This window comes from Perognathus longimembris, chromosome 1 (assembly GCF_023159225.1).
Source record: "Perognathus longimembris pacificus isolate PPM17 chromosome 1, ASM2315922v1, whole genome shotgun sequence".
NCBI lineage: Eukaryota > Metazoa > Chordata > Mammalia > Rodentia > Heteromyidae > Perognathus > Perognathus longimembris.
The window spans coordinates 130,009,920-130,081,716 of record NC_063161.1 but is presented as its reverse complement, the minus strand read 5'-3'; the positions used below and the strand labels follow the sequence as shown (position 1 = coordinate 130,081,716).

Here is a 71,797-nt window from a genome sequence, read left to right as displayed (position 1 = left end):
AATTTCTGTCTACAAGACAGACATTTGTCTTGGTTGCTTGTTTCTAGGGTATATGTGTGGTACAGTGTTACTTCCACAAATTAGAAGAGGAAGGGAAGTCTTACAAAAAGGTGAAACCCTGAATGGAGAAAGGGCTAGAATGGGAAGGATAAGAAAAAGGAAGAGGGTGGGTGGGATGGGGAGGAGACAAAGACAATCCAGGAAAAGGATTAAATCAGGAAAAAAGACAAATAGACATAGACTGTAATGGATAAGAAAAACAATAGCATTTTGATACACTACAGTTTAACAATAAATGAGGTGTTATTAAAAGAGACCTCCAGAGCTGCATTAGACACACAGGCATCAGAATAGAGGCTCCTCTCCACAGCCCTCCTTCCCTTTCCCTGACTCTTTCTTCTTGTCCTTCCTTTTCCTTCTCATCCCACATACCCACAAAGACCAGAAAATCTGTAGAGAAATGCACCCACACAGGCGTCTATACCTAGAAACACATATGCTTAGGTTCAAATCTATGCGACGCAGAAGAATATACATACATACCCACAAGGTGTCTGTTATGGGGTTTAAGGGGGCAATTCTCCCTCCCTCCAAGAGTCTACCACTCAGAGACAGTCTTAAGCAAAAAGATGGGTTTATTGGGGAAGCAAAAAGCGAACTGACCAGCCAGGGACCTAGCACAGACGCGGGAGATGAAACTATGCCCCGACACCAGTCCTCGAGCTGGGGTTTATCAAGGTAAAAGCGTAGCACAGATGTAGGGGGTAGAGCACGCAACCAAGCAAGCATGGCACAGATGTAGGAAGTTGACACAGAGGGTAGAGCAAATAACAAACAAGTTAAGCAAGCCATTTACAGAAGCAGAATTTGGGGATCAGGTTGACCTAATAATCAAGATGGAGTCAGCTCTATTTCCCCCAACATTTCCTACCATGTTTGCCTAATCAAGATGGAGTCAGCTCTACAACAGTGTCCACGACCTCTGTGTCTACACAGACACAATAGGACATCTAAAGTCACTTAATTGCGATTCACTATGTACAAGATGAAGTGCCCTCTGAACAAAGTAAACATTTTAGGACTCTTTCTGCGTTGCCTCTTCTTCCATTTCCATATACCAAAATCTTCTGTTTGAAACACTGGCTTTAACACATCATCTCCAAGATGTTTCCCCAGATTGTTCCAGCCAAAATAATCTCTCACCTCCTTGATAAGAGATTTACATATATAGCAGTTCGTCTGCTAGGCACACATTCAGCTGTGCTGGTTGTATGGGTATCTGTTGTTTTAGACAATGTGCAGGCAATGACTTCTAAGTTTGCAGGGTTCACTTCTAGAAAAAAACTTATATTCTCCAGGATGGTTTAGTGAATCAACAGCTTTTAATGGCTACCACTTTCACCGCTAGGGGAAAACCAAGTCACTTAAGAGGAAGCGCAGCTGACAGGGAAATGGTGGCATTCGGCATTCCTTTCCCTCAGTTGGGAGGAGGCTGGCCATTGTGGTCCTTGCAGCAGCCTGGTGCTTAAGATTTCTCTCTCTGCCTCTGTAGCTGCTCAGGAGGCTGAGGAGTAACTGGGAGAACAGGGTGGGGAGAAGCAGAGTCAGCATGCCTCTGATTTCCAAGTCAAAGTTTCCATTTTGTTCTTTGAGCCAATGAAAAAAGATTAGGCACCAGTCAGAATGCTCATTTCTTAGTTTACAGTGGAAAATCCACCCCCCACCCCTACCTCATGATAAGGGCATTCTTGATTACATTAAAGGTTCCATTCTAGTCAGAAGGTGTTTGAATCAGGAGTGTGAGTGTGATGATATTAGGTGTTAGTGTCTCTAGTTTGTCACAGCCAATGTCTCTGTTGCTTTGGAGATGCACATCTATAAGAGGAACAAAGCATGTACCTACATGACACTGGGGATCTTGTATGATTTAAGGCAGATAGAATGTAATTGTCTTCTTTGGTTGAGTGGGTAACTTTTAGTAATATTACTAAAATATAACACTGTGTGGGGAGGGGCGTTCAAGATTAGCTTTTTTTTTTTTTTTTTTTTGCCAGTCCTGGGCCTTGGACTCAGGGCCTGAGCACTGTCCCTGGCTTCTTTTTGCTCAAGGCTAGCAACTCCGCCACTTGAGCCACAGCGCCACTTCTGGCCGTTTTCTGTATATGTGGTGCTGGGGAATCGAACCTAGGGCCTCGTGTATCCCAGGCAGGCACTCTTGCCACTAGGCTATATCCCCAGCCCCAAGATTAGCTTTTTTTTTGTTTTTGTTTTTGCCAGTCCTGGGGCTTGAACTCAAGACCTGGGCACTGCCTCTGAGCTTCTTTTGCTCAAGGCTAGCGCACTCTACCACTTGAGCCACAGCCCCATTTCCAGCTTTTTCTGTTTATGTGGTACTGAAGAATCAAACCTAGGGCTTCATGCATGCGAGGCAAGCACCCTACCGCTAGACCACATTCCCACCCCCAAGCTTAGCTTTTTAAATCAAGGCTGGTGCTCTACCACTTGAGCCATAGCTCCACTTGCACATTTTTGCTGGCTAATTGGAGATATGAGTCTTATGGACTTTCCTGTCTGGGCTGTCTTTAAACCTTGATCCTCAGATCTCAACCTCTTAAATAGTTAGGGTTACAGGCATCAACTACTGGCACTCAGCAAAATAAACTTATTTTTGCAATCACAGCAACATTTTATTTGCAGACATAGGTATAATTTGATCTTATATATATATGCATGTACATAAGTTTTAATTACCTTTAAGTAGCTGTACAAATTTCAATTCAACATGTCAGTTTATGAGTAGTGTATTTTTTTGTCAGTCCTGGGGCTTGGACTCAGGGCCTGAGCACTGTCCCTGGCTTCCTTTTGCCCAAGGCTAGCACTCTGCCACTTGAGCCACAGCACCACTTCTGGCCTTTTCTATATATGTGGTGCTGAAGAATCAAACCCAGGGCTTCATGTATATGAGGCAAGCATTCTTGCCACTAGGCCATATTCCTAGCTTATACAGTGCAGTGTATTTTTATCAATGTTACTCATCATTCTTCCTCCTATTCATACCAACTCTACCATAATCATACATTATATATAGTACATTATATATGTATTTGTGTATATGTAAGAGAGAGAGAGAGAGGAAAGAGGAGAAATGAATGGTTCTGAGGCTTGAACTCCGGGACTGAGTATTTTCCTTGAGTCCTCTTGATCTACCACTTGAACCACAGCTCCACTTCTGGATTTTGGTGATTATTTGGAGATAAGTATCTCATAGACTTCCCTGTCTGGATTCGTTTTGAACTGTGACCCTAAAAATCTCAGCATTTTGAATTGCAAGGATTGCAGGTGTGAGCCACCAGCACCAGGCTAATCATATATTTTTGAGACAGAAACTTGCTATGTAGTCAGACAGGCTTAGAACTTTCTATGTAGCTCAGGCTTGCTGAAAACTCACAATCCTTTATTCTTTCTATTGCTGGATTTATAGGTTTGCAACACCTGGTTCAAAATGCAGTTGTCTGATGGCAAAAAAAGCTATTTATTCATATTACCAGTTTAAAAACATTACTTTCTCTATATGTTTACACATTCTCCCATCTTTCATTATTATTATTCCTACTAATCACTGCCTTTTACTGACAATCTAGTGTATACCAAGAACTATTAGGAGAGTTTTTGTTTTATTTTTTCTCCTGAGGCATGAACTCAAGCCTGGCACTGCCCTTGGGCTTCTTTTTCCCCCTCAAGGCTAGTGCTCTACCACTTAAGCCACAGATCCACTTTCAGTCCTTTGGGTAGTTTTAGTGGAGATAAGAGTCTCAAAGACTTTCCTGCCCTGGCTGGCTTTGAATTGTAATCCTCAGATATTATCCTCCTGAGTAGCTAGTATTAAAAGCATTAGCCACTAGTGCCTGGCTATTAGAAGGTTTTAAAAATTGGCAGTCATTATACTGTTATGCCCAAAGTCATGAGATGACCTCCAAGAAGACCACTGAGAGCCAGACATTCTGAAATGCAAAAGCAAGGCTTTATTCAGGCAAGCTGCAGCTTGGGTCTCATCCCATTCACCGACGCAGCGGAGATAGGGAGGAGGGCCCTGAGCTGAAATCTCACAGGGTTTATAAAGGCAAAAACCACAAAGTTACAGGAACCAGGTGTTTACAGATCTGATTGGGTCTGGGGTAAAAACATTCCAGGGTGGACAGAAGTTACCAAAACAGTCCTTCGGCCGTCTGCATTCTGACAACCTGCCCTGCTACATGGAGTATTTGGCGGCCTGGGTGGGCTCACAGTGCCTGTTTATCTTTGGCTAGCATGGCTATTTCTCAGAGCTTGTGCAGGCCCAAGGTTACAGGCACAGAGTGGGGCCTGGCTGGCTTTAAGATAGCTTTGTTCAAGAAATTTACAGTTTAGCAGCCTCAGCACAAACAAGTCAGTTCTTACTGTTCAACATAAACAACAAGATAGCTATGGTTTCAAAATGGAGTCACTGCTGCCTCAAAGTAGCATTTACCTTCACTTTTCAATACTTATTCATGGGATAGCATGTGATGGTCTAATTATGTATCCAATGTGTCATGTTCAAATTCATGTAAACATATCTGTCTCCTCAGTTTTTTATTTCCTTTTAGTAAAAATATTCAAAATCCATTCTTCTAGTTTTTTAAAAACCATGCCCCTTTTCTTGTAACAGATTTTGCTTAAAATGAAGGCATATTGGAGTATATTGTTTAGAGAGGTTCTATTTTAAATTATTTTTTTATTAATGAATGTTTCAAATATATGGAAACTACTAAGAGAATAACATTTCTGTATAGATCTGTCACCTAATGTTAACATTTAGAATATTTGGATAATCTTGTTTCGCTTATAACCTGATAGTATTTCCACCAAAATATCATAGAAATAAGTTATACCAACAAAGATTTCAGTGTGTATCTGAAAATATGCAAGTTTTTAAAATGATCAAGCTGTTATGATTAAACCTAGAAGGGGCCACAATAGTTTGCTTATTTTTTCCTTCCTTTTTTTTTTTTTTTTTGCCAGTCCTGAGGCTTGAACTCAGGGCCTGAGCACTGTCCCTGGCTTCTTTTTGCTCAAGGCTAGCACTGTCACTTGAGCCACAGTACCACTTCCAGCTTTTTCTGTTTATATGGTGCTGAGGAATGGAACCCAGGGTTTCAAGCATGCTAGGCAAACACTCTACTGCTAAGCCACATTACCAACCCCCATAACCATTTCTTAATACCACTAAATATCCAATTGATGTTTAAATTCCCTTCATTGGCTTTTAAAGTAAACTTTTATTTTTACAGTGGAAATCAGAATACAAATAGAACCTATAAACTGCAATTAGTTGAAATGCCTCTTAAGCCTCTTTAAATACATAAGTTCTGTTCCATTGCTATTTTCCTTAAAAATTTGTTGTTGAAAAAAACTAGATCATTTGATTACAGTCTTGAATCTGTTGATTGCATCCCCGTGGTTTTAGCATGTTCATTTTTCCTCTATATTTTCAGTAATTTAGAGTTATGTAACAAGTACTTAAAACTGTTTTTGCTGAAAAGCATTGACTCTTTTTGGGGACAGGAATTAATTAAAAGCTGGAGAAAGGCTAGACATCACTGTCTACATTCTGTATCTGTCTTTGCTTTTAGCTATTCTCTCTGCAGTCATTTTGTAACCACTTTGGAATCCAGGAGGGCCAGGACTTATTTATATCATATTTATAAGAAAGGAAAGTCCTAAATACTTCCTTTAATTCATTTTAGTTTTCATATTTTTGGAGGTTCCTCCACCCAACAATACTGTGGACTTAAGTCATTTTCCTTGTGAGGCAATACTTGAACCATGTCTCCAGTTCTTTTTTTTTCTTTTAGTTTGTATTTTAGATAAGGTCTCATGCTTTTGCCTTGTTGGTCTTGGATAGTAATCCTCCTACCTCTATCTACTGAGTAGCTGGAACTACATGTATGTACCTCTACGTTTGTCTTGTTTTTGAGGTTGATTCTATTTTTGTCCAGTCTGGCCTCAAATTGCAATCCTGCTAACTCTGTCTCTTAAGTAGCTGGGATTACAGGGGTATGACATCACTTACCACATCTGGTGATTTTTAGTATTTTAGTTTAGGGTTTTTGTTTGTTTTGGAACAGATTTACTATGTAGCCTAGACTATCCTTGTACTCTCAACTCTCCTGCTTCAGCCTCCTAAATGCTGGGGTTACAGTTAAGTTTTAATTTGGATGAAACAAATTTATCAGTTTATTATTTTATGGACCATATGTCTAGTATGATGTCATAGCCTAATCCAAAGTTGCAAGAATTTTCTCCTTTGTTTTCTTCAAGAAGTTATAGTTTGAGGTTTTATATTTAGTTATTTAATCTTTAAAATATGGCAAAGTCCATTTATTAGCAGAGTTGTATCCTGTAGAACTTTTTTTCACTGACAAATGTTGATTTTTAGTAATATAAAACCTCAGTAAATGCAAATGATATTACATGAATAATTCTATAAAACATTAAAACTAAGTATTTTCATTTGAAATAGCATTTGCAGAGACTTCTCTTTATATATTTAATGCTGGTTTTTAAAAAAGAGAATATCCTATGTTCCACAAGGAAAAAGAACTATGTAGTACTAAAAAGCTAAAACAAATTTTAAATGAATTGTAAATCCAGTCTCTTTTATTCTGCTATATTTTACAAGTGTTAGCATAAGAATAGCCACAACTCCTAAGTTTGTAAAGACTCTTGTCCTACACAAAATGTCTATAATTTTATGAACAGTACATGAAATTTACTACTTTAACTATTTCAAGTGCACAGTTAGATGGCATCAAGTGCATCCACATAATTGTATTTCTGGTTCATTTCCATTAATATTTACATAAGGTGAGAGGAATGGATTGAAATGAGTTGTTTTTGTATATTGATAGAAATTGTTGTAATTGCTCCAGATCCATTTGTTGAAAAGTCCTTTTCTCACTAAAAAAAATCATTTTCAGCTCAGCAAGTGCCGGGAGTTTTTAGCCTCCTGGGCTAAAAGGACAGGATAGCACACCCCATGTGGACGGGTCCAGGAAGAGGATAAGAGGGCTGACAGACTGCCACCCAGCCCCCTCTCGACAGAGGACACACAGACAGTCCGGGAGCCAGTCAGCGCTAAGACTCATTTAATGGCGGCAATGAGCTGTTCTTTTAAAGGGGTCGGAGGGCGGCAGAAGGGGAGGGGTACATGCACCTACGTAGGGGCTGGGATTTGATGCCTGAGCTGTCCATCAGGGTGGAGCTCCAAGGGACCTCCCAAAGGGGTGGCCTACATCTATGTCACGGCCCACAGGACTGCCTCCGGGTTCACCACCAGGCACCATCTTGGCTACACGTGGTCCCAAGGCTGGGAGGCGGGGCCAGCTAGAACCACCTCTTAATGATGCAAGGCATTCGGGCGGGCGTGCCCCACATCTCCCCCTTTTGTTTTTTATTAATAGAGGAGGGGTACCAGGCTGGGAGTATGGGCAGAGATTGTCTCTTCTGGAACTACTTCCTGTTGAAAAGGGGCGAAGTGGTCAGGGGTCCCTGATTTGTCATATGGCCTGGTACCATCCAGTTTGGTTAGTGAAAGTCCTCATCATTTCCACGAGAATGGTTATCAGAGCCAATGGGTGTCATGGTCTCCTCTGGATACCTCCTGCAGCTTGGGTACATCAAGGAGTCCCTGGGGCTGGGGTCTTCAGGGTCCAGATCTGTGCTGGGCACAGCAGTGTAGTAAGAGGATGGCCTAGAACTGCAAGTTCCTAGGTGGCGACCTCGATGAGGAATGTTATCCTGTTAAAAGAGACTTTTGAAAAGGTCAGGCAAAAGGCTGACAAGTTCACAGGACCAGTTAACATGAACAACATGGGAGAACACACCCTTGGCATGAACCAGAAAAGTTCCATTTGGAACATAAACCCAATTGTAGCCCATTACAAGCAAAGAGGAATAACTGGACTGGGGACAGGAAGGAAGTGTTTGGAAATAGTGGACTGGTTGGGAGTAACCAGTCATAGGCTAATATATATATATACAAATAGCAAGTAACAAAGGCAAGAATCCAAGTTTTTTCTTTTTGTCCAGATGGAAAATGGACAGGTATGGACATTAGGTAGGTAAACTATTCCTCTAGGTGGGTAAACAACTATTCCTCTTGATCTCCCGGCTCTGATTAATTTTGAAAAGGGCGAGACAAAGTGACTCCATTTAGGATGTGACATCATTCTCCTCTTACTCCTCTCCATGATCCTTGTTCCTTGGACTGGCTGAGTCCCAGGGGTCCAGGTGCTTGTTGCTGGGATGGCATGCTCCCATTGGCATTCACGGGGTTTGAGCTCAGGGCCTGGGCACTGTTCCTGAGTACTTCTGCTCGAGGCTAGTGCTCTACCACTTGAGCCATGGTGCCGCTTTCAGCATTTCTCTAGTTCTCTTGAGCCAAGCTTCCAGTCTGGCTCTTTGCTAGTTAGTTGGGAGATGGAGTTTTAGAGAGATTTTTTGCCCGGGCTGGCTTCGAACTGTGATCCGAGGAGTTTTAGCCATAAAAGCCCTTTTTATATCCAATTAAAGCAACAAGGAGAACAATAGGAACAGAACTCACCTGTAACTTGTTGAGAATTGGCCAGAGTTCTGCTGTAACACTTAGCGAACAGCAGACTGAATGAGATCCATGTGCCATCAAATCAAATCATCATTTAACCTTACTGGCAGGTGGAAGAGAGCACAAATAAACAATAATCAAGAGGGCAAGGTTAAGACAATGTAAAAGTCTCAGCTTAAGTGGATCTGAAGTGGCTGTGTCTTCCATCCAAAATTAGCAGGCCAGCAGGAGAGATGGGTTGCATCTGAGTAAGGCTGTAGAAGCATCTGTTGGAATCTTCTGGATAGATTGTCACACCTCCTGCAAGATTCTACACAGACTGTTTAAAGACATTTGAAATCCCCCAGCATTTCCTGGTTGGTTGGTCTGAGTACTCTGGCTGCTCAAATCCTTTATCTAGAAATGTATTTTAAGCCTTTAAAGGTAGAGTCTTCTACATCTTTGCCTCAGCCTTATGTTCATCTGAAAAATCTCTGGAACCCAGGGGGCATCTAGCCTCCTGTCTGCCTGTTTTAAAAGAACCATTTTTTTTTTCTTCAGTCCTGGCTACTGCACGACCTTTGAACTCAAATGACAATTTTTCCTTAATGCAAGAATTACAATTACAAAATTAGAAACACTTATCCATTCAGTTTTCCAATAAATAGTGAGAAACATTAGTTTGCTTTGCCCCCACTTTTTTTCTACATGCAGAGTTAATGAGAATTTACTTTTATCCCCAATAGTTTATTATACATACTTTAAAATATTTGCCTGATTATATGTACCTTAAGATAGTTAGGAGTCTTACTTATTACATCACAGTATACACATAGAATTTAGTAAACAAACAAAAAAAACACCTTTCCAGCAAACCAAAATTTTCACAGATTATCACAGATTTTCACAGATTATAAGCCACATTTTGAGAAACCAGTTCAGCTCCGATGGGGAGCTGAAGTGGGACGCTATGATCAGAGAAGGTCCAGGAGGCGGGAGACAAGGTGCAAACAGAACAGACACGTGGCTTGGCTTAATGGCGGCAGAGCTGGTCAGAGCCTTAGGAGGATCACAGCAAGACACCTTCAAGTCCCTGCCCAGCCTTGAGGAATTTGGCACTCCCATCACCTGGGGCAAGGGAAGGAGGCGCTTGTTAAAGTTAAAACCATTCTATTGTTAACCAAACTTCCAAACTTAGCAAACATCACCAAGAACCAAAAAGCCTTTTTTTTTTTTTTTTGTCTCTTTCAAAGCAGATTAGCCAACAACAGATGTTAAGTAGATAAGCCCTTTTTCTTCCAGGGCAGCCAGGGGCTGTCTCCCCCCCATCCAAAACATTTTTCAGCAAATGCTTCCTAGGCTCTTTAAGGCCGCCTCAGAAGCGATCATCTCCCTGTGGCGGTGGCGCACAGCCTTTCCAGGCTTGCACCGGGGAGCCTCCAGCGGGGGAGGGGCATGGTGGAGGCCATCCTCCATCATGCCTGTCCGCTAGGCATTCTGGCGCAGGGGTGCTTGGCTTCGGACCTGGGGAACTTGTCCCAGGCCCCTTTCTCCCCTCCAGGGCAGCGGGAGGGCTGCTTCCTCCCAAGCAGCCAGGCTGAAAAGGCCGGCAGCCGCCAGCCAGATTGCGGCGTGTTTCAACGCTTTCGAGACCCTCGGGTCTGGGAGTTTGAGACCCCCAAACCTACGTTTTGTAGCATGGAGCTCATTGCTTTGAGCACTTGGTCATCATGCTGAGTTTGAGCATGCCCCATCTTTTCGGGGGCCCCCCCTCGGACTCTGATTGGCCTGGCCCGCCGAAAAGTTTTACCTTCATGCTTCGTGCCCCACGTTGGGCGCCAGAAATGTCGGGGTTTTTTTAGCCTCCCGGGCTCTCCTGTTCTGCAGGAGAGACGGGATAGCACTCCCCAAGTGGATGGGTCCAGGAAGAGAATAAGAGGGCTGACAGACTGCCACCCAGCCCCCCTCTCGGCGGAGGACACACAGACAATCCGGGAGCCAGTCAGCACTAAGACTTGTTTAATGGCGGCAATGAGCTATTCTTTTAAAAGGGTCGGAAGGCGGCGGAAGGGGAGGGGTATGTGCACCTACGTAGGGGCTGGGATTTGATGCCTGAGCTGTCCATCAGGGTGGAGCTCCAAGGGACCTCCCAAAGGGGTGGCCTACATCTACGTCACGGCCCACAGGACCGCCCACAGGCGCCATCTTGGCTACACGTGGTCCCAAGGCTGGGAGGCGGGGCCAGCTAGAACCACCTCTTAATGATGCAAGGCATTCGGGCGGGCGTGCCCCACAAGCAAGGGTACGATGCCTTGCATTCAAGCCCCAACTGACACGCACACATGCACACACACACACATTTACACATACAAAATCGTTTCTCTATATGTATATATCTATCTATGGCTTTTGTTTTGTACTATTATCAATCAGCTTGCTGGAGTACTTTTTCTGTACTCAGAAATCACAAGTAGGTGAGGACTAGCTCTTCTAGTGTTGGTAGAGGCGGCCTTTGATTGCCAAAATCTTAAGAACTGAGCAGACACACTCAGAGCTCCAAGTTCTGAGAACTAGAGGCTTGTGACTGTAGGTGCTCAGATTAGAAGCTCATGGCTCTGGTTCTGTATTGCCCATGGCACTGCACTCAACAGCTATTGTAAATCTCAGCAATTAGCAGCAGCTAGTGATAGCAAGTCAGCACCAGCTAGTATTTCAGCTCCAAAGCCTTGGGTGTTGGGATCCATGACTCTAGTCACACAGCTAGTATAGTTATCATATTGCAGGTGTTGAGACTTTTAGCTCTTTCAACCATTAGTATTATATCTCTTAGGCTTTGGGTACCAGGACTTTGGTCTTTAGGCTAGGAAAAACCTTGGAACTCTTCCAGCAACCAGGGTTCACATCCCTCCTCTTCAGTTCTTCCCAGCCTTTTCTGTACTTCCATCATCCTTTGTTATCTCTGGAACTCTTGTTACTTTCTTGCCAATATTGGTGCTGCTGCTGCCATCTCCTCTTCACATTACCAGCTCAGTCTCCTCTCCCCATAATAAAGGTCTTACATAGGCAAGAGAATGCCATTTGGGAGAAGCTTTTTATTGGGCCTAACCTTGCAATACCACAGAGCAGCATAGACAGGCATCCCCTGACTGACTTGAAAAGTGAGCTGAACTGCCTGCTTATGTAGTTAAGATGGGTGTGGGAGGCAGGGGAATAACATGCAAATAAAGGATTATATTTGCCCCAATCACAATATAGCTTCTAATTCCACCAATCAGGGGGCCTCACATAGGACCTTGTATAGGTATCAATCACAGGGCCTGCATTGGCTCCTTACTGAATCATTGAGAAGATGCTTCTCATGCCATCTTGAGTGAGAATAGCTGCAGTACTTATTTTGCCTGGAAAGCTGCCTTTCAAGGTTGTGCAGGTTTGACGAGATTGTGACTGGAGCAAGGCCTTCTTCAGGCAGAATCATGGTTTCAGCTGCAATACTTCTTTCAGTTGATGTGTTTTCAGAATTACTGTAAAGTGTCCCAAACAGCCAGGCTGTCTTGAGGGCAGTCTGGCTGGTGTTCAGAGAAGAGACTGCTTAGCTGACTGCTTCCATCTCTAGACTGCCAGGCCCCAGGGAAGAGCCCATTTTCTGCCATTCAAAAGCTGGAATGATCTGCTCCAGTGATTTCCTCATTCACAGAAAAACATTATAAGGTGTTTACAATGAAGATTTAAAGTTCAAAGCAAAACTCACATTCTCAACAGCATCGAACAATTTCATGGCATGTAACAATGTTTGACAAGGCTTCACTGATGCCCTACTTCCCCAGGGAACCTAGCGATTTCAGTTCCACTGCTCTATCTATCAATCTTCCTGCCAGTCTCATACGGTTGTGACTACTATACCTTTAAAAGTCAAAACCGTATTCCAAGATTAGGCTTCTTTGTCCAAGTTGATTTTGTTGTGACACTAATTTTAGAATCAGATGATCAATTTCTACAAAACAGCCTTCTGGGATTTTTATAAAGATTGCACTGAATTTGTAGATCAATGTTGAGGACCAGAGACATCCTAGCAATATCCAGTTCTTTGAACAAGTTATCTCTCTCCATCTCTTTACGTTTCCTGAGAAGTATTTTATAGTTTTCAGTGTATAAGTCTCCTACATCTTTTGTCAAGTTTATCTTTAAAGTTATCATATTTTAGTGTTATTCTAAAATGTATTTTAAAATTTAACAACTTGTGATAGTTGCAAGTACATAAAATTCAATTGCTTTTTGAGGTTGTTTTTTTTCTGTACTGAGATTTGAATTCAGTGCCTCACACTTGCTAGGCAAATACTCTATCACATACTTTATATCCTTAGCCTTTTTTTTGTTTTAAGTTTTGGTTTGCTTTCTAGGTCTCACAGTTTTTCCAGCGGCTAGCACCTCACCCTAGGCCACAATCCTTCCTATCTGCAACCTGTTCTGTACCTGGGAGCAGTCATGTACCACCGGGCTCATCTAGTGAACTTTGATCCTGTGGATCTTTGCCTCATAGCTGAGATTATAGGCAGGAGCTACCACACCTTGCCATCAGTTGCTCTTTGCACTGTTATCCTGGACTGTTAACTTTGTTAAACTCATTTACTAGGCCTTTTTAGTAGATTCCATAACATTTTCTATATAAATAATCATGCTATTGGCAAAACAGGGTAGTTTTACTTACTAATTTTTAACACTGGCCTACTATTTCTTTTCCTGACCTGGTCAGAACCTCCAGGGCAATGTGGAAAATAATTGTTGAGCAAATATCCTTGATCTTTAATGAGAAATTATCCAGTCTTCCACCATTAGGATGTTATTTAAGATACATGGGACCATGGCCTAGTGGTAAGAGTACTTGCCTCATATTCATGAAGCCCTGGGTTCGATTCCCCAGCACCACATATATAGAAAATGGCCAGAGGTGGCGCTGTGGCTCAAGTGGCAGAGTGCTAGCCTTGAGCAAAAAAGAAGCCAGGGACAGTGCTCAGGCCCGAGTCCAAGGCCCAGGACTGGCAAAAAAAAAAAAGTTCTTAATTTGTGGAAGCTCCTTTTCATTTCGAGCTTATAAATAATTGTTTTTGTATGTGCCAATCCTAGGGTTTGGACTCAGGACCAGAGTGTTGTCATTGAGCTTTTGCACCCAAGGCTAGTGCTCTACCACTTGAGCCAAAACCCCACTTCTGCCTTTTGATGGGTAATTGGAGATAAAAGTCTCAAGGACTCTTTTTTGGGTGCTCTTTGAACCAATCCTCAGATCTCTACCTCCTAAGTAGCTAGGATTAGAAGTGTGAGCCACCAGCCCCTTACTGTAATTTTTTTTTTTTTGAGAAATGGGTGCTGGATTTTGTCAAATGCTGCTTCTACATTTTTTTTTCTATGCTGGAGGAAAAACACAGGGCCTTGCACAAACTAGTCAAGTGCTTCACTACTGAGTGACATCCCCAGCTATCATTTCTGCTTTTATTGAGCTGATCACATAGCCATTGTTGTTCTTAGTTTATTGACAGAGTTGTTACCAAATTCCTGTTGAGTCCTCAGTTCCTGGGAGAGAAGATTTCAAGCAAGATTCAAATAATAGCGAAAACTTATCAAGTAAAATAAGGAGATACTTTAATAGAGGAGAGTGGGCCATCTAAGAGAAATTAGTGATATACGTTTTTGTGTGTCTCAGGTTGATCAGGGTTTAAGAAGCAATTTGTAGAGACTCATAAATTTGTCAAGACAGTATTGAGTTTCCTACCTCTTTCCACTTTGGAGTGACCTTCTGCTTTAGAACAAAATCTTATTTAAATACAAAAATCTTTATTATCCAGAAATGTCCTCCTGTGTAACTCCTCCCCTGCCTAACCCCCGCATCTTTTCCCCCTCCTACTTACTGGTTCCTTTTACCTAGTCTTACTAACTGAACCCTCCTCATGACAGAGTAAAACAAGTAAATATTACCTGTCTGTCCACACATAGCTGGAGATATGAAGACTTTACTGCCAGGTGAAATTTAAGAAAAATATGTATTTCCCCACTTTGGTACTATATGAGTTACAGAATTTTACATTATAGTTTGAGCTGGTTAAGATAACAAAATTCCCAAACAACTCTGAATAGCAAAACTATCTTTAGTAGGAAGTCAAAGGGAGAGAAAATACACCAAGAGCTCAAGGTCTTTATCCAGCAATTAGAGTTTAGTTAGGATACAAAATGTCCTCCTTTGTACCTTTTTTTTTCATCTTTTCAATCTTTTTATATCTTATTATAATTTTGTAGAAATAAATACAATATTTGGTAGAATTCACTAGTGAAGAAACATTGTGATTTACTGGAGATAAGAGTCTCACAGACTTTCCTGCCGGCCTGGCTTTGAACTGTGATCTTTAGCTCTCAGCCTCCTGAGTTGCTAGGATTACAGGTGTGAGTCATCAGTACCCGCTTTACTTATTTATTTATTATGCCAGTCCTAGGGCTTGAACTCAGGGCCTGAAAACTGTCCCTGAGCTTGTTTTTGCTCAAGGCTAGCACTCTACCACTTGAGCCACAGTGCCACTTCTAGCTTTTTCTGTGTATGTGGTACTGAGGAATTGAACCCAGGGCTTCATGCATGCTAGGCAAGCACTCTACCACTGAGCCACATTTCCAGCCCCTTTAGTTATTTTTTGGTAGAGTCATGCTTCTAGATCTAGGCCACCTTGGACCATAATATTCCTACCTATATCTTCCTCCTTGCTGGGATTATAGGTATGAGCCACCATACCCAGCTTGTCTTTTGAAGGAGGGCAATGCTAACTTCCCTTTCCCCTATTTTTGGACCCACAATCCTCCCATCTCTGTCTTCTGAGTAGCTGGGATTCAGGTATGAGCCATCACATTTAGCTTGAGAAAGTTTCAATAGTTTGTGTTTTCTCTATCTTAGTCCAATTTTTACTGTTATAGCAGAATTATTACAGATGAAGTTACTTTTTTGTGTGGCAGTCATAGGGCTTGAACTCAGGGCCTGGGCTCTGTCCCTGGGCTTTTTTACTCAAGGCTAGTGCTTTACCACTAGAACCACAGCTCCACTTCCAGCTTTGTGATTGTTAATTGGAGATAAGAGTCTCACACACTTTCCTGCCCAGGCTGATTTTGAACCATTATTCTCATATCTCAGCCTTCTGAGTAGCTAGGATTACAGGCGTGAGCCACCAGCATCCAGTTGAGGTTAGTTTTTAATTGTTATTATGAAGGCGAGGTGCAGAAGGGTTACAGTTACGTACAGTTATGTACAGTTACATAAGACATTTCTTTTTGGACAATGTCACTTCTTCCCTCGCTTATTCCTCATGTTCCCCTCCCGCTCCCTTCCACAAGTTGTATAGTTCATTTTCAACATAGTAAGGTTAATTTTTCAAAAACCATAAACTTATTCTCTCATTTCTACAGGCTAAGAAGTCCAAGTTAAAGTACCAGCATTTGATAATAACCAGTTGCTCTATCTTCATATGGCAAAAAGGGCAAAAAAAAAAGAGAGAGAAAGGCAAAAAGGAGTTGAACATTGTGTCCCCATATGACAGAACAGAAGAGAGAAAACTCTGTCCACAGCCCTTCAGATCATGGCAGCAACACCACCCAACACTCACACTGGAGATTAACTTTCCTAATACACAAATTTTGAGGGAACATATTCAAACTACAACAGTCCACTTCACTAAGTTGTCAATTTACAAACATGATTCTAAGGTTTATTCATTTACCTTCTTTATGTCTTCTCTTTCCCTTATTTTCCTATAACTTCTTAGAATATGAAGGATTCTGTCTTTATGAAGATTTCCTCTCCGTGAGGTGTGGTCTTTTAGCCTGGCATACGTCAAATCAAATTTCTTCCATAAAAGAAGTTCATGTCTCAGAAGGTGAACCAAATTTTGAATGAGAGGATATGTACATAGTCTAATCAAGGCCTAATAATAAAGAATTGCTGGGTTTTAGAGACCAGTTATTTACAAACACACATGGATAGCCTAGTACCCTATAGTTTAAGGATTAAGTTTAATACTTAATATATAGGTTACTGGACTTTATATGTTTTAATTTATTAGGTTTAGAGTGATGCCAGGAAATATGTTTTTGCAAGCCACCAGAGATTCTGACATGAGGTCAGGATCAAGAGCCACTAGAACAGATAAACTTTATGCAGTTCCTCACCGCCAGGCTGCACAAGGCTTGCAGAAAATGTTCAATGGGCATGTGCTGCCCTCTAGTGCCCAGAAATTTTGGGTCTGGGAATGAACAAAGATGCTGTAGCCTAAAATTAGTGATGTATGTCTATCCCAGTACCTTGGTACATCTAAAGTGTTCACTGGTATTTTCTGACTATAAGACACCATCAAATGCCTTCCAAAGGCTTGTATGGAGGCAAGACTCACACGACTAGCATATCTGTCAGGATTTTTTTGTTAGAAAGCTGTATGACACATAACACTGATAGTCATGAAGAAATTCTACCACAATAATTGTCATTGCAGCATTCTAATGGAAGTAATAACTCCAGTAAAATTTCCACAAGCAAATGAGAAAGCCTCCTCTACATCTGGCTATCCCTCCCATGTTACAAAGGCTTCCCATATGCTTTAATCTCTCTTTTGTTTAAAGCATGAGTTAAAAGTGTTGGGTGGTGTTAGAGGCATACTCTCATGTCACCAGGGGCAATGAAGTTGACATGTTGTTCACACTTCTGCTCAAAAGTGTCACATTGGTTCCAGTGGTGGAACTAATGGGGTTGAAGGGGAAATTCTGTCACACCTAAGGATGTTCAAATTCAGATTTTCAAAAGTAACTCATAGTCAAAACCATGCTGGATTCAACCAAAGATTCTCAAGTTTGACAACTTTTAGTCAAAAGTCTTGGCAGTAACATCTTCATAAACAAGCCAGATGCCATACGTAAGATTAGCGGAGGCTACGCTGGAAGATGAAGCCTTGGCTAGCACCAAAGGTGAGCCCCATTCATGTCTGTCTACGTCTGTCTTCCTCGTGTCTCAAACTAGACCACACAACCTTTGATGACTGAAATCCTTTGGTTAATACTATCACCCATCCTTTAATTTGTTCAATTTCTTTCTGTCTCATCTCAATTTCCCCACTCTATGAAATTTTTCCAGCAATGGGGTGGTGGTGGTGGTGGTATTTTGGGGTTTGAACTTAGAGCCTGGGTGCTATCTTTGAGCTTTTTTTTTTTTTTTTTTTTGGCCAGTCCTGGGCCTTGGACTCAGGGCCCGAGTACCGTCCCTGGCTTCTTCCCGCTCAAGGCTAGCACTCTGCCACTTGAGCCACAGCGCCGCTTCTGGCCGTTTTCTGTATATGTGGTGCTGGGGAATCGAACCTAGGGCCTCGTGTATCCAAGGCAGGCACTCTTGCCACTAGGCTATATCCCCAGCCCTCTTTGAGCTTTTTTTGCTCAAGGCTAGTGCTCTATCACTTGAACCACAACTCCACTGCCAGAAATTTTTAGAAGTACAGTAGCTTTGTGCTTTTCTTGCCATATTACATTATCCTCTTCCTGAACCTTTTAATTCTGACCCACTCATCATAGCCTGTGACATCAGAAATAGGATCCTGAGACTCAATAATATGATGCCTTTCCTACTCTACTGTGCCTACTGTGCCTACTGTGTGTGTGTGTGTGTGTGTGTGTGTGTGTGTGTGTGTTTGTCAATCCTATGGCTTGAACCAGGGCCTGGGTGCCCTCCCTCAGCCTCTTTGTGCTCAAAGCTAACACTCTACACTTGAGCCACAGCACCACTTGTGCCTTTTTCTGAGTGGTTTATTGAAGATAAGAGTCTCATGGACTTTTCTGCCCAGCATGGCTTTAAACTGAGATCTTTAGATCTCACCCTCCTGAGTAGCTAGGATTACAGGTGTGAGCCACCAGCACCCAGTTATTGGGTGCTTTTTAGTGATCTTCCCAGTAAAGATAATGTAGTTCATGGAATTCCTTTCCTTTGACTCACCTGCCTCTCTCCCTCTCTTTCTCTTTCTCTCTCATGCTTTCAGTGAGCATAAAGGATCAGTAATCTGGGGTTAAGGGCCAGGCTACTGAATTATTAGAGAGCTAAGCATGGTACAGAGAAGAGTGAGCATGAAGGGGTATATGATATCTGTGATTGTGGCATCTCTTTTTCTAAGCTATACAATCTAGACACTGGATGGCCATGTGAGCTTCTTTAAGACACACAAAGGTCTATAATGCTGTTCCTACTTTGTGAAATGGAAGGGTTTTGTGATGTCGCTTGGTAGCCTAGATCCATCTTCTGTGAGGCAGAGATGACACGGTCTAGAATCTGGAAACATTAGGTTCTAACACCCAGGAAGGCCTAGCTCGAGGGATGGCTAATAAGATTTAGATCATGTTGGGCCCTACCTTTGTTCTGTGGGATGTGGGATCTCCTTTATATACTTATGGATCCATCTTCATTATTGCATTAATTATTTGGCAAGTGAAAAAGAACCGTCAAGAATTAAGAACAGAACATATTAAGACCTGTTGCCAGGTAGGTTCTATGACCAGGCCTAAATGGACAAATCCCCAACAAGGTTTTATCTCTAGTCTTGACCCTTGATGTGTGTGTGTGCACATGTGCGTGTGCATGTGTACATGCATGTGCGTGTGTTTGCCAGTACTGGGGCTTGAACTCAGGTCTGGGAACTGTCCCTGGGCTGCTTTTGCTCAAGACTAGGGCTCTACCACTTGAACCATAGCATCACTTCTGTCTTTTTCTGTTGGTGTGGTACTGAGGAATTGAACCCAGGGCTTCATGTATGCCAGGCAAGCACTCCACCACTAAGCTGTATTCCCAGCCTAGGTTAGTAGGTTTTGAATTCATTTTGGTACTAGGGTTTGAATTCATGGCCTGACACTTGCTAGGCAACTACTGTAAAACTTGAAGCACATCTCAACCCCTTTTTGGTTTTAAGTTATTTTTTAGACAGGGTCTTACTTTGTCTCTCAGGGTCCAGGCTCAATTCATGATCTTCTTGATCTCTGCCTCCCAGTAGCTGGGATTACAGGCACAAGCCACTATACTCAGCTGATTTGTATGTTTGTTTGTTTGTTTTTGCCAGTCCTGGGCCTTGGACTCAGGGCCTGAGCATTGTCTCTGGCTTCTTTTTGCTCAAGGCTAGCACTCTGCCACTTGAGCCACAGTGCCACTTCTGGCTGTTTTCTATAAATGTGGTGCTGGTGAATTGAACCCAGGGCTTCATGTATACGATGCAAGCACTCTTGCCACTAGGATATATTCCCAGCCCGATTTATATGCTTTTTTTGTGTGTGGGTTTTTTTTGGCCAGTCCTGGGCCTTGGACTCAGGGCCTGAGCACTGTCCCTGGCTTCTTTTTGCTCAAGGCTAGCACTCTGCCACTTGAGCCACAGCACCACTTCTGGCCGTTTTCTATATATATGGTGCTGGGGAATTGAACCCAGGGCTTCATGTATACAATGCAAGCACTCTTGCCACTAGGCCATATTCCCAGACCAATTTATATGTTTTGATGATGCTAAGGATTGAATTTATTTATTTATTTATTTTTCATTTTCTTTTTTTTTCTTCAAATTTTTATTATCAAACTGATGTACAGAGAGGTTACAGTTTCATACGTTAGGCATTGGATACATTTTAAGGATTGAATTTATGGCTTAGTGCTTACTGAGCAAACATGACCACTTGGGCTAAGCCCCTCATCCATTTTGTTGTTAAGATAGGGTCTTACTTTGTCTAGGTTGGCCTCAAACTTGTGATCCGCTTCCCGAGTAGCTGTGGGACTACAGGAATATGCCACTGTATACAGCACTCCTTGACACTTCTTAGGATTTCTTCTTTGGGTCTCAGAACAACTAGTTTGGGTCATGAGCCTAGCTAGTGGCCACCTTAGAGTCTTTGATAACTGAAATCCTTTGGTTACTACTATTGTCCGTCTTTTAATGTGTTCAATTTCTTCCTGTCTCATCTCAAACTCCCCACAGAATGAAAGAAAAAGGCATAGAGGGATCTGGGAATGTGGCTTAGAGGCAAGGTATTTTCCCAGCATGCATGAGGCCCTGGGTTCAATTCCTCAGTACCACATAAACAGAAAAAATAATAAAATTATAAAAATAAAAGCTGAACTGGAAAGAAGTATATGATTCATGTTTTTTTATAAAAAGGTATGGAGGAGCCTTAAAGTGAGCCAGAAATAAGTATAGAAGGAAAAGACTGGGGGTAAAAAAGACAAGATTTGAAAGGAAAATAGGAGTGTATGAAGTTGGAAAACAGAGAAGTATTGGGACATGTTTATAGAATTGGTATCATTTTAGATATAAAAAATATGCCAGTTTCACATTCTGTTTTTGTCTTTAAGCGTCACCGAAAAGTCAAACAAAGATCTAGAGACAGAGCATCAAAAGGTAAAGTCGCTATCTCTCCTTAGACTCCCTTCCACTTGGGTGAAGGCCCCACAGAGCCCAGCACTCTGTGAAACTTGTGCCAGAACCCAGATGCTTCTAATCATTGAAGGCTTCAATGACAATCGCTAAATGGAGGTTTACTTGGGTGGGAATCAGAGCCTAGGAACATTCCAAAAGTCTTTCTCTTGCTTTCCCAAAAACAAAAAATGAGGAAGTAGAGATGTTACTGTGTTTGTTCTTTGCTAGTTTTACAACCCTGTACAAGTCCCTTCATCTCTCAGTCTTCTTCTTTACATCATGGGTTTAACACTAACGATCCTGCCTCCCTTATCACATGGTTATAAAAGATCAAGATTAGCTATGGGATAGCATGTTGTGAATAGTACAGCTGCTCACAGATGTGACTTAAAGCATTGATTCAAGATTTTCAGTCTCCTCTCAAAGGCCTTCAGCTTCCCATAGGGTGTGCTGAACCTTTTCTGTTCTACCTAACACTGTGTCCTGGTTCTTCAGCTAAGATGACATCCCAAGAAGAGGCAGAGAAGCTTCGGAAGCTGCTCTCTGTCATGAAAAGGTAATCTCTTGCTCTTTTCAATCTCCCAATGCCCAGTCTGGCCCATAATGAATTCTTGGCCTGGACCAAAGCAAGGATGAGGAGAGGGATAATGGCTGGGAGGGAAGCATACCTGGAGGAGTCTGGATATCTGGTTGAGAGGGTTGTTTAGAGCAGAGTGAAGTTTAGACGTCTGAGGAGGGAAGAGTCATCACCCAGTTCTCCTCTGTGCTTGGGTCACAGTAGCTCTGCAGTTTGGAATTGATAGTGCATAACTTGTAAAAAACAACAACATTATTGGCATTCATGCAACTATGAGACAAGTTATCCAGTTAAGAGAATGGATTTTACATGAAGAAGTTGCCCTGTCATAGTCTCTATAAAATTACACCTTTCCAAGGGCAGAGTACTGAGAGGCATGGCTGGAAGCTGCTGACATTATGTCTTCTGGTCTGTCTTCAGAAAGACCCCTTTTGAGGCCAGTCTCAGGCCTATCATCTTCTCTTCTCCTTAACATTTCTAGAGAGTGGAACTGATTGTCAATGGGTATGTATAGTAGCAAGGGCATCATTCCCCACAGTTTGAATGTACTGATGCCTGGGCTTCGGGTGTTTTTGCTCCAAGTAAAATTGATACAGGCCCTACCTGATGGCATCTCTCTTTCTCTTTTTTTTGTGCCAGTCCTGGGCCTTGGACTCAGGCCTGGCTTCTTTTTGCTCAAGGCTAGCACTCTACCACTTGAGCCACAGCGCCACTTCTGGCCGTTTTCTGTATATGTGGTGCTGGGGAATTGGACCCAGGGCTTCATGTATACAAGGCAAGCACTCTTACCACTAGGCCATATTCTCAGCCCACCTGGTGGCATTTCTGATGATGCCATATAACTAATCACTTGGCTCCTTCATCTACCTGGTTCCTTTCTCCTAGCTCAGTGTTTCAACAGTGTCATCAGAGAACTGACCCAGGTCCCAGCTGTCTCTGAAGGTTGTGCCTGTGCCATCTGATAAGTTGTCTTAGATCTTATCCCACATACTCAGCCCAACCCTCTATACCAAACCAGGCACTCAGGAGGTGTACTTCTAGAACTTGTTGGGCTGGGGGGTGGTCACTATAGCAACTTCAGTCACAGGCTTCCAAGGAGAAAGATGTCCCCCTGTTAACAGTTGCCATGTTTCCCTACCCAGCCAGGGCTGGCTTCCTCAAGAGGGAAGCGTGCGGCGGGTCCTGTGTGCAGATCCTGGCTGCCAAATCTGCAATGCCATGGCTCTGGAAATTCAGCAGTTGCTGTCTGGTGAGAACAAGACCTTCCCTTCTTTATCAGGGCCACCACAAGCCCATGAGTGGTCCAGGTCAAATAGGTCTTTAAAGAAGAATCCTGAGCTTTGTTCCCAGCCCTCCAGAGAACATTCACCTGTCCGGAGCCACACAGTGCCACCATTAATGGATCAGAAATCTTTAACTAAGGCTACTGACCAGCCAACTTGTGCTATTAGTGTCCAATATCACTGGCCTGATTATCTCCAGCAAGGGCAGGGATTTCAAGTACCAAGCACATCTCAGGATTTGGGAGCTCTGTCTTCTTCGAGTCTTGAGGAGCCTGGAATTCCTGTGAGTCAGCATAAGAGGAAGAAGAACAACTCCACACCTGTCCTGAAGAACCAAGGTCAGCAACGCTAAATGAGAATTCCCAAACCTAAAACACCCTCCTAAAACCTCACATCCTTTCACCTGTGACTACTATGTGTAAAAGTCCAAAGATATCTTTAAATAGGAGGATAGAAATGCATGTGTTTCCACACTAAGGACTCCCATGATCTGTAGGATAATTCTGATGGCAGCTTGAACCCCACAATATCCCCCATATTTTCAAAGCCTACAAAACAAACCATCATTTCTTTGGTGTTTGCTGAAAAGATTTCATTCCCTTCCCTCTGGGGTCTATGGATGGTCAGCCAGTTAACTATAGAGCAGAAATACCATTTAGGAGCAAATTTAAACCCTATTCCATGACTCCAGCTCTATCTCCCCCACCTTTTGGCGTTTAAGTGTGGCTCTGTCCATTGCCTAGAGTTCACACATGGCTTTGGTGTGCCATCTCTAGGTAATATTCTATAGTTTGATATTTTTCTGGTTGCTTATAGATATGACCCCACCACAGGGGAGCCCTGGGCCTTTTCTCGTCAATGGTTTTCCTACCCTTTTGTACTGCTGAAAATTTCCTCCATTGCAGTGAGTCCCATCTTCTTCCTCCACATTCCCAAACCCGGGCTTTTCCACTGTCAATAAGCCCAGATCAATGTCTCACTTCCAACCAAGTATGAAGCCTTGGTATAGCACCTGCTATGGAGGTGCTATATCCTGTAAGGTCTACCAGTTTTCCAGAGATATTTGTAGATGCAATGTAAGTTCTAATACCTTCTGCAGCCTGTGACAAAAGACCCAGTCCTCAAGAGGATTGATCTGTTGTCCTGGATCATGCAAACAGATAGCTAGAGTTCTACCTCTAGAAGTAGTGGAGATGGCTGATTGATCATTTCTGGGGCTTCCCTGCAAAGTTGCCTCTGCCCAGGAATAGCCTATCTTTGATCTGATCTGATTCCCCAGAGGCCAGTGAGGATAGGAACCTATGCTGATACACTGATACACGATGGCAAGCAGGGTCAGGCTACAGTTGCTTTTTCAGGCCAAAACAATGTAGCAGAGCCATATAGATTACAAATGTGGGAAGATTGTTAGGGCATCATCCCTGCCTCCCTTTGTAGTCACTGGGCTACAAATCACTTGGTAGACAGTACTCCGGGGGCCCTGGTAGCAACTTGGTTCTCCAGTCTTCTGGAAGGCAAGCCCCTAAGCCTGGAGGCAGAAATCAGCTCCCTACACAGACCTGGAAGTGGTTCCCTGAACACAACAGGCCTTGGCCAACAGTAAGAGCTCTCACCAGATGCTATTACTGATGGCCCTGAGCTACCTGTGCCTTGTCTCAGGGAACCATTAAGAAACTGGAGATGAGTTTTCCTTCCTTCCAGGGCTGCCTTTTCTCTATTTTGTGTGTCTTTCCAGCCCATGCGCTGGCAGTTATTAGCTAATCTGTTAGCTAATCTGTAATATATAATTCCTGAGCCCATCAGAATAAGTCCATCTTATCTGAACAGCAATATATTAAGTGTGGGGCCATCCAAGATGCCAGTATTCAAGTTGTATTCAAGGTGCCAGTGTAGGAGACTTTGTGCAGGCAGTATAAAAGTGTACAGTATAGTGAATGGAGAAGGCTAGCCAGACAGAGCCTGACATCCCCTAATTACTCAAGGCACTTACTCTGTCCAAACGAAATTTCAATCTGAAAAAACAAATTCTTAGAGATACATTTTGGGAAGTCTCATAAAGACAAAAGACTCCAGGGAACAAAATTTGGCCACGTGGAGGAAACAACCACTGGAAAGCATTGTTCCAGAAGCTCACTACCCAACCAACTATCCCACATCCCCAGATACAGAATGACTTCTTAAAAGAAGACCTTAAAAACAACTAAAGACAGTACAACAGAGCTGATAGTAACCTAGTCCCAAAATTCTGTCCACTAGGCCTCCAAGGTCTCATAACCAGTGAGGCCCAAATACTTTGTGTATAGAGACCAAAATGAACAACCCTGTAAAATCCTTAGGCCCTCACCCAGGAAAGCAGCACAGAAAGGGCAGTGTAGTACCAGTACTTTCCCTAGGCACAGGAAACACTCTGCACGGGTTCAGGGGCCATTTGGGAACTTCTAAGCAGAACCTCAGAACCCCTGGCTTCCAGATGTATCTCCAGACTATTTCTTTTCTTCTTCTTTTTTTTTTTTGCCAGTCCTGGGGCTTGGACTCAGGGCCTGAGTATTATCCCTGGCTTCTTTTTGCTCAAGGATAGCACTACTTGAGCCCCAGATCCACTTCTGGCCTTTTCTATATATGTAGTGCTGAGGAATTGAACCCAGGACTTCATGTATACAAGGCAAGCACTCTTGCCACTAGGCCATATTCCCAGCCCCTCCAGACAATTTCTTTGTCTTTCTTTTTTTCTTGTTGGTCATGGGGCTTGAACTCTGGGCCTGGGCTCTGTCCCTGAGCTCTTCAGCCCAAGGCTAATGCTCTGTCACTTAAGCCACAGCACCAGTTCCAGTTTTCTGGTGGTTAGTTGGAGATAAGAGAATGACGGACTTTCCTGTCTGGGCTGGCTTTGAGCCATGATCCCCAGATCTCAGCCTCTGGAGTAGCTAGGATTACAAGGCATGAGCCACAGGTACCCAGCCTCCAGGGTATTTCTCAGGTAGAACTTTAGCCAACATAGCTGCCTTCATCAAGTAGAAACTGGCAAGGATTTGGCTACTCTGCAGAATCACTATCTCCATTCTCTCTGCTTGTTATTTCATGCCAGCACTTTCACCTCCAGAATTCCTTAAGAACAAAAAGGTTAGATATGAGTGAATTGAATGTTGATTAGAGAAAGTGGAATGGTATCACCCAATAAGTCCCTGTAAATAAATTCCTGCAAATGTCCAACCGAAGGTGCCCAGGCCTTAAAGGGCCCAATTATTGGGCCATCATTTGATGGGACAAGTAAGTCCAGTATTTGAAGGAGCCACATTTTTCAAATCTAAACTTTTTTTTTTTTTTTTTTTTTTGGCCAGTCCTGGGCCTTGGACTCAGGGCCTAAGCACTGTCCCTGGCTTCTTCCCACTCAAGGCTAGCACTCTGCCACTTGAGCCACAGCGCCGCTTCTGGCCGTTTTCTGTATATGTGGTGCTGGGGAATCGAACCTAGGGCCTCGTGTATCCGAGGCAGGCACTCTTGCCACTAGGCTATATCCCCAGCCCCTCAAATCTAAACTTTTGAAGGTCAAATGTTTCAGGGCTATGGTTCATTGGGGAAAAAATTGGTAGGGGCAGAATTTTTAGGACCACCTTTTCTAGGGCCAAGAATCAGAGGGTCTGGTAAAAGGAAAGGCTACACTTACAAGATCTCTACTCTTCCAGAAGCCCCAGAAGTTGACTTGGAAAATAAGATGACATTCTTTTCACACTGGATTAACCCTGAAGTGAAAGGTCAGAGGCAAGAGGCCCCCATTCCTTCCCAGAAGGCGGAGACAGTGACCAAAGCCAGGTCAGAAATTGAGAATAAAATCGCCAACAAAGTCCAGGATTCAGAAGTTCCTTTGGAGAAGAGAACAAAGAGCTCCAATGTTCTTTTTCTCCCTACTGAGAAGAAAAGCTTGATCTTCTACGATGCCCAAAGTACTCCTGCCATCAGCTCAAAAAGTTTTGCTAGAGCTCAGCCAGTCCTAGGGTTGAACCCATAACAACTATTCCCCAAAATGTCCACATTTAACTCACACCAGAAAAACACATGAAATCTATCTCAGGTCTCAATTCTCACTTCAGCAGAAGGCACTGGTTTATGTAAGGAGAATATCCATTCCAAGAAAAGGAGCATGTCAGTTTCCAAACCTTAGCATTCCCTTGACAAGGCTAGTCAACATTCATGTAGCTGATGTGTGGCATTCTCCAAATATACTCTATACCTAAAGCTAAGAGCCACCTGTTTGTGTCTCCTTGCTTTCAGTGCTATATGTGAAAATGGTTGTATAAAATACTTCCCATGTGGTATAGGAGCTTAAACCTACATTCAATTTCCAACTGGTTAGCTTTTCATATGACTTCTCCTAGCCACAGTGTGAACTGTGGATAAAGGACTTAAGCAAAAGACAAAGGTTCTTGTTTAAGGTGCATTGAAGATATGTCAGCTTGAATTCTATCACAGTTTCACATGATATGCATGGGTCCTTACTAACTTAAGGAGGCATTTTTTGTGTTTATCAACAGCACATAGAAAATATAAATGTTAAAAACAAATGATAGGATATCTCCTATTGTTTCCCTGTTAATGTGAGAAGTTTTTTTTGGGGGGGAGGGAGGAGGCATTTCTGAGGATTGAACTCTGGGACTTGCTCTTGTTAAGCAAGTTCTTTACCATTTGAGCCATTCCATCAGTCCCAACTAGTTGTATTCTTTATTTTTTTTTAAAAGAGAAACATTTTCCTGCCTCATTTTATTAATAAAAAAGCAATTATAACAATAACAACACATTTAAGAAGCTTGGGCTGTTCTCCATGTCCCTGTCCCAGTCTCCCCTAAGCTAGGGAGATTCGTAAGGCTAATTGACCTGGGAGCCCTTTGTGGCTCTGTTGCTATTCCATTGCCTTCTGCCTGCATGGAATAAAAGCCTCTTAGGTCAGTTGATAATGAGGTCATCAAAGGGGTTACATTAGAAAATGACATTGAGGGCTGGGAATATGGCCTAGTGGCAAGAGTGCTTGCCTCCTATACATGAAGCCCTGGGTTCGATTCCCCAGCACCACATATATAGAAAATGGCCAGAATTGGCACTGTGGCTCAAGTGGCAGAGTGCTAGCCTTGAGCAAAAAAGAAGCCAGGGACAGTGCTCAGGCCCTGAGTCCAAGCCCAGGACTGGCAAAGAAGAAAATGACATTGAACTGAATCTTGTACTTAATAATGCAAGTATGCAAACATTTACAATGTTTTAGACACTGTTGCCAGACACTGGGAGACCACAGTGAACAATACACAAGACTTTTGTAGAGTTCATGGACTCTGGGGCAGTTATACAAATGTCTTTAGAGGCAATATGACAAGAGTTGGTTAGAGGAAATGAGTGAAAATACATTGTAGGAGAATTAATCTGGTCAGAGACTGGGGGAAATTTCTTGGAAGAAGTGATTGTAAGCTGATTTTTTAAAGAATAAGAGTTAACCAGTGAGGAGTCAAGAGGAGTGAAGATGCCTCCCCCAAGCTGAGAGTACAACATGAGCAAAGGTATGATGTGTCAGAAGATGGTGACTCACCAAGAAACCCTTGTACGGTTGATAAAGTATAGTAAAATGTTTGAGGCATGACAGGCTGGAGGATGGATGGTAGTCACTTGCCTATCCTTTGATTCTTTCAACAAATATTTAAAATCTACCAAATGCCAGGCACTTTTATAGGTACTTAGAATACAGCCATGAACAAAAAGAGGGATTTTACACTGAGGGTATGCTGGGGGAGGAAACAGAAGAAGCCTAGGTCAAAATGTAATGGGTTGAAAGTGATCAGATATATGCAAAGAAGATATATGGTAAGAAGGTTAGGGAAGATGTGAGTGGGGGCACAGCTTTAAATAGGGAGCTCAGAGCAATTCTCACTAAGAAATGAACATGTTAGCAAGGACTAGAGGGAAACGAGATAGCAAGCCACATGGACAAGTGAAGAAGAGAACATTCCAGCCAAAATTGTAGCTACTGAAGATACATGGAGGTGGCAGCATGCCTCACCTCACAGGAAACTGGAAACCTAAAGCAGAGGAATCAAGGATGATGTCAGAGCAATAAGGGGCCAGATTATGAGGTCTGGGAGACCAATGCAAGGATTGTTGGCTCTTACCCTAAAGAAATTGGGGATACATAATTAGATCTGACCTATGTTTTAAAAGGATCACAGGCTCTAGATTGTTGGGGATATTGTTAGAAGCAGATTCGTTACAAGGTCACTAATAATAGGAAAAGATCATAGAAATCTATAGATGCTGGATTCATGCTGAAGGATTTATTGATATCAAATTTGGATAATTAGTCGAGGATGAAACCAGTGTTCTGGAAAATTGGAGCTGCCATTAACTGATGTGGGAAATACTGACATCCGTGTAACTCTGTGATATGTATTATTGGCTGGTGGTGGAGGATAGGAAATCAGGAGTTCACCTCTGTACAGTCTGAGATGAATATTATACTTCCAGGTGTACATACTGATTCAACAACTTGGGCATATGAGCCTGGAGTTAAAAATGTCCCAGAACACTTCTACACTGTTGGTGGGAATGTAAACATGTTCAACCACTCTGGAAAGCAGTACGGAGATTCCTCAAAAGACTAAACATAGAGCTTCTCTATGACCCAGCAATCCCACTCCTGGGCATTTACCCAAATAACCACAGACAAGACCACATTAAAGCTACCAGCACAACCATTTTCATTGTAGCATTATTTACTATAGCTAAAAATATGGAACCAACCCAGGTGCCCTTCAGTAGATAAATGGATCAAGAAAATGTATGTATACACAATGGAATGCTGTGCTTCCATGAGAAAGAATGACATTGCCCTATTAGTAAGGCAATGGAAAGACTTGGAAAAAATTATATTAAGTGAAGCAAGCCAGACCCAAAGAAATACAGACTGCATGGTTTCTCTCATTTGTAATAACTAGAATAGGTCTATGATATTCTGAGCAGACGATCACAATAGCTCAGTAGCTAGGTGCATATGACCATATAAAATGGAAACGAGATTTTTATATACTGCTTGCCGGTATATCTTATCCTTCTTTTTATTTCCTTTGGTTTATGCCACTGTTTTTTATTTCTGTACCCATTGTCTTGTATATAAGTTTATCTGGTTTGCGAAAGGGAAGGGGAACCCACAAAAATGGCAGGATAAAGGGTGAACCAATGCAACAGTGATACTAGACACTGTGATGGAAATGAACTTTATAACTGGGGGGAGGAGTTGGGGGAGGAAGTGGGAGAAAGTGAGGAAGGGCGTAACACTGTTCAAAAAGAAATGTACTGGTTACTTTATGTTACTATAACTCCTTTGTACATCAGCTTTACAATACATTAAATTGAAAAAAGAAAAGCCCCAGGTTACACAGAGACAGGTACAGATGACAGATAAATAGATAAGATAGATGATCAATCAATAGATAACTGTAACACTACATATGGCCACCAAGGGAGCAGGTATAAGCGAAGGAAAAATTCAAGGGCCAGCCCCTCTAGGACTTTCTTTGTGTGAAAGGGAAGAAGCAGTGAGCAGAGGAAACTGGTAAGCAATATAGCCAATGAGGTAGGAGGGAAGCCAGAGAATGTTATATCCTGGGAACAAAAAGAGGAAAATATTTCAAGGAGAAAATGATCAACAGAATGAAAAGTTGCTTATTAGTCAAGTAAGATGAGGACCTGGAAGAGACTACAGAATACAGAAATCACTCGTAGCCTTGAGAACAGCCTCAGCTGAGCAATGGCTGAACAGATGTGTGGATTCAAGATGGAATGAAAGGAAAGTTGATTATGGTCTTTTGTATCTACAAGTTCAGACAGAAGGAAATAGCTAATAGAGGATCTAAAAAGAGAGGTTTTTTTTGTTGTTGTTTTTAAGATGGGAGGCTTAGCTTGCTGGAGGTTGATGGTACCAGTCAAGAAGTATCAACTGGATTCAATAAAACCAGAAGATTGCTGGAGTGCATAGTGAGACCAAATGAAGGGCTATATTCAGCAAAAAGTACAGATATTTTACTGGTGCATGAATGAAGGCACAAGGAAAGTGCAGAAGAAAGTTACTCTACATACAAATGAGTGTGGGCAAAAATCAAAGGGATAAGTCAGGAGCTGGGAAGAAGCCATGGCTGTTGGGGAAAAGGGGACTGAGAGTAAAGTTAGAAAACTAGAGGTGGGGAAGGGTTGTGCAAGGTTTCTATTAGAGCCTAAGGAGTTGTTGGTGGTGTAAGAGCCTAGATGGGTGTGGAAAGGCTGTTGAAGCTGGACACCAGTGGTTTATGCCTATAATCGTACTTACTCAGGAGGCTGAGAGACCTGGAGCATCTAAGATCAAAGCCAACCTAGGCAGAAAGGCTCCATTTCCAATTAACCAGCAAAAAGCTGTACTTAAGGTATGGCTCAAGTGATAGAGCACCAGCTGTGAGCAAGAAAGCGGAGTAAATGCATGGGGCTTTGAGTTCAAACCCTGGTATCAGCACGTACAAAAACAGGTGGTTGAAGTTGTTGGTGCTGTGTATGAGGCAGTAGTTCCTTGAACCCTGGAGCAGCAGGAAAGTTCCCAGGGAAAGCTCTGAAGGCATGAAGCCTGAGGATGAGCACAGACTGGAGACAGAAACAGGGCAAGGGTGGCATCTTAGTGCTAAGTAAAGGATCCAGAAGAATTTGGGGGTGGATGAAAGGAGGAAAATAGCAAGCAGGACAACAAAGAGGCTGCCCTGAAAAGATAGGATGGACTCCTGCTGGTCACCTAATATCCCTCAGCAGGTGGCACCACTGCCACATCCAACCAACCAACCCAAGACAGCCAAGGGAGTAGAGGGAGCATGACAGGAAGTGCTGAGTTCCCTATAATGTGGTATGAGAAGGGATGCCCTTGGTGCTGAAGGAAAGCCAGGATCAGTCACCATTCCACCAACCAGGAAGTAGAGTCAGGACTTGCTTAATCTGACAGGAACCCACTATTTAACACAATGTGCCCACACAGAAGGACGCAGAAAGCCCAGATGGGAAGAAGCATGGGTGGGTCCCTCCTCTGAGGGTAGTTGTGTGCATAAAGGATGGACTTCCAGCCCCAATTGGTCCCCAGAGGAGAGAGACATGAGGCCCAAGCCTGCTGAGCCAACAATCTCAGGTGTTTTCCTGAAGCATCTTCAAAGATCAAAGGAAGTCATGTGACAGGCACGTCCTCTCTGCATGCTGGGAGTTGGGCAGAGCCACAGAGCTGGGAGACCAGTGGGAGGCCCCAAATGAAGGGAATTGACTAGGAAGGGTCACAATGGCCTTAAGTGGGAAGCTGGGTTAGTGTGCACACATCCTGCTTTAGGGAGGAACAGGTCCTTCCCATGACCCCCCTCCTCCCAGGCTTCTGGCTGTACCTAGCAGATTTCTACCAAAGGAATTTGGACAAATGACCCCCCATGGTGGTTTACTTTTGCAAAAACCCCTCCCCTACTCTACCCTGGGAGGAAGGTCACAGGAGTGAATGTGTGAGTTCATTTCCTTGTTTTGTTCAATCCCATCATGCCAGCCCCTTGCCAACAGGCCACAGGGACTCCAAGCAGGAGCAGAAACTCCATACCCCATTTGAAATGTCAGCGTGACACTGATCCTCAGACTCACATCTCCATTTATCCACCTTAATTCTAGTCCTCTCCTCTACATGCTTGGAAAGGAGGGAGAGGAGAGGGAAAAGGAGAAGAGAGAAAGAAGTGAGGAAAAGAAAAGAGAAAAGGGAGAAAAGAGGACCTCTTACCCCCAAATTCCCACATCCTCTGAATCCTACCTTTCAATAGCATCAATTTAGCCTCTAGCCAACCACCTTCTTATCACCTTATAGTTGTCTTTTCCTTTCCAGGCTAAATCCTTGGAAAGAATGAAGACTGTTGTTTAAAAAGCAAGTTATAAATTGCATTCATATTGTACTCTTTTCTGATCTGAAAAATTTGAAAAGGACAGTGACTTGTGCTAAAGTAGCCAAATGTCATCAAGTTGACCAGACATGAGGGTTGGGGTGAGGGAAGGGACAGAATCTGCTTAGGAAAGCTGTACCTTTCACCAAGGAACTGGCAGAAAAAAAGAATGGAAATGCAGGTAAGAATGAGATTTCCAAAAAGGTTGAAATGGTGAGGTGAGAGGACCCTGAAAAGAACTTGGAGTGAGTTGGAGGGGAGAGGGACACAGCAGTGTTTCCTTTGTAGAGGACAGGGAGGAGCCCCACTTGGTATGGACTCTGGAGTCAAGTGCTGGCCTTGCAGACTCCCCAAAGAGCATCACTAGAGAGCACCATACTATTTTTGAATTTGGTGTTGGTGCTACACATGTCCTTTGGCTAATCCCTTGAGAGCTCTTCACCTTTCTTCAGCACCAGAAACTGCCTAAGGACCACATAGGCCTTGTCAAAGTTCCTTTCCTCCAGCATCTTGCCTAGGACTTCACCAATGCCAGTCAGGTTCCCCACTGGCTTTCCCCCCACGGTCTCTACCATGAACTCTTGGTATTTTGGAAAGGTTACCATCTTGTGTTATCTATCTATCAATGTATATACGTATATATGTACATATGTATCTCATGTTATACACACACACACACACACACACACACACACTGAGGCAAGGGCTTGCTATGTAGCCCAGACTAGCCTTGAACCCTGCCTTATCCTCCTACATGTGCCACCGCAGCTGATCAAGCAGTTATCTCCTCCCACTATTGGTCCACTCCCACTAATTTGGGTTCCTTTCTGTGTTATACATTGGTTTTAATCAGTATACAGTAACAGGTATCCACTGTTATAGCATAATGCTAGATGAATGTCATGGACATTTATCACTGAGGTCTTGGGTGGTAAAAGAACTTACCATGGGCTGGGGATATGGCCTAGTGGTGAGTGCTTGCCTTGTATACATGAAGCCCTGGGTTTGATTACCCAGCACCCCACATATACAGAAAACGGCCAGAAGTGGCGCTGTGGCTCAAGTGGCAGAGTGCTAGCCTTGAGCAAAAAGAAGCCAGGGACAGTGCTTAGGTCCTGAGTCCAAGCCCCAGGACTGGCAAAAAAAAGAAAGAAAGAAAGAAAAAGAAAGCATTTACCATGACAAGGGACTAGGGGAAACAAAGATCTATTAGGAATTGGTACAAGAGACATACAGCAGGCAGCTAACCACTCAAAGAGGCACAGCTGCTCCCAGATAGGTTCAAGAGTAAGGTTTATGTCTTTGGTTAGATTTTGATTGGCTATTGCCTGTTTTGTGGAACCTAGTGATTTGCTGTCTCTTTCTTTCACTGTGATTTAAATTTCTTATGTGCGATTGGCTTGAGCCCTGGTTTTCATAGCTGGTTTCCATCTGGCCTGTTTCCCTGCTGTTACTTGCTTCTTTCTACCTGAACCCTGTCCACCTTGTCATCTTACATTGGGACTCCTACGCATCATGTATTCTTTCCTGTTTAATTTTTTTCCTTTTCAATTTTTTAAAAAGTTGTTTTTTTTAAATTATTTTATCATTTGGTAGAACTTACCACTAGTTCTGGGCTTTGCTTTGTAATAAGTGAAAAAGGCTTTTTAAATGCTTAAGAGTATAAGCACAAAGAAAGCATCAAAGGGGATGATAGCCGATGAAGAGAGAGGATAGTGAATTTTAAGTATCAATAAAATTTTAGAGTGAAAAACAGGTGGGTTAATGGTATGGTAATAGATTTTTTAATGAAGTAGAAATAAGCAAACCAGAATTTCAAGAAATATTTGAACAAGCTCTGGGTGGGAGTATATCTTGTCCCTGGCCATTACCTACTATATTTTTCTCTCCTTCCTGGCCATCCTGAAGTGCACAGCTCCACTCCCTTACACTCTCTCCATCATGATGTTATATTTCGCTTAAAGGCCTATAGCAATGGAGTCAAGTCACCATGGTCTGAAACCTCAGAAATTGTGAGTCAAAACAAATCTTTCCTCCTGTAGGTTGATCTATCTTAGGTATTGACTCATATGGCACAGAGCTACATAACACACTATCTAGCTTAGGGATAATTACTCTGCAGGAGTGTCCCAACATGCTTCAGAGATTTTGAGTTTATAGGTTTTTCTTTTCTTCTATTTGAGAACTTTCTCACAAGGGCTAAACATTCTGAAGGATTTTTCTGAAATCTTATGTGTTGTATAAATAACACAATATCAAGCTATAGCAGTCTGTTCACAAGTGTTGTTTTAGTTCAGTAACTAACCAGGATACTTTCAATTGCACAAGTTTAAAAATAATTTTTTCTTTCTCTCCTATTCCCCTCCTCTAACTCTTCATTCTTCATGTGAGGGAATTAATGAATGTCTTTACAGCTCCAGTTGAGGAGTAAAAGAATATTTGGGACAACAAGGAATACAATTCTGGAGATGAACATCAGACTATTGGGGAATAAGCAGACTTAAGGCCAGTATATGGTCCAAATCCATGCCTCAGCAGAACATCCAGAAGCCCATGAACTTTTCTATAAAAGCTACCTTCTTCTACTCAGTAGGATTGTGCTTCCTGCTGAGATAATCGCTGACACAATCTTCATTTTCTCTAGGAAACTTAATAAACTTTTATTTCCTTTTCTCCAAGAACTATTTTATTCTAAATTGCCATTGAGTTTGGAGAAGCTGTATTTCAGATTACAAAGGATCATCATGCAGAAAAATGTGAAAATGAATAGACAAGTGTGATGAGTATGGAAGTGACTTTGAAGCCATTTTCCCCGTTTTATATTTTAACAAAATTCATGTAAAACAATAATCTCACAAGCAAATGCCAAAACACCAAAAATGAGAATATTCAACTCCAAACACCAAGTGTTTTGTGGCCTAGACAGACAGGATGCTATAATGTGGGTAGAAACCACTCTGGAAACTCAAGTCTTGGACAAAACCCCAGAGGTGAATGGCATTCATGTCCCTCCATGGAAGGTTACAATCTCTTCTCACCCACACAGATTGAAGGGTCCCCTCCTTTCTCCCATAATGTTATTTGAAAATACTGCCACAACAGCCTTTGCATTTCTTATTCTATTGCCTGAAACATCAAAGCTGTCCATTTCTAAACTCTAACCATGCTCTGCCCTCCCTAAAGTCCCATTAAACGGTTCACATGTAAATTTTCAGGAGAAGTCACTCTGTGCCAGCCACTCTGTCTCACAAGGTGAACTGTGTGTCACAGCCCTCTGTTTTCTGGGGAAAGATGACCTGACGGTTGTAGAAAAGGAACAACACAAGCCAACAGTAAGCTGGTAGTAAAGAGAAAGTAGGAAGTAAGACACTGCTTGTGAATGTGGCATATACAGATGCATGCTACCTTGACACATGACACAGAAGGGCTTTGTGATGCAATCAGCTTGGCTTCATTCTGCCCTCTGTGAGGTGGACATGATAGGATCGTCATTACTCCTAAGGACCTTGAACTCATAGAGGAATGGCTGGTCTCCTTAGGCTAATAAGATTTAGACCATGTTGGGTGCTTCATGTGTTCTGATAGATGTTGAATATCCCTTATATTACTATGTCATCATCTTCATCATTATTCTAACTATATGGCAAATGAAAAGGCGTTACTATGGAGTGAGGCTTGCACCTATAAGGAGCTGCTGCTGGGTAAGGAAATCCTATGACCACAGCTGAACTAATTTAAGATTTTGTGTCTTTGTGTACTGGTATTGGGACTTGAATTCAAGGCCTTGAGTTCTTTTTTTTTTTCCTTCATTTTTTGTCAGTCATGGGACTTGAACTCAGGGCCTAGGCACTGTCCCTGAGCTTTTATACTCAAGGTGAGTGCTCTGTCACTCTGAGCCACAGTACAACCCCCAGTTTTTAGGTGGTTAATTGGAGATAATAGTCTCACAGCCTTTCCTCAATCTGAGGATTGAGGCTTCAAACATCAATCTTCAGATCTCAGCCCCTTGAACAAGTAGCTAGAATTACAGGCATGAGTCAACCGAACTCAGCACTTTTTATTTTATAGTTATTATAAAAGTGATATACCTAGGGGTTACTGTTTCATAAAGGCCTTGAATTCTTGCTCATATTTTTAACTCATGACTTAGCCACACTTTTAGTTCTAGTTAAGACTTTTTAGCAGAAGTATTTAGAAAAGATCCAAGGAAAGTAATTAGAGAAGACAAGCCTTCTCAGAACATTTATTTAACAAGTCATCCTGGCATTGTACACTAATTGAAAAGCCAAGAACCTCTCTATTTGGCATGGGTCTAGAACTAGATAGAAAAACAACCTCACCGGCTATCAGAAGTCCTTCAATTTTGTGGACTTTGTAAACAATAGCCTTTGGGTTGCCAAAAACACTCTTCCAAGCCAGGCACTAGCGGCTCACATCTGTAATTCCTAGTTACTCAGGAGGCTAAGATCTGAGAATCATGGTTCAAAGCTAGTCTGGGTGGGAAAGTCTGTGAGACTCTTATTTCCAGTTCATCATCAGAAAACAGAGTGGTACTGTGGCTCAAAGTGATAGAGCACTAGCTTTGAGCAAAAGGAGGACAGTGCCCAGGCCCCGAGTTCAAGCACAACAACAAAAGAATAAATAAAACTCTTCCTTTAGTCTGTTCAGCTTTTTTCTCCCTCTTAAAAATTTATTTAGTGCCAGTACTGAGGCTTAAACTCAGGGCCTGAACACTGTCCCTTACTTTTTTCACTCAGGACAAGTGCTTTACCACAAGTTGCTTTACCACAGATCTACATCCAGCTTTCTGGTGCTTAATTTGAGAAGATAAGAATCTCATGGCTGGCACTGGTGGCTTGCACCTGTAATCCTAGCTACTTAGGAGGCTGAAATCTGAGGATCACTGTTCAAAGCCTGGGTAGAAAAGTCCATGAGATTCTTATCACCAACAAACTACTTTAAAAAGCCAGAAGTGGTGCTGTGGCTCAAGCAATAGAGTGCTAGCCTTGAGCACAAAGAGGCTCAGGGAAAGCACTCAGGCCCTAAGTTCAAGCCCTGGGACCAGCAAAACAACAAAAAAAAACAGATAAGAATCTCATGAACTTCCTTCCTGGGCTAGCTTCAAACAATAATCCTTAGATCTCAGTTTCTTGAGGAGCTAGGATTACAGGTGTGAGCCACCAGCACCCAGCAGCTTTTCCTTTTTGAGATATCCTTATCTCCCTGCAGAAATTGTCATTAGAGTGGGGACAGGAGAAAGGAAAATAGTCTCAAAGTGAATCTCAAGTATTCAGAGAAGATAATGTTGGGATATAAAAAAGGTGGAATACAGGGAATCCAATCCTCTTTTTAGAAGCCTTTCCTGCTATAGTTTCTCTTTCTTTCAGGGCTTTCACTTTCAAATAAAATTATTTTTATATACCACCCCCCCCCCCTTTATTTTGTCAGTCCTGGGGCTTGAACTCTGGGCCTGGCACTGTTCCTCAACTCTTCAGCTCAAAGCTAGTCCTCTACCACTTTGAGCCTTCTGGTTGTCTGTTGATTAGAGACAAGAGTCTCACAGGGCTGGGGATATAGCCTAGTGGCAAGAGTGCCTGCCTCATATACACGAGGCCCTAGGTTCGATTCCCCAGCACCACATATACAGAAAACGGCCAGAAGCGGCGCTGTGGCTCAAGTGGCAGAGTGCTAGCCTTGAGCGGGAAGAAGCCAGGGACAGTGCTCAGGCTCTGAGTCCAAGGCCCATGACTGGCCAAAAAAAAAAAAAAGAGTCTCACAGACTTTCCTTCCCAGACTGGCTTTGAACCACAATCATCACATCTCAGCCTCCTGATTACATCAGTAATTTTTAAAAGGGGCGGGGGGTAAAAACAAACTAGAGGAGAGTGTATGAAAAGTGGGAAGGTACACAAAAAAAGGAAAGGCAAATGTTTATGATCTTTTTCTCATTTTGGACACTATGCTAATACTTGTTTCCCTCTTTTTAGCATCACCGAAAGGTCAGGCAAAGGGCTAGAGCATCAAGAGGTAAAGTTCCAATCTCTCCTCTGACTCATACTACAGGCAGGCTTCTCATGGCTTCTGTTCCTCTGTGACCCTTGGTGCCAAGAAATGTGTGTTGTAAGCACTAAAGTTTCACAGCTCTGGATGAGAAATCAGAATAGTCAAAAACTGGAAATTTTCCAAGAATTGAGGAAGTTGGGTAGATTTTTTTTTTTGCCAGTCCTGGGACTTGAATTCAGGGCCTGAGCACTGTCCGTGGCTTCTTCTTTTTTCTTTTACTCAAGGCTAGCACACTACCACTTGTGCCACAGCGCCACTTCCAGCTTCCAGGTGGATGTTCTTAAGTGTATCATTTACTAGTTTTTATGAGCCTGTGGAATTAATCTCTAGCAGTATCTAAAGATAGGTGTATTATTAAAAATTCTCACTCATAGGTGGTTTGGAGGTTCCTCAAAAGACTAAACATAGAACTTCACTATGACCACATACCACCATTGGCATCTATCCTGATCATTACAAGTCAAGATACGGAAAAGAAACCTACACATCCATGGTCACTATAGCCAAGTTATGGAAGGAGCTGAGGTGCCCTACAATAGATGAGTGGATCAATAAAATGTGGTACCCATACACAATGGAGTTTTATTCATTCATTAGAAAGAGCAAGCTTATATCACTTGAAGCAAAATGGATGGACTTAGAACAAATCATGTTAAGTGGGGTGAGCCAAGCACAGAGGGACAAACAGCATATTTTCTTTCATCTGTGGAAACTAGATATAAAATATAACCAGACATGATAACCTAAACAGGATTCCAAGCATTCACATACAAACAGAATAAAGGAAGATGCCCTCAGGGGAGGTACCTGAAAGTGAATATTTAAGATGCTATTTATCAAAACAAATTCCAGGAAATGGAAACATGGGTTTTTGTTGCTATTGTTGTTGGTTGCTTTTGTTTGCTCTTTTGTTTGTTTAGGAGGGGCAAAGTGGGGCACAGAAAGGGAGGAAGAAAGAGTAAACAAACACAATCATGCTCTTCAGTATACACTATTGTGAAGCATGAACTATGTAACTGTGGGAAGGGACAGGAGGGGGAAACAAAGGAAGGGATGACACTTTCCAAAAAAAAAAAAGAAAAAAAGAAATGTACTCATTACCTGAATTATTAAATGGTAACCCCTCTGTACAACATCTTACTAATAACAAAAAATTATATTAAAATCCTCACTCAGGTCAGGGGCAGCATATTGTAACTGGAGATGCTATACACAAACATGCCCTAGAGCACTGGCTCTTATGTTTTCAGTTTCCTCTCACTAAGTAAAGGCCTGAAGATTTAGCATCCTATAGGATGTCCCTGAAATATTCCCTTAACACTGTGTTTTGTTCCTCAGCTAAGAGACTTATCCAAGAAGGTGAGACGCCATGGGAGCTGCTTTTTGTCATGAAAAGGTGATTTCTTGCCCTTTGCAGTTTCCCAACTCCCAGCCTGGTCCATGATGAATAATTGGCCTGGCATGGGGGCAGGGATGAGGAGAGGGTGGGGGTGGGGAGTCTACTTGACTGACTGAGAGGTTACCCAAGCAGAGTGAAGTCCAGATGGCTCAGCAGGAAAAAGCCAGTAACCTAATTCTACTCTGTGCTAGGGTCACAGCAGCTCTGCAATTCAGGATTCAACTAGTACATAATTCACAAAAGAAATTATATGGGTTTAATTCAGCCAGGAGACAAATTATCCAGCCAAGAGAATGGATTCTACATAAAGAAATCATCAGAGTCATCTTCTCTTTATGGCTAGCTATGCTCTTTAAGGGCAGAGTCCAAGTCTGGCTGGACTTTGCTGACACTGGCTTTTGTGGTCTGACTTCAGGGAGGTCATTTCCTGGGCCTCACACTTTCAAAGGATACCCGTCATCATCTTAAGATTTCTAGAGGATGGGACTGAGTCTTAACAAATGCTGGGTACAGGAGCAGGAATATCTGCTACTTCTCAGAATAAAGAGCTTCTACAAGGAGCTCCCTTTCCACAGGGTAGGCTGAGATAACCTGTAGGACTGGGAATGGTGCAATATCCCCAGCCACACTCTTCCAAGGAGGCAGAAGTCCTCCATTGTTAACAGTTGCTATGTTTTCCTTCCCAGCCAGGGCTGGCTTCCTCAAGAGAAAAGTGTGCGGCAGCTCCTGTGTACAGATCCCAAATGCAAAATCTGCAATACTGTGGCTCAGGAGATTCAGGAGTTGTTAGAGGTTGACACCAACCAGTTCTCCACCACAAGTGTGTCTTTTGAACAGAAGCTGAAGCTTCATCCTCAGCACTCCAGAGAAACTGCACTACAATCTGTTACCCCAAGAGTAACAGAACCCTTCGCTGAGTCAACTGGTGTAGTTGAAATCCGTGAATGCTGGGCTGATCACCTCCAACTAGGGCAGGACATTCAATTGCCAGAGGTGTCCCTGGGCTCAGAGACTGTGGCTTCTTCAAGGCTTGAGGAAACTGCAATTATAGTGAATGAGCAGGAGACACAGGTCACCCCTAACGATGTCCAGGGGACTCAGGATCATTCCTCTTTGAATCTGCAGGTCCCTTTCTCATGCCAAAATCTAGAGATCACATGCCTGACTCATCCTATGGCTATGCAGATTGTCCCCAGGATCCACTTGCCTTTTGTCAAAGCTGACATACTCAGGCTTCTTGAGTTACATGTTAAAAAATGGGTGCATTTTCAGAGGTGGGGACTCCCCAGACGTGTGGAGCAGTCCCTAAGGCAACTTATGCCAAGTCCACCTATGTGTTACCAGCCTGAAACTAACCAACCAGTTCCTTTTATCCTGAGTAATACTCCTCAGACATGCATACGTGGATTTGGGACTATCTGCCATGAGACATGGTGTCCCTATGTGGCTGGCCAACACCTCCAGATCTTTTGGGTTTCTGAATGGTCTACTACTGACCCAGTACAAAGGCACCACTACCAACATATCCAAAATCCGAAGGCAATAACCTTACCCTCTCCTACTGTTAAAGTCTTAGAGGGTCTCTGTCCACTATTTGGTGAACAGACTAATAGCTCAAGGAGCAATCTGCAGCAAAAGCACTACCAGCTGTTCTGTGGCCTCCCTTCTCTGCACAGTGAGTCTCTGGTTGCCACTTTATTAGATCCTCAAAGTCTCTCCAAGAATATGTCCAGTCCATTTGTGAAGGATCATCACCTCTTCAAGGAGTTCTCCTACCTCCCCTTACTGAGTCAGCCCTGCCTTGAGTCACCCCAGCCCTCTTCCCCACCTTGTCCAACAGAAGAGTCTCCAAGTCAGCATCAAGAGACTCCAATCATCCCATTTCTGACTCAGGCTGAGTGTGAAGCCTTGGAATGGCACCTGCTGCAGAGGCAGCTCCAGCTTCAGTGGGGCCTGCCAGCTGCCTTCCAGAGACCCCAGCATGCACAGAGCCCCATGCAGTGTGAAATGTGCAACAAAGCCCAGTCTCTCAAGATTCAGAAAACTTTACGGTCAGAGAAGCTCTCAATCCTCACCAGAGAACTTTTCTTCTTCCCAGAGCATTCCCGCAGGCTGCTGGGATTCCACCTCCAGAAACACTTGATTCACCTTCGCTGGGGCCTGCCTGAGAAGATCCAGAAGTCCATCCAGTTGCTCCTTTCCTCCACGGGCCAGCAGCCCCTGTCCTGGAGCAGCAGAGCACTACCCAACGTGAGCACCTCCCAGCCTGGGGCCCCAGAGGCCAAAGGAGATGGCTGTGTCTTCTCCCCCATGATGTCAAAAGTGTCTGTCCCCATGCCACATTTGTTTGTACAAGCTCAGGCAATGTTGCAAAGCCACATTGACTCCAAATGTGGGCAGATCCACCAGGGCAAGGTCCCTGTTCTTGTACATAGTTCCTGGGAATGCAGAATTCCTGAGGTGCTAGCAATGGCTCCCTTCCCTGACATGCTGCAAGGGCAGCTGCTGGAGCTGAAAGCAAGTGATCCTAATCTACATCACAAAATGATGCCCTGTGAGCCAATGGCCCTTGGCCAGCAGCCACAGGCCTTACTGGGTAGTGTCATTGAACACCATATGCTGCCCCAAGCCTCATCTGAGGAAACCATTGAGAAACAGAGCTTACCAAATATGGCCACCAAACACCATGAATTGCCGGAAGCCCTGTCTGAAGCAACCATTGAGAAGCAGGCATTACCAAGTGCTGCCACTGAACACCATGAACTACTCCAAGCCCAGTCTGAGGAAACCATTGAGAAGCAAGCATTACCAAGTGCTGCCACTGAATACCACGGACTTCCCCAAGCCCAGTCTGAAGAAACTATTGAGAAGCAGGCCTTACCAAGTGCTGCCACTGAACACCAAAAGCATCCCCAAGCCCTAACTGAGAAAAACATTGAGAAACTGGAGACAACTTTACGGCATAAGTATCTGGCCTTCTTGTCAGGCCTGCCTGCTCTTTACTATGTGGCTCTCTCTAGAGTTACATCCCCAGTACCCACTAGCCAACCTGTTACCACAGAGATGGTGCCTGAGCCTATTAAAATCCCACAGGAGCCTCTGGCTCAGATGCTCTCACTTGAAGCCTTAGTCAAGAGGCCTGAGTCAGGCTTTCAAGATGATAACAAACCTTGTGAAGTCACTGTAGAAAAGTCCCAGGCTGAAGTGCAGGTGGAAGCAGAAACAGAAATGGCACCACCCAAGGGACAGACATTTCCTGCCAGCCCTTGCTTACTCAATGCACGTATACTTGCTAAATTAAATTTCCACATGAAAAAAAAGGTCCTAGAGATACAACTGGGGATTCCTGAAGGTGCAAGGAAGTCCAAAGAACCACATGCAGCAGTTCCAGAGAACATATCCACACAGGAGGGTAATCAGAGTAAGCAACACCAAGGAAACACAGCGCTCCAGGAACTATCTACTCCTCTTCACTCTCCTCCCACCCCAGCTTCAGAGTGGCTCCACCCTAAAGAAAAGCAGGCCTCTGAGCCACAGGCAATGCAACACAACCAAAAGCACCCTGGTCTGAAAGCAGTGCCCCATGATCTTGCACCCTGGAGCTCTGAGATCCCCCAACTTGGTGGGGACATGCCTGAGGCTCCGGTGCTTTGTGTTCAGGTTCAAACCAATGTGAGCAACCCCAGCCTGGAGAAACCCAGGAGCCCTGAGCCCCAAAGCCCAGGGAAAAGCAAGGACTCTGCCCATGTGTCCATGCTGGCAAGAAAGAGGGAGGACCCAGGGAAGCTGGAGGCAGCAGGGGACTTTGAAGGAAGAGATGCAGGGTTCGGGCTCTCCTCTGCCATGGAGGAAGTTCAGCCATTGAAGTTCCATGGCAAAGTTCAGAGACCAGAGGGGATACTTCTGAACAAGACACCCCAAGGCTCCTGGCGATGGAAATATGGCTTTCATCCTGTAAATCCCTGTAAACACAGCCCCCAGAGTCACCCACAGCCTAAGTTCCCAGAGTCGATTCCTAGAAGAAGAGACTCTGAACATAAGACTCTGAGCATGCCACACCGACAAACCAAGCCAAATGGCATCCTCTCACCTGAAAGGATCCCCAACAATGCCCAGCCTGTGGTGGCCCAGGCTCCCCAAGGCCAGCCCTTCCTGGACCAAACAACTCAGGATCAGCCTTTGCAGAGCCCAGCTTGCAAAGGTCGGGTTTTGAAGGGGCCCAAGATGCCGGCCCATATTCTAAAGGAGGCCAGACTTGCAGATACTGGCCTGAGAGGTAAGATAAAATCCTTTCTATACCGCATGAGCCCTGAGATGACAGGCAAAGGGCACCTGGAATCCACATCCTGTACAGCTGGCAAGGAGGCCAAACCCAGAACACAAAATGTCCTAAGCAGCCTGGCTCACACCCCAAGTCCCACGAAGAGAATCAAGACAGAGAAGGCAATGGCACACCCCAAGGTCCAGTCTGCTCCTACTGAGAAATCAGTGGGTGCAGCCTCCTTAAGTGGTTCCCCTTCCCCAGGCAATAAGCTTCGCCTGCGCTCCAGACCACAAGGCTCTGCCTCAGTGCAAGGCCACCCCCCAATGCCCTCGGCTTCTGCCACCAAACAAGGGAATGTACCCTAGGTCCCAATCCTTACCTCAGAAACATCACTCTCAAGAAACATCCTTGTGCAATAACAAAGCAATTCTAGACTCCCCAACCTCTACATCCCTTGAAGTATACTACTATTGGCATTTCCATTAATAAGTAGGTGGGGCAGAATGGCACTCCAAATATACTCTAGACCTCTATGTAAAGAGTCATCTGGCTGTTCTTTTCTCTGCTGCACTTTGTGAGGGGAAGAGAAGAAAAAGCTTTTAAGCTGCCTCATCTAAGAAAGGAAATTAATCCCAATTGAAACTGATCATTTTAGTATCACATTGTAAACTTTTTGATGGGTTTTTATGTTTATCAGTAGCATATAGCTAGTATGACAAATGTCAAAAGCTAAATGGCAGAATCTGTCTGATCCCTGTTATAACTAGAGAGTCCACCTGAGTGGCTGCCATAACCCTGTGGATTCTATATCCGCTGCCTGATCTGCAGGAAATGATGCCTTCTGGAATGATGATCACAGTAGAAAATGAAGGAGGACTTCCAGCTACCAGAAGAAGGTGGAAGGTAGAGGTCTGTGTACTTGGTTTGAAAACTGACATATTGCAGCCAGCACAACAAAGGACAAAAGTCAGTTTGGGTGGCACTCAAATGAACCACGAAGCCAACCTAAGGCTAAGTGTTTGAGGGATGGGAGTGAGTCAGCTCTGAGCTTGGGTCCACTTTGCACTTACATTGATGAAGGGAAGTTGAGTCTTGAAGTTTCTTAAGAACCAAAGCACTAGAAGCTTTCCAGAGATATCTAAGGCTGCTAAGTTCTGCCGTGTCTTATTTCAACACCACGATATCTGGAGTGGTTCTACACTGCTCTTTTCTACTATCCATGCCTCTGAGCTACTTTCTTGTGTTGGTACTGGGGACTTAGGACTTTTTCTACTCAGGACTGGTGCTCTACCACTTGAGCCACAGCTCCATGTTTCTGAGTTACTTTCATGGCAAGTAATGAAGCTGAACTCAGCCAAAACTTTTACCTCACAGGATCTACCTACAATGGTAACTTCCCCTTAGAGCATGACAGTACTCTGCTCCACCAAGACCTGTACACATAAATGTGACATCTCCAGGCCTTGCTTCCTGTTATCTATCTCTTCATTACACTCACTGCATTTCAGAGAGCATCAAGGTGATTTTCTTTACCTTGATTGCCAAAGAAGGATTTTAAGGATTTTGGAAAAGATCTTGTTTCTTAGTCACAAAAAGTAAATGTGTGTGTGTGTGTGTGTGTGTGTGTGTGTGTGTGTGTGTGTGTGTGTGCCTGACCTCCAGATCAGTCTTGCTTGGCTTGTTTTGCTCAAGGCTGGTGCTCTATTACTTGAGCCACATATCACTTCTGGCTCTTGGCCACTTAATTGAAGATGAGACAGACTTTCCTGTCAGGCTGAATTTGAAACGTGATCTTCAGCTCTCAGCCTAGGATTATAGGCATGAGCCACCAGCACCTGCCTAAAACATAGAAAAGTTAAGGCCATACAGGACTCTATAACTAGATCAAACTTCTGTTTCCTGTGTCTCTTTTTCTGGGAATGTATAACTTACGATTTTTTTTTTTTTTTTTTTTTTTTTTGCCAGTCCTGGGCCTTGGACTCAGGGCCTGAGCACTGTCCCTGGCTTCTCTTTGCTCAAGGCTAGCACTCTGCCACTTGAGCCACAGCGCCACTTCTGGCCATTTTCTATATATGTGGTGCTGGGGAATCGAACCCAGGGCTACATGTATACGAGTCAAGCACTCTTGCCACTAGGCTATATTCCCAGCCCTATCTTATGATTTTTGGAAGTGTCTATCACTAATGAAAGTATGCTGTGCAGTCCTCTCTCTCTCTCTTTTTGCCAGTCCTGGGGCTTGGACTAAGGGCCTAAGCACTGTCCCTAGCTTCTTTTGCTCAAGGCTAGCACTGTACCACTGGAGCCACAGTACCACTTTTACCTTTTTCTATATATGTGGTACTGAGGAATCAAACCCAGGGTTTCAGGCATGCAAGGCAAGCACTCTATCACTAAGCCACATTCCCAGCCCAATTCTCTCAATTATTTTAAAGCAGAACGAGATAGAAAGCAACTGCTAAGAAATATAAGCCTCTAAATTAGGTAGTGTCTACATTTTTCCCTCACAGGCTAAATGAAGTGTCTCCTACAGGCCTGTTCAGAAAGCTTCTCAAACAGCTTGTGGTACCAAGACATGCCTACAACTCTTTCCTGCTATCTGTTTGATGTAGCCTGTACTCCCAACCTCACTCTCACTCTCTCCACTAAGTGTGTGATCCACCACCAAAAGCAGCCTCAGTAACCTAGGACGCACATTGGACCTCTTCATATGGATCCAATTCCTTGAACTTTTGAGGATAACACATCTTGTCTTCTCTAATTACCTGGGTTAGGGCAGAAATTGGTCTCCATAGTAGAAAGGTTGGAAATCCTAACTTCTTTAGGAAATCATGGCAGAACTATATAGCTCATCATAAAGTAAAAGATTTGAGTTATTCTCTTCCCCTTGGAAGGAAACTTCTGACAAGGCCAGGGTATAAACTTTAGGGAAAATAACAAACATGAACAAAGGGTAGGAAACATTAAAATAAAAATTACTGAACAAGGAAAATATTACAAAAATCCAAAAAATGATTTTTAGGTCCAAGTTTCAACAGAATGTGGAAAATAATCATCAGGGTTAAAACCCTAGCTCTGTTGACAAGTTATATAACATTTCTAGCCCCCAGTTTCTTTAGAAAGCACAGAGGACAACTATATACACACAACCCCCCACCTAAAAAAATTGTTCATATATTGGTGATTCCCAATAGAAGAGAAAAAAATCTATCTTGCTGCAAAGACAATACAAATTAATTCAAATTTTCCAGTGCCCTCCTATCAGTGTCACTCAATGGTACCATTATACATTCACTTTTTTGCTCAGCTCATACATCAAAACAGTAAGTTTTAATAACTTGGCCACTTCTCTCCTGTTTTTACTGACTCCTTATTTTATCCTTCGCTTGCCTTAGTGATTAAAATAGTGTCTCTGGGTCTAGGACAGTGGCTAGCCTATAGTAATATTAGCTGAATATAAACTCTAGGCTACAAAAATTGCATCCATTTAATAAGTGCTAGAGAAGAATTTCAGAAAGTCCACATTTCAAATGGCTGGCTGAAGCATCTTGTATTCATCAATTAACAAGACAAAGGCCTTTCCATTTGGAGTTCTTTATCTCATGCCTTAGACTCTCTCCTAAGCCCAAACTCTCTAATCAATCTCCAAGCTCAGTATCTACATAGCTCCAACCACAAAAATAAACTAACCTTTGCTCCAAACCCATTCAATCACATACCAAATCTGCCCCAATTACAGTATTTCTCATATCACTTGATGGCAGCCTATTTTTACATTCATCATGTTTTCCACCCAACACATCATACTCAATCCATCAGTAATTCTTGTCTGTGCCTGAAAAACTCGCTCTAGAGTACTTATGCCCTCTACTATAATTACTGAGGCAGCATCATAACTAATTCTGTTTCATCATGAAACCATACTCCTAATAAAGAAACATAATCTTCAGCAAGAATATTGACTATATTAGATATATAATAGAATTGAAACTGATGCCAGGTAAAAATCACTATGAGACTGAGTAGGAATTAAAGAATAACCTAAGGACTAAACTTTGGGATACTTCTACTTTAAAAAATTAGAAAATATACAATATTTTTAAGTTTATATATAAAAGTGTGTATATATATAAAAATTAGAAAATAGTCTGCTAGGTTTAAAGCCTTGGGCTCAAACCCCAATACAAAAAAAAATGGAAAATAAAGGAGGAGTCAATAAGTAGTCTGTGAAGTGGCAAGAAAACTAGAATAGTATACTAGAAGTCAAGAGAATATTTCAAAGAGAAAGTGTAATGAAAAGTCCACAGGCTCTGGTACTGTTGGAAGAAGTTGGTACACTAAAGTTGTAAAGCTTAGAAGAAGGAAGTTCTGCCACAGGAGCTTTCACTAGAGACAGAGATTGACACCAACCCCTTCCGGTTTCTTCTCTCTTTGTCTTCCTGGTCATCATGAGGTGAGCAGCTTTGCTTGATCACATACTCCAGACCATGATATACTGTTTCCTTACTGAGTCAAGTGCAAACAGACTACACCAACCATGAACTGATATCTCTGAAACCATGAAACAAAACAAACCATTTCCTTTATATGTTGCTCATTACAAGTATTTTGGCAGAGTAAAAACTGACACAAAAAGCTCAGTATCCAACTTAAAGGGTTAACCTTAGATAAAAGTACAGACATTTTGCTAATGGTGACATTAGATGGGGGTGGGAGGGAAGGTAGCATTAAAGAAAACTTTGAGGGAGAAGAAAGGTTTCACATATAAATGTCAGCAAAGACAATGAAACTGTGCTAGAAAGAGAGAGGGAAAAACCAAAGCTAGAAGGCTTGAGGTCAAAAGATTCTAGAACTTACCATGGAAGGTTTCTATTAGGACCTTGGGAGTTGGTAACAGTGTGAGACTCAAGAAGGCATAAAAAATGGTTGAAGTGGCTAATTATTGTGTGGAGCGGGTACTTTGGGAAATCTGGAGCATCAGGAGAGAGCCCCTGAGAAACCTCCGAATACAGAAAGCCTGAGAGAGTATGTTCATCAGCTAATAATGGTATATGAGAGAGGGATTGTAGGGCACACCTGGAAGTCAACTAACTGGCCCTGCCTGTTTCTCAGTCTTGGGGCCATGTGTGGCTAAGATGGCGGCGCCTAACAACAACGTGCAGCTGCTACAAGTGTCTTTGGTTATAACCCGGAGGCGGTTCTGTGGGCTGTGATGCCCCAGCCCTTCCGCCCTTGATGGACAGCACATCCCTCCCCTTCCTGCCGATCTTGGACCTGATTGGCTCCTATGCCTTATATTAGTGGCACGTACTTCCCCAAATAAACGAGATCTTGTGCTGACATTTTTCTCAGGCCGTCTGATTGTCCTCCAGTGAGAGAGGGCTGGGTGCAGGCGGCCTGCTGACCCTTTCCTTTCTTGGCTTCTCCGCCCGGGGTGTGCCTTCCCCATCTCTCCCACGGGTCGGGGGAGCGCGGGGGAGCTAGAGACCCTGACAAGGGATGGACTTGGTTTTTTAAGAAAATCTGGGAACAACCACTATCCCATCAAGCCAGGAAATACAGTCAGGACTTGCTTAATCTGATAGGAACCCACTGTACAGTGCAATGTGTCCACCACCAGCAGGCTGCAGAAAGCCCAGATGGGAAGAAGCATGGGTGGGTCCCTCCTCTGAGGGTAGTTGTGTGCATAAAGGATGGACATCCAGCCCTAGTTGGTCCCCAGAGAAGAGAGACATGAGGCCCAGGCCTGCTGAGCCAACAATATCCAGGTGTTTTCCTAAAGCATCTTTAAAGATCAAAGGAGGTCATGTGACAGGCACATCCTCTGAATGCTGGGAGTTGGGCAGACAGCTGGGAGACGGGGGTGGGGGGTGGGGGTGGGGGGGGTGCAAATGAAGGGAATTGACTAGGAAGGGTCACAGTGGCCTCAAGTGGGAAGCTGGGTTAGTGTGCACACATCCTGCTTTAGGGTGGAGCCCGTCCTTCCCGTGCCCCCCCCCCCCCGATTTCTATCTGTCATATACCAACATGGGCTCATGTTGCTGACCAAAGTCCCCCAGTGAAGTGATGGGAACAGAGACGTAAGCTAGAATTGAAAACTTCAGGGTCTCGAGTCCTTTGTAGAGCCAAAAACAAAGGGAAGGCAGGATCCAAGGATGGTGACACAGGATGGTGATGGAGAATGACCCCTTCCCAACCCACCTCATAACCATAGCCCAGTCCACCTTAACCTTCCTCTACATGCAAGGGAGGAAACACTTAAAGAAGCAAAAGCTTCATGACGGCACCCAGACAACAATTTACAAGCCCACATGTAGGAGAGAGACTGGGAATAAATTCAGGCTTGCTTGTATGTTTATATGTCATCATGTCATGCTGAATGGCTCTGATTTTCTAGTGTTCTTCCCTTGAGCCATCCAGAAAAGTACTTCAGAATTCTTTGGAAGAAATATCTGGCAGGTGTACCTGAGTAGACAGAAGAGAACAGTGTTTCCACATCATTTGTGTTCAGGGCTATGTCATAGAGACTTGTGGGAAACCTAGAGCCCAAGGGGGCTATGAAGGGGTACAGGAAATATGAGTGGACAATGTGCATGGCAACTGCCCAATGCCAGAGGGACACTGCTCGTGTGTGTGTGTGTGTGTGTGTGTGTGTGTGTGTGTGTGTGTGATTGCCTGAAGCAAAGACATAGAATACTGAGCATTTTACTGTCTGAGTGTTTGAGCTTGTCAAAAGGCAGGATGGGTGCCTATGTATGTGTATCTTACTGCTTCTGATATCCTGTTAACTGCCTCTTGGAATGTCTCCTTTGTTCTGTAACCAAAATTGCCCCCAAGTTAACCTGTACTCTCTGATGTATTAAAAGCAGAAGATAGAGAAAATTCTTTATTGTCCATTAGATTAATGACTTAAGCTCCCATGGTGATATTAAATATGGATATCATTGTATGGGTAATCCATCCTCTGTGTTTATGGAGGAGAGCCCATTCTCATGACCAGAGACTTGAGGCCAGGACCCTGAACACTTAATCTGGATGAGAACAACATGTGGAGAAGGGGCCTGGGGAAGGGACCAGAGACAGATCTCATTTCCAGAAGCAAGGGTGAGTTCTGCCAGCTGCCCCCTTTCCTGCCTCGTCCTTCTCCTCTGCCACATCTTCTCATGGTGCACAGCCAGACAAGGCACACACTGGGGGATTTCCACAGTGTATCGCTTCCAAGGTCAAGCCTGCTCCACAGGCCACAGGGGCAGGGCCTTGGGCAGGCAGCCTGACCCACGGGAATCCAGACACTGGGAAGGGAAACCTTTTTGTGGTAAACAGTGCTGGCAGCTGGGGTGTGTCAGGGAAAGTGGGGGTGGGGGGCAAAGTGAGAGGCTGGAGCAGAATTCCACTCGGAGTCAGTTGGCCATGGAAACAATCAGCCATGCAGATATGCGTGGTGAAAGGTATACAGTCAACTATGCCACACAACTACTAATTCAGAGGAGGCCCAAACGTGTGCAGGAAACACAGCCACATAGACTCATGAACCCCTTGCCTCAGACACGCTGGAGCAACATAGGGATGTCCATTCATACAGACACAAAGCAGCTTTGCACATATAACTGACCTAGCTCATTGTATACACACAAATGCAATCCAAACCGATCCTTCAAATCCCTCTCCTCCATTAAGCCTGTAGCTCACTTCTTCCCTGGCTTGCCTTTACCTCTTCTAAGTACTGGGTGTAATTTCTGTTCCATGGCTTAACTTTTAGGCCAATCTTAGAAAGAGGTACAAACTCCTGGTCAAAACGACTTGGGGACTGGAGGCACAATCGGCAGCATCTACATAGTAAGCAAAAGGCCTTGAGTTTGAAATCTAAATCACAAACAGGATGTGATTCCACTGCCCTCTTCAGCAGCTCCACCTTTCACCTATATCCATCATTCTGAGCGCCCTCAACTTACCAACGGTTCCATCCCTGCAAAGTTCTGACTCTTAGGACTGTACACAGCACACTCGGGAGATCAAACCAGTCAGGCATGCCCTAACCAGGTTGCCCTCAGGGAATCATAAAGAAGGAAATTCAAGACTCCCAAGAAGCAAGCTCTAAAACAGAATATGACCTTTCCCATAGCTCTATTCAGGCTTTAATTAGTGTTACCCACAATGATACTCATATAGTCCTTCCCATAAATCTACATTCAACCTTACTCCCAGAGAATGTTTCAAAGGAAATCCTCGAGACACCTCCAAAAGGTAAAACTGGCAGGTATTAACAAAATAGGTTACATAGCCAAGTGAGTTTGACATTAAAAAAAAAATCCCTATGTTCCCTCTCCCCAGGCCATAGATACCTACTTGCCACAGTGGGATAATTGTAAGAACACTGGAGCCTGTCAAGGGAAGAGGGCCTCCCAAAGGTGGACAACAAAGTCTTTCCTGCCGCAGTAGCTGCTTACCTAATTCCCTTTCCAAACTATCTCAGTTTAAAACTTACCTCTAACGCAATATATTGGCCAATCTCAATCATAATCCTAAATCAAGCAGTGTCCAACTCGGTCCATAACAAAATCTTAACCTGCATTGCACCAGTTCTTATCCTCCATCCTCAGCCTCCTGAGTGGAGGGATTACAGTGTGGGCCACCATGCCCAGAGCCTTTCTCTTTGGCTCTCTTGTTTGTGAGGTATAGTCTTAGGTCAGCCATGGATACTCTTGAACTCAAGATCCTTCTGCTTCTGCTTCCCCTGTATTGGCATTACAAGCATGTGCAACTATGTTCAACTTCCATCTCTTTTGAAGTCATAGTCTGAAAAGCTTGAAAGCAGCTTTTTGCTGAAGAGCTGTGACTACTTACTTAGGCTCATGAATTAACTTGGAGCAGGATAAAAACTTGGCAGCCCAATCTCTGTTTTGCATCTACAGCCTTTGCCTTGAGCCATTCTCCCTGCAGTTATGATAGAACTGGCTTACAATCCAAGTGCTGAACAACCTGCCAGGTGTCAATACCCCTTCCTGTAACAAAGCTCCTCGTGACTAATCCTGAGACAAGTTATTATCAGATTGTCTCTACTGCCGAATGCACCTGTGACGTAGCTCTCACCCCGTTCCCATTCACCCTACTAAATTCAAGGGAAACGTCTGTAATCTGGCAGATGGCTGAAGTCTACTATGGGTGCCATGGAAAATCTCTGTCTTTCGTGTCTGTTCATTTGACTATAGGGGTGAATGACTGGGCTTGACATGTAGAAGTCCTGGCGTAATGGCTTGGATCTAAAATCTCTGGCTTGAGGCCCTCTATCTTTACTGTATATTACAAAAGAATTCTCCTGGTCAACTGTGTTTATTTAGCCTCTGGAGGGCAGTGCTGAGCGCAGTGGGGTTGGTGGCCCTGTACTGAGGCAGAGCCTTGTGGTCTGGAGGGCAGGCAAAGCTTATTGCCTAGGGAAGGAGGACCAGCTAAGGAGGAGGCTGCACCCACTGATTTCTCAGTAGGAGCAGACTGGACCTTGGGGGTGCTCCATTGGCTTCTCTGTCTTGTTTCTGTTCATGGGACTTGGGGCATGAGCTAGGCCACTTAGGACATCTTCCTGGAAGGCTCAATTCTCTACTGGGAACCCAGGAGCCCCAAAGCACCCAGGCCTTCTGACCCTTGTTGGAAATACAGGCTTATGCTGTACAGACCACCCCAAATTTGGTTTCAGGACTAGCCTGGCCGCTGAGCTGAATTTCCCGCCAAACCCCTCCTGGTTCCTGTCTGCCAAGCTGGGCTGCATGTGCTGCCCTGGAACCCCAGCAGGCAGGAGCGGGCAAGCCTGGGGCTGAAGGGATGTGGGGATTTCCAGATTCTTCTAACCCCCACACCTAGAATGTCTCCCCAGCACTGGCCCAAGTGCCTGTCCTGAGCTGGGGGGTTGGTGGGGAGGGTTGCTGCTACTGATACTGAGTTCCGCCTTTCCAAGGTCTCAGCTTGGGATGTTAGTTCTGTACTTATCATCAAAGTAGCTAACATGGGCCTCCTGGACCCTTCACCCCTGGGGATCAGCACATCATGCCTCTGGTTTCCCCAGAGGTGATCAAGCAGTGCCCATGTTCCCTCAGGATCCAAACCCTTCACCCTACAAAGATTGAGACTTTCAGGATGAAATACATCTCATGTATTTCATCTCATGTTTATGCCAATGAAGATAAGACTTTGGCATTTCTTTCGTGTTTTTTTTAATGTACTTTTCATTGATTTCAGATAAATACATTTCTTTGGTGTTTTTTTTAATGTACTTTTCATTGATTTCAGATAAATAACTACTTAGGAAGAACCAACAACCAATTCTTTCCTTAATGTGCTAAAGGTACATCACCCACAATATTAGCAAACACAAGGCATGACGTCACTTTAGGCTCAATATGTGGCTGGCAACCAAGTCCAATCTCTTAAGTGCCATATTTCTTCTCTAGCTCTTCTACTTTAGTGACGTAAGCTTTTGTGGCATTTTCCTTGGCCACCCCTTTCAGCTGATTGCAGGCATCCCACTTGGCCTTGACTCTGAGGTCCAAAATCCCCCCCCTCCCGCTGCACTGTGTGTGTATCGCCCACGGTGGCTTGTGTGAAGTGGCTGCAGATAAAACAGCACCTCACCATCAGCTGGCTGTGTCAGCAGCATTGTTTAACTCAGCCTGAGACATCCTTGCAAGGTTATGAGAACCCCCCGAATGCTGGGGATCAGAGCCAGGAGCAGGGAACATCTCTCCCTTGTTTTAAAGGCCAATGTTTCCTTGCTTCCTTTTCCTATTTTTGTACATGCAGCCTGGACTAAGGCCCCAAACAGGACTTGGTTCTGAGATTTAAACTCCTTCCTCCTACACTCAGGTTAGAGTTTAAGTCATGATCTCTATGATGGAACTTCTCTCTGAGGCTGCCCTATCTCTGCAGGCTCAAATTCAAGTGGGATGTGGGGTCTATGTTAGGAAGTGCTTTCTGAATCTAGGAAATGTGGGTGATGATGGAACATGTCTGTGGACATCATCTGTTGGGGTTTTTAGGCCCCCCGCACTCCCCCAACCTGCAGGAGAGACGGGGAAAGCACGCTCTGACCAGACGAGCCAAGAAAGGAGAAGGGTTGGCAGGCCGCCCGCACCCAGCCCTCCCTCACCGGAGGACAATCAGACGGCCTGGGAGTCAAGTCAGTGCAAGATCTCGTTTACTGGGGAAGTACGTGCCACTAATATAAGGCACAGGAGCCAATCAGGTCTAAGATCGACAGGAAGGGGAGGGGTGTGCACCTATCTAGGAACTGTAAGGGGGAGGCATGAGCTGCCCATCAAGAGCAGAAGAGCCGGGGCATCACAGCCCACAGAACCGCCTCCGGGTTATAACCAAGGACACTAGTAGCAGCTGTGCATTGTTGTTAGGCGCCACCATCTTAGCCACATGTGGCCCCAAGACTGAGAAACAGGCGGGGCCAGCTAGTTGACTTCCAGGTGTGCCCCACAATCATCTGACACAAACAGCCCATCTTCCCCCCCTTTCCCCTGCCACCCCCAATGGCATCAATAAGAACAAGGAAATAACTGGATTTCTTGGATGTGAAAGGAATTGTAGTTTAGGTAAGGAAGTAGTATAGTCTCTCCCTTTGCCCTGCTATGCCTACCCCCAACTTTTCACGCAGGGTGGAAAGTCCCTTCTACATGTGGGCATAATCCCAGCTTCTTCTTCAGTACAGTTTTCCCCCCTTTCACAGTTTCTGTGCACATCCGGAGTTTGTTCTCCCACATTACCTATCACAACAAATGCTGGGCTATTTGCCCCTCACGATCTTAGACAGTCTGCAAAAATACAAATATTGTGGCTTTGCTCTGATGATACTCTATTTGGGGACTGATATAGTATCTCTGGTTTTGTTTTAATTGTAGCCATCCTGGGCTTGAATTCAGGGGCTAGGGACTGGCCCTGAGCTTTTATACTCTAGGCTGGTGCTGCTCCACTTAAGCCACACCTCTACCTCCATATTTTGGTCATTAATTGGAGATAAGAATCTTATAGACTTTCCTGCCCGAGCTAGCTTCAAACTGCAATCCTCAAATCTCAGCTGTCTCCTAGCTAGGATTACAGGCGTGAGCCACTGGCACCAAGCTAATTTTGTTATTCTTAACAAGCTTCACGAGGCGAGCACTTTACCACTAGAACATATTCCCAGCCTGTGTGATTCTAATACATGGACAAGTTTGAGAAACTGTGTTCTATTGTAATTTTATCTTCTTTTTGGAACCATGCACATAACAATATCTATCCTTTCCTCTGTGCATTCAATGTAGCTTTTTATTCATATCTGTCCTTTCTCTATCATTCTTTCCAAATGCTACAGTAGAAACAAATTAGACTGGTAGGGTCACTGGCTTGTTATTTGTTATTCAAGCTGCCAACTACTATAGATAGCTAACTAAACAAAATCATCATCTTCATTGTTGTTGGGGATCATTATGGCCTGGGAAAGACTGCCCTTCCACCAGCCTTGGGACAATAGAAGTCCCTCCCACCTTCTGGCCTCCACCCCTTGGGAGGTGAACACGTGCGTGCCACCATGATGGGGTTGTCCCGCCCACAAAGGGAAGTTTCGTGATGTCACTTGATGAACGTGACCCCTAGCCTATGACTGACCCTTTGGCCAGCCCCCTTTCTTTCCTGCCATTACTTCTATAAAAGTTCCCTTCCATATTAAAGTCTTTGAGACGCTTTTCACCACCGCAGCGTGTCCCTGATGCCTTCCTTTTCGCCTCCGCCCTCGGTAACATGTGGGGGGGACTGGGGGGAGGGGAAGCTTCAGCAACCCGTCCTCAACTTAGCGTTTGCCCATGTGAGCACGCCTTTGGCCTTCCGCTGGCGGAGGGCCAGGCTGAGTGCTCTTTCATAGAGTTTGTGGTTACCATTCTCCCCGTGGGGGGAGAAAGGGGGTGTCCAGAACCCCAACAATTGTGAGAAGGAAAACTTTAAAGTTAAGTTGGGGACTGTAATAGTAGTAGCCTTGATACTTATTTTATGTCAATTCTTGCTGGATTCAAACAAGCTAGTAACAAAGGATTTTTTTCTTACATTAAAATTTTGGGTCAGGTCTCAAATTTCAATTGGAAAAATAAAATGCAGAGGGATAAATTCTGCAGAACCCAAAGGGACAGAAAACATAGCTCTATGCCTAGGAACTCATACAAAGGAAAATACACTAAGAGCAACTAATTAAGAACTTTAAAAGACTGAAAATGACTTGTGAATCTTGTTACTTAACTATGGCTTTATGAACAGCTCCAGTTATTGGAACTGTCAATACATTGTTGCAAAATAGTTTCAATGAATTAACAGATTGGCTATTTAAAAAAATCTCTGCTTAGCAACATCTTTCTTCTAACTGCTATTTAGGAACACATAATAAGCCAACTTGCTAAGTCATATATTTATCAACTAAATAGCCTGAGTCTTGGTTTAAAGGCACACCTATTATGTTTTGGCCTACCTTCTATAGTAAAGGCACATTGGATGTTAAGAATGTACTGATGTGCTGGGAACTGATGGCTCCTGCCTATAATCCTAGCTACTTAGGCTGCGATCTGAGGATCAAGGTTTGAAGCCAGCCCAAGCAGAAAAGTCCATGAGACTCTTCTCTCCAAGAAACTATTCAGCAAGTACTCTAACAACTGAGCTGTACCGAGCCCAATGATCTCTTTTCCTTTTTATTTTTTCAGTGCTGCAGATCAAACACAGGGACTTGTTGGAAACACAACCCTCTAGTGTCAGAAAATGAATATATACACAAGAGATATAGGAGATTTCATAAAGGCATTTTTCTTCTATACAGAAGAGTGCACTGGCATTACTCTACCTAGAGCTAGGCAGGCACACTGGGCGGAGTGGTCTGCTTGATTTTTATCCTAACCCAAGGATTTTCATCCTAATCCTTTCTCCTTGTGGCTAAGCAGTCCAAGACTCGTTTGTTTGTTTGTTTATTGGTGCCAGTCCTAGGGCTGAACTCAGGGGCCTGGGCACTGTCCTTGAGCTTTATCCACTCAAGGATAATGCTTTACCACTTGAGGTACAGCTCCACTTCAAGATTTTCATGTGGCTAATTGAAGATAAGAATCTCACAGACTTTCCTGCCTGGACTAGCTTTCAACTATGATCCTCACATCCCATCCTCCTGAGTAGCTAGGATTACAGGTATGAGCTATCAGTGCCCATATCAGTGACTCATATTTTCTTTACAGTTGGTTACCAGGATGATGGGGCAATACAAGGAATTTAGAAGCACTCTAATGGTCAGTGAAAGGCTCCCACTGGTTGGGGGGGCAAAGGTTGGAGGCAAAGGCACACATTCCTCTCATCATGGCTGGCTGAGAACAAGACTGGGAATGGGCTGCTAATGGTTATAGTTGGAAGAGGTTGGTAAAGTCAGCGGAAAGTTCCCATTCAAGGGAGGAACTTTTTCTATTCTTTAACTCCATTAGTAAGGACCCATACCCTGGACAGAGCTGGCTGGTTACAAACAACACAGGTAATATTTACAATTGAAGTCAAGGAGCAAATAATTTCAGGAAATATCAGTATCCAGAAATATCAGTTCAGAATGATGACTGCTTACATTTTAGTTTGACAGAAAAAATTGTTTTTTCCCACAGCCTCACACGTGTGTTAAATGTATGTTACCCCTTAGTTATACATCCAGCCCAAGACCATTTTTTCTTAAAGTTTAAAAGTAGAACTAAACTTGATAAGGCTATATGGTCTGAGCAAAAGTTTCTGTAATGATATTCACTTTTGAGGTCAGTAATTTTACAGTTAGCAGTAAACAAGTATCTTAAAATTATTATCTGCCATATAATGGACCATAGTTAGCACAAAAAAGGGGTGGTTGTGGCAATATTTATGTAGTATTATTATTCATATAATTTTGAAAAGAATACCACTATACTTGTTTTACAGAGTTTAACAGGCTAGGGTATAGTTTAGTGCTAAAACGTGCGTGAGGGCTGGGAATATGGCCTAGTGGTAAAGTGCTCTCCTTGTATACATGAAGCCTTGGGTTCAATTCCTCAGCACCACATATATAGAAAAAGCTGGAAGTGGCATTGTGGCTCAAGTGATAGAGTGGTAGCCCTGAGCAAAAAGAAGCCAGGGACAGTGCTCAGGCCCTGAGTTCAAGCCCCAGGACTGGCAAAAACAAAACAAAACAAAAACATGTGCTTGACACATGCAAAGCCCTGGGCTCAACTGTCAGCAACATTAAAAAAAAAAAAAGAGAGAGAGATTGGAAGTGGCGCTGTGGCTCAAGTGATAGAGCACTAGCCTTGAGCTGAAGTATTCAGGGACAGTGCCCAGGACCAGAGTTCAAGCCCCATGAACCAACAAAAAATAAAAAAGATTAAGTTTGCCTGTGGTCTGGCAGCTAGAAACAAAGTCAACGTGGCCTCCAATCAATAGGCCTCAAAACTGTCTTTTCAGAGTTTACTTATAACATTTCTTGGTAAAGACTTAATATATAGTGTAATAGCTTTAGTTCAAAGTTTTTCTAATAATATACTGCAGAACTGGCCATGTGGAAAGTGTTCGACTTGGTGGTTATCAGAGTTCACAAGATAAGTTTAGATATAGCAGTAGAAAAGATCAGTATGAGTCTTATGGACTACTTGTTTGGGGGGGTAGGGGTGGGAATCAATCCTCAGTGTGAATAAGCACCATCTCCAACCAGCCAAGGGCCCAGAAACAAAACAGAAAAATAAAAATAAAAAAGGCAAGTGTGCATATCATCACCAAGAGTGGTTCTCTATAGTCTTCCTTCCTTTCCTGTCCTTAAACACTGGAATTCTAGGCTCCCTCACTTCTGGACTCCAGGATTAAACACCTAGGTTCTTTAGCTTAGGGCCTCAGACTAAGAATGACAGCATCAGCCTACCTGATTCTCAACTTTTAGATGGAGACTAAGTCACGCCTCTGGTATCCCAGGGTTTGCAGCTTACAGATAGCTTCTTGTTGGACTTGCTGTTCAGCCTCAGAATCATGTGAATAAATTGCCCTAGTAAGTCCTCTCTCATAGGTCTATACATTCTTTTGCTTATCTCTGGAGAACTCTAATATACCAATTCATTTTTGAATGGACATAGCCTTAATTTCGAGAGGAAACTGTGAGGATGGAGCCAATTAAGCTAAAGTCTTTGATGGTTAACTGAGACACACATTAAACTTACACCACACACACACAAAATCTTATTAAGAAACATGTTGTTCAAATATCAAATATATGCACCTAGGGTGCCTGCAAAATTAACAATGCCCAGAAAAACATATGGTAGACTGGAAAGATTTGTGCAATATCTGGGATTTTTATTTGTAATTTAACGAGCCATCACATTACTGCTTTGTGAATGCTGGCAGAAGATAGACTTCCAAATTGGAGATAAAGGACTTTACTACTCACAGCACTGCCATAACATAAGCTATATCATCATTTTTTGTATTAGTTCTCCATGTTTCCCAAAACCTATAGGGAGGAGTACAAGGTCAGTAATAATAGATGGTTGAACATGCATTGGCCTGTAGTAATAGAATACTGAATTTTGATGGTTTGTTGATTTTACAGTGTGATGAAGCAACCCAGATCCCTGTCAGAAACATAATCTTGAGAAATGGCTCAGGTAAAATAAAACTGAAAAGAAAACCAAGAATGTATTCTTTTTTTTCCTTTGTGCTTTTTCCCAGTCATTCTCCATAAAAATTTATTGTAAAGGTGATGTACAGAGGGGTTACAGTTTTAAAAAGTCGGGTAATTAGTACATTTCCTTTCGAAAAGTGTCACCCCCTCCCTCATTCTCTCCCAGTTTTTCTCCTCTCATCTTTTCTTTTCCCCAAGTTGTATAGTATAGTTCATTTCCATCATAGGGTCTAGTGAACGTCACTGCTGAATTGGTTCCCCCTTTGTCCCACCATTTCTATGCTTCCCTTCTCCTCCTCAAATCAGATAGACTTATATACAAGACAATGGGTACAGAAATCAAATACAGTGACAAAAGGAAATAAACCAAAGGAAAAAAAGAACCACAAACAGTACAATAAAAAAAAACCTCATTTCCATTTCTTGGAGCTCATTTCGATAAGCATAATTTTATATGGTCATATGCACATAGTTATTGGGCTTCATGGTTCTCACCTAAGAATATCCTCCTTGGATCACACTGTGTGCATGTTTAGACTCATGTCCAAGTGTAATTATTTGTCTTTTACTATCAATTGGGTTTACTTGTAGATTTAAAGGTTCATTCTAATTATTACAAATAAGGGAAACCATACAGTCTATGTTTCTTTGAGTCTGGCTTACTTCATTCAGTATAATTTTTCCAAGCCTTTCCAATCCCTTACAAATGGAGCAATGTCATTTTTTTCTAATGGAAGCATAGAAACTCATTGTGTATATATGCCACACTTTCTTGATCCATTTGTCCATTGAGGGGCATCTGGGTTGATTTCATACCTTAGTGATGGTAAACAATGCTGTAATAAACATGGTTGTGCTGGTGGCTTTAGTGTGGCCTGGTTTATGGTCCTTTGGATAAATACCCAGGAGTGGGATAGCTGGGTCATAGGGAAGCTTTATGTGTAGTCTTTTGAGGAACCTCCACACTGCTTTCCAGAGTGGTTGAACAAGTTTACATCCCCATCAACAGTGTAGTAGCAATCCCTTTTGGCCACATCCCCACCGCCATCTGTTATTGTTTTCTTGATAATGACCCTTCTGACTACAGTGAGGTGGAATCTCAATGTTGCCAAGAGTGCATTCTTGGTATACCTAGTACAAATTATAGGCCCAACAGGTAGGCCACCTCTCCCAATAGTGATTACTGATGGCCATAGACTGGTTAAAGAAGTTTATCCTAAGGCCTGACTAGTGAAGTCCCCTAATATTTTCCTGGTTCCCTTTTAGCAAATGTTGGTTAGACAATTTAGCTATTGCGTCAAAACCAAGCTTAGGGCATAAGGGAGGAGGCCTCCCAAACATTCATAAGGTATGATGCCCTTAAACTATGGTGTAGGAGGGCCATCTAGTTTTTGCCAGTCTCAAGGGCTAATTTGGTTAAGGTCTCTTTTCCTCTCTACCTGACCTGAACTTTGGGGGTGATAGGCACAATGTAATTTCCAATTAATCCCCAATGATTTACCTAATAGCTGCATTACCTGAGTGATGAAAAAGAGGGGCTATTGTCTGAGACTATGGCTACCGGGAGTCCAAACCTGGGAATTATCTCCTCTAGCAGCTTCTTCACTACTGTCTGTGCTGTTTCCCACTTGGTTGGGAAAGCTTCCGTCCATCCTGAAAAGTGTCTACAAAAGCTAGCACCTTAGACAAATTGATTGGACACTTTCTGGTGGCCTGAAGATGCCCCAAAAGAGCCTGGTGATAAACCTTTAGCCACTCCCTACCTGCCAACGAATTCACTGGGGAAGAGGACATCTAGTGCCTGAGGCTTCTTGGAGAAGGGAGGGTCAAAGTGGGAGTACAGCAGGGGGAGAAGGGGGCTCCCTACTTTATCCTGCCTCATCTTTTAAAGGGATCTGTTGGGCAAAGATCATTCATCTTCTGTAACTTCTTCAGGCTGGCTGAGGGGCGTTGACCTTACCTAGCCAGGAACCTATAACCTTAGTCTACTTTACCAAGGGGCTGAGGGATTAGATGTCTATTAGGAGCTTTACTCCAAACTGGAAATTACATTCAACATTTAACTTTTAACAACTCTACAGACTTTTGGGGGCTACATCAGTGTAGCCTTTTAACATTTTAGTTTGCAAAAGCATTTTCCTGACTGGCTGGGGAAACGTATCTCTGATAACCTAACAATGCCTAAATTACTTTTGTAGGCCTCAGGTAGGTCTCAATAAGGACAAAAATCTCAGGTCCACAAGTTTCCTTTCCTTAACAGATATGACAACTCAGAATTTTCACTGCCAGTTAGGGCTTTGAGCAGATGCAGATTGTTGGGATTTTAAACTATCCCCCCATTTGACAATCTTAGCTTTACTACCCACTATCAGAGATGACTGGCAAGTTCCTGCCCAGTAGACAGGCATGGGTATTAGAAAGGCATGCTTACGAACTATTCTTCTAGGACCTCCCGGCTCTGATTAACTTTTTAAGGGCCAAGCACACATGACTCTAGGATCTGACACCATCTCTGCCATTCAAGGAGTGGCTTACTGCCTCTGGATGCTCCATCACTTTTGTCCCAGGAATGACTTTTTTATGCTGAGGGAAATGCACCTTTGGCATTTCTTTTGATCCGTTGCTGGACTTGGACTCAGGGCCCGAGTGCTGTCCCTCAGCTCTCCAGTTCAAGGCTAGCACTCTGCCACTTTGAGCTCCACATAACTCTGTTCCCAGCACTATGCTGGCTGATTAGAGATGGAGACTCTCACAGGGACCTTTCTCTGCCCAGGCTGGCTTTGAACCGCAGTTTTCAGATCAATGAGTCTTACAAAAGGCCACTTTACTCCAATTAAAGCAACAAGATGGTCCACACAGAAGTAGTTTTTAAGCATGATCTTACCTGGATCTTATTAAGTTACATTTGATAAACTTGTACGAATCATCTGTCCTTTACTATAGTCCTACCTGGAAACTGTTATAAAACCTGCAAGGCAAACTGGAATAGCAATTAAAAAATCATTTTGGCAGCCTTAATTATTTTTGTCCAATTTAAAACAAACATTTAGGACAACTTTTTAAATTTCATATCTAGAAATCCATTCCTGATTTTTTTTTTTTTTTTTTTTTTTTGGCCAGTCCTGGGCCTTGGACTCAGGGCCTGAGCACTGTCCCTGGCTTCTTCCCGCTCAAGGCTAGCACTCTGCCACTTGAGCCACAGCGCCGCTTCTGGCCGTTTTCTGTATATGTGGTGCTGGGGAATCGAACCTAGGGCCTCGTGTATCCGAGGCAGGCACTCTTGCCACTAGGCTATATCCCCAGCCCCATTCCTGATTTTTTTTAAAGTCTAACATTAACCTCTGTTTTACCAATTACACTTTAGCTTTCAATTGTATTTGAAGAACTCTGAAATCTAGAGGCACTGGTCACAGTCCATTGCCTCAGGGTGGCTCATTTAAAAAGGGCTATTTTTTTTTTCCTGCAGTCTGAGTTACTGCCTAGAACACCTCTGAACTCAAATGACAGTTTTCCCTTAATGTAAGATTTACAAGTACCAGAATTACAAACACAAGAATCTAGACATAGCATCTTTGTCCCTTTTTTAAAGATACATCCAAATTGCAACATAGCCTAGAAATCAAATTACATTGTACAGATAAACTTTTAACTCTCTTTTTTGAAAACTTAAAAAAAATTTTTTTAAACCTCCCAAGGGGCAGTTTTTAGATTTCAATAGCATCATCACATCACCTATTTTTACCATCAGATTTTTATGTCCACCTGTAAGGAAAAGATACGGGACAAAGAAAAGCCTCCATTTACTTATCCTATTCCTTGGGGCTTGATGAATTGCTTCTGTCTCAGCTTACTGGTTTTTTTTGACCATGTGTGGACTCCCCCCAAGGCCTGTCCCACCACATGGACTGGCTAAGCTGCACCTTTGCCAGATCACCCCTCACGCCTAAGTTTTTCTGTCCTTTTTTTTCCATCTTTAACTGAGAAACCCAAGCAATTTTTTTAACAGTGATAAACATTAATATCCAAATTTCTGACATTTAGCCCTGGATTTTAACTGTAGAGGAAAATAAATTTCACATTTCCAATGTCTTTTCCTAAACAAAATAACTTGATTACAGTGCAAATACCCTTATGCATTAAGATGCCAGATTTTTAAAACTGCAAATTAAAGAATCCTTAGATATCTTTTAACTATGTTTTTGTTTTTAAACTATGCACTAATTCTTTAAAACATTTGGTAAGGCCCAAATCTGATGACCTTTGAGTTTAAACTTAAATTGACCCATTTTTCCATTATACTGATAGTTTTAATCTTGAACATGTTCACACTCACACATGCACACACATACACAGGTAAAAGATCTTAAAGCGTGCAAAATAAATACCGGCCATACATTTTTCAGTGGCAAGAGATATTTATGCCAATCTTACTCTTGCAATAACCATCCAAGATTTAAGACAAACCTTTTAACAAATGACTTTAGCATTTTCCAGCCTCATTTACCAGAGTTTAGCACACTAAATACTTTTCTGCTGAAGATAGCTGGAAGGGGGGTTCCTGGGCTAGGTAGGACTCAGCCCACCCAGTACTTGACTCTAGTCTCAGTCCAATTTTGACTAGAGCATTTTACAGATCAATTGACCTTTAAATACCTTCAGTTGGAAAAAAAAATAGTTACTTGAAGCTGATTCCTCTTCCCCTTGGTCCTCCAGATTTTGGGGGATCTGGGGAGGCTGTTTGGAACTCTATACCGGCAGAGGCCGCATATCCCATGTCTTCCTTGGAAGCTGTTCCTGAGGGGGTAGAAAGGGCCTTAACCAGGAAGGGGGGGGGGGTTCCACCAAATCCTGCCAGACCAGGATGTAGAACAAAAGGTGTTTAGTTTCCCCTTTTTAATTCTATATTCAAGTCAAGTGCCCGACTTTTCACATCCTTAAAATTGTCTGTCAGAAGAGAAGGAGGAGTTGTCTGAGTCTGTCCGTCAGAAGAGAAAGAGGAGTTGTCTGAGTCTGTCCCATCTTATCATGAGTTTCAGAAAAGTAAATACAAACAGCCAAAAACAAACACCAAAGAGACACACAAAAAGACACAAAGAAGATTCCCCATGAAACAGATTCCTTCCTCCCAGAGGAGGAAGAACAGAATGGGGAACATTGGACACACAAAAAGACACAATGCAGATTCCTCACGAAACAGATTACTTCCACCCAGAGGAGGAAGAACAGAATGGGGAACGTCAGCCTTACGCCACTGCGCAGGTGGAACCCGCTTCGTTCCTACCAATTATACAGAGTGAGGAGGGAAGCAGATTCCTCATGAAACAGATTCCTTCCACCCAGAGGAAGAAGAACAGAATGAGGAGGGAACTTTACTCAGATGGAGGCCTGGAATGTCTTCCAAGACCCCCAGTTGACGACCCACCTGCGCATCCACTTAAGTCTTATGCCAACCTTACAGAATATTACTGATTTGGGCGCCACAACAGACAAGACAAACAAGACAAGACAAACAAACTCACCGATCGGTGCCAGACTCTCCAGTTTGGGTGTCCTGGGGTCTTGGGGGATCCTGGACGAGCCCCCAAGCTGTTATGCCAGATTTCCGGTCCCCAAAAACCACCAAGGAGCCAATACCGATGCAAATGCACGAGAGTCTTTATTGCAAGCTCGAGACTGGACTCCCAAACTCCCAACCATCACTGGCACAGCAGATCTGGATTGAGAGTCCCGACCCTCAGATAGGCAGGGTTTTATTGTGATTACAATGGGGGCAGGGTATTTCCAACTTGGCAGGTACTTGATTGGATGACATTTAGCAAGCAAGTCTTGTCCTATTTCTATTGGCTATCTACCCTTTCAGTTATCTATTTTGGCTTTGATATTGGGAACTGGCCTCGATATCAGGAATTGACAACAGGTGGTCACGTAGCACTGATGCAGGGGGTTAGTACAGGGGGTAGAGCAAGTCACAAATGGGTTAAGCAAGCCGTTTACAGAAGCAGAATATGCGGTCAGGCTGACCTAGTAACAACTTTATTTTAACAATTGCGACCATGTTTTCCCATTACCACTAAGCAAGCTTGAGTGGGCTAAAACAATCCAGTACTCAATCATAAGTAAACCAACCTGACAGTTACCATGGCATTTCTACTACTATTATGGTTATTTCTATAGTCTATGACTATGATCATTTTTTAACTGTCCGTTACTATGGTTGTTAGCCAGGTATAGAGGTGAACAAGTGCTCCCTACATTTTTAAATGTCAAATTATAAGAAACTAGTCTCACGGGTGGGGGTGCAGCCCTCTAGCATGGAGTCATCACCAGGGCTTAGAAGCTGTTATAATTTTAACACTAAAACTTATATTCAGTTACTCCAGTTTTCAGGTCAGCCCTTACACTTGCTCTCTCTCAGCATCGCCCGCTACAGATTTAACATTTGTGCGCAGCTGGAGGCTGCCATGTTGGAAGGAGGGGAGGGAGAAAGAGCTGATTACTTCTTTAGATGGTAGGTAAATTAGGAATTTTTGTGTCCTTATTAGGGAGGAACAGACAAGTCACCACAGGAAAAATGTTAATTATGAATAAAGAATTTGTGGTAACTTGAGAAGAGTTTAGAAACACTTTTGGGGAGCAGGGTGACAAATGACAAGGGACAAAAGAATTAAGTCCACCCAGGAAAATGGCCTTTTTCCTATGGTTCTCCATTGTTCTACCTCGGTGCACGTGTGGCCCCCTTCCCTAGAAACCTCTACCCAGCATTCATAAACCCAGGTAACTGGTGTACCTGGGGGCAGTGGGAAGTCCCCCAGGGTCTGAGGTCTTCCCTGTGGCCACACCTCCTCCCCACTCCCTCCCTATATATCAGTCTCTATTATTAGTTCCACCTCTTGTTTTGCCCCTGGCCTCCTTGCAGACTTTTTCTTGCCCCTTGTCTCCCTATCCTTCCCTTTCCCTTCCCTGAATCCCTTGCACTCCCTGCATGCCTCCATTTTGTGCAGGCTGGCAGTTTGCTCTCCCCCCAATAAACTCTCTTCTGCCTGAACCATGTGGCAGTCTCCTTTTAGCTGAACCTTACAAGAATGACTGCTGGGAACTGGTGGCCCATGCCTATAATCTTAGCTGCTCAAGAGGCTGAGATCTGAGGATTGCAGTTTGAAGCCAGCCTGAGCAGGAAAGTCCAAGCAACTCTTATCGCCAATAAACTACACTGCCTCACCCGAGAAAAGCCAGAAGTGAAGCTGTGGCTCAAGTAGTACAGCCCTAGCCTTGAGCAAAAGAAGCCTAAGGACAACACTCAGGCCCTAAATTCAAGCCCCAGGGCAAGAGAAAGTAGAGAAGAGGAGGGGAGGGGAGGGGAGGAGAGAAGATGAGAGGAGAGGAGAGATATTTGTGGCTGAGTAACATGCAGGGAATCAGAGCAGATAATAATTTATTTATTATTTCATTGTAATTAATGTAATGAAATATTTTGTCAGCCATAGAAGTGAAAAGGGGAAAGGAATTAATTGGTTTAGATAATAGGAAGCAGGGACATCCGGGGGCCAGAACTGAATTCAAGTACATTTTCAAAAGTCATTTCTTTCTAACTTTTTCTACAGTCCCTTTCACTCCTACTAAATTTTGCCAAGATGGGAGAGTAAGATAATCTCTGGATCATGTCATCTCAATTTAGTGGCTCCAGGAAGGGGGGAAAAAACCCAAAGCCTCTTTTCTCTTTCAATCTCTCAGTTAATCTCTCTCAACCTATATTTTTAAGTTTACAGGATTTCTTCCAGCAGTTATGTAAATTGTGTATTCCCCTTAAGCTTAGAAGAATTTTATCAAGATAGTACAGACTAATGCTTTCAACTATATATGGTGTTCTTTTCAAGCCCTAAAATGTATGTTTTTAATACTTGAAATGGTCTTCTACAAGGAGCAAATCCTTAATAAGCAAGGAAAGAGGATAAAACATACAGGTTTCAGTTGGGAATAGCATTCTGGCTATCTCTCCTCCTAAGCATCTTCTTCAAGGAGGGAGGGCCTTAGAGTATTAGTCTGATGTGGCCACTAGCTCTATTCCTTCTACCCATGGCTGCTTCATCCTGCCATGAAGCTGGATTTCAGAGGAAACAGATCCATTTTCATACTCCATCCCTTTGCTTTTCTCTGACCTAACCCTGGCCTTTTTTGTTTGGGTTTGGAATTTGTTGTTGGCTTGTTGTTGAGCCAGGCTCTCTCTCAGTTGCCCAGGCTGGCCTCGAACACTCAGGCTCAAGCATCTTCCTGTCTCAGCCTTGCTCACCTTCTAGCAGAATCAGAATATGCTGCACCCAGGATGTGAATGAGCTGTTGCTTGGTTGTTTTGTTGGTTTATTTTTAGAATTCAGCCATTAATGGCTTCCCACTAAAGAAATTTGAGTTAATGCTTCTATGTATACTGAAAAGGTATTCATCTGGTACATACTCAGTGTTCTAAAGAGTTGCTCTTTACTTCAATTTTCCTAGGGGTATTTTTGGTGGGGAGTGGGGGGTATTAAAATTAATACTGATACTTGTTACCACCTGGAAGGTAGATTTTGATTGGCAAGCTGAACTTGCTCCAAATTTCTCAGGGGACCCTTCTGTAGCCTGCCAATGCATCTGTGCTTTCCTGCATGGTTTGTGCTTAAAAAAATCACAGATGAGTTTAGCTGTCTCACTGCGAGGGTGTGAGATATGTATATCCCCTGTGACACAGTTTGAAGCAAGCACACTGAGAGTGGGATAGGTAGGGAGGGGAGCGGGGATCTGCTTGTTCTTGTTGAGTTGGGGCTGTTTGAATTCTGATGGCAGGATGTCTGCAAATAGGCCATTGAGGAGGATTTCTAGAATAAGTCAGTAATGTTTAAAGTGAAACTCACCTCCAAAGCAGCAAGATTTGTAGTGAGCAGCCACAAATCATAGGGTCAGCATTCTTAACATTTAAGAGCCTTCAATAGAAGGTAGGAAAATCTCCTCCATACAAAGAAGTTCCTTGACGAGCAGTTTTTGCACATTTTAGATTAGCCTAATCTTTTGACCTCAAATGAAATAATTCCAATTTTTTTTTGGTCCAAAAGTAAGTTTCATTTGTGGAAGAACATACAGATTTGTAAATACCATCCTCCTTAAGTGGTGTTTTCCAAAAACTAGTACTTGGTTTGTCTTTCTAATTTGACTTTCTAATTTTAATTTTCCTAGTGTAAGTTGTTTACATTGAAGTACATTGGTTATATATTCATTCATATTTATGAAAAGCAGGATTACATGTAGTAGGGAAAAATTAGGGACAGAAAGCTGGTCCCTATGGAGGAGCAGTTGATGCCTCTTGGATTAGTTGGGGCTGTGAGCAGACTCATGGCACCTAGGTGTCAGTAATAGGATTTGTGTTAGGGTTTCGATGTGCATGCAAGAAGAGTACTAACCCATCTGAAGTCCTTTTCATCCTGTAGCTTGTTACTGATCAACCATCTTCCTTCCATCTGCCTTCCTTTATAGTTAAATTTAGGATCTCAGAAGTTTTTCCTTATGATTCATAAAACTGGTATTTCACCATAGTTACCTGAGCATTACTAGATCTTGGGAGCTACTGAGGGAGGAAAGTTCCCTTCCTGTGTAGGGGAAAACAGGGAGTTCTATTTTAAAGGCTCTCCATACTTCTCCAGGACTTTGTGTCCAATTCTGTTGGTAAGTTAGGGATTTGAAAGGCCCAGATTCAGGCAGACCTCTTTTTTACCCTGTTACTATCAATATTAATAACATAAAACAACTCCACTTTAAGGAAATAAGAACATAGTTTATTCAAAGCCAAATATAAGTGATCATTCCTGACAACAAAAACTAAAAGAACATTACCCTGGAGGATCTATCATGATACTTTTTCTTTCTTGAAGTCTGATCAGTTGTTACCTTAAAGAGACTTTTTTTTGAGGAGGGGGGTGATTCTGGGACTTGAGCTCAGCACTTGGACACCGTCCCTGAGCTTTTGTGCTCAAGGCTGGTGCTTTTCCACTTGAGCCACAGCTCCACTCTGGCTTTTTTGGTGGTTAGTTGGAGATAAGAGTCTCACAGAAGATGGAGAGACAAAGAGTTAAAAAATGCAGCAGTGGTACTAGACACTATATTGAAAATGAACTATACAACTTGTGGGTGGGGATGGAAGGGAAAAACTGGGAGAGAGCAAAGGAAGAGGTGACATTGTCCAAAAAGAAATGTATTCATTACCTCACTTATATGACTGTAACCCCTCTGTACATCATCTTTGTAATAATAAAGAAAAAAGAAGAGTCTCACAGTGGGTTTAATATTTTTAAGCCGTCTGTATGTTCTGGATATTAGACATTTATCTGATGTATAGCTGGCAAAAAAAAAAATCTCCCATTTTGTAGACTGTCTTTTTTTTTTTTTTTTTTGCCAGTCCTGGGGCTTAAACTCAGGGCCTGGGCACTGTCCCTGAGCTTCTTTTGCTCAAAGATAGCTCTGTACCAGTTGAGCCAGGGTGCCATTTGTGGCTTTTCTGCTTGTGTGGTACTGAAGAT

At 43.3% G+C, this 71,797-nt stretch overlaps 2 protein-coding genes across 2 annotated transcripts; both read left to right on the top strand.

The window, feature by feature from the left end:
• The first annotated feature begins 18,995 nt into the window (after nt 1–18,995).
• On the top strand, nt 18,996–26,914 carry Fam205c (family with sequence similarity 205 member C). The gene is made up of 5 exons (XM_048348201.1): nt 18,996–19,139; nt 20,985–21,030; nt 21,544–21,604; nt 22,768–22,874; nt 26,592–26,914. The coding sequence occupies exons 1-5, from the start codon at nt 18,996–18,998 to the stop codon at nt 26,912–26,914; spliced, it is 681 nt and encodes a 226-aa protein (XP_048204158.1).
• A 9,581-nt stretch (nt 26,915–36,495) lies between these two features.
• On the top strand, nt 36,496–44,946 carry Fam205a (family with sequence similarity 205 member A). Its single transcript, XM_048348191.1, has 4 exons — nt 36,496–36,556; nt 40,257–40,314; nt 40,956–42,963; nt 43,252–44,946. The coding sequence occupies exons 1-4, from the start codon at nt 36,496–36,498 to the stop codon at nt 44,944–44,946; spliced, it is 3,822 nt and encodes a 1,273-aa protein (XP_048204148.1).
• The last annotated feature ends 26,851 nt before the right edge of the window (nt 44,947–71,797 follow it).

Bases quoted from the DNA above. Each gene is read 5' to 3' on its own strand.
- Fam205c (XM_048348201.1), top strand. From the start codon at position 18,996: ATGTTGGGCCCTACCTTTGTTCTGTGGGATGTGGGATCTCCTTTATAT. The intron at 19,140-20,984 runs GTAGGTTCTATG...TTTGTCTTTAAG, and splicing joins ATATTAAGACCTGTTGCCAG to CGTCACCGAAAAGTCAAACA. The intron at 22,875-26,591 runs GTGAGAACAAGA...CTACTCTTCCAG, and splicing joins AATTCAGCAGTTGCTGTCTG to AAGCCCCAGAAGTTGACTTG.
- Fam205a (XM_048348191.1), top strand. From the start codon at position 36,496: ATGGCAAATGAAAAGGCGTTACTATGGAGTGAGGCTTGCACCTATAAG. The intron at 36,557-40,256 runs GTAAGGAAATCC...TTTGTTCCTCAG, and splicing joins CTATAAGGAGCTGCTGCTGG to CTAAGAGACTTATCCAAGAA. The intron at 42,964-43,251 runs ATTGAGAAACAG...ACTGAGAAAAAC, and splicing joins AAGCCTCATCTGAGGAAACC to ATTGAGAAACTGGAGACAAC.